Source organism: Mus caroli, unplaced genomic scaffold (assembly GCF_978045245.1).
Source record: "Mus caroli unplaced genomic scaffold, Mus_caroli_1 scaffold_5, whole genome shotgun sequence".
Classification (NCBI taxonomy): domain Eukaryota; kingdom Metazoa; phylum Chordata; class Mammalia; order Rodentia; family Muridae; genus Mus; species Mus caroli.
In genome coordinates this window covers 42,990,885-43,062,973 of record NW_028227260.1, presented here as the reverse complement: position 1 = coordinate 43,062,973, position 72,089 = coordinate 42,990,885, and positions in this window count along the sequence as shown.

Below are 72,089 nucleotides of genomic sequence, written 5' to 3'. Positions count from 1 at the left end.
ATTTGGATAATTAACAATTAACTTGGTAGAACATGATGTGTATGCTGGAGAGGCAGCTTGCACAGAGAGATAAAAGTATATGCACATATATAAAGTCATGGAACACAAGAACAATTTGAGAAATTGAAAAAAATCATAGAAAGATAAACATATAGGAAAAACAAATGAGTGTTGTAGGTTAAAAGGGAGCGGTACATGGTAAGCTCTGTTTAAAAAGTTGTTTTATCTCAATACCAAAAGGTAGCATTTAGTTAGGAGAATGCAAAGTAGTATATGATAGGCTTCTCATTGTTTTTATTGAAGTGTAATGTAATACCAAAAAATGTTCATGTTAGGATTCCTACTCTCAAGAATCTAACGAATGTGTATCACATCATAGAACATTTTCATAGTGTTAACAAATTCCTTTATGCTGTCAATCTCTAACTCCCAAAAGTAAGAAATAATCTGATTTATACCACCCTTGGTTAATTTGTTTGCTCTATTACTTATATAAATGGCATATTACAATATGTATTTTTCAAATTAGTTCTTTCATTGAGCATCACTTATTGGTATGATTCACTTAGCTCTTGTGCTATAATATTTTGCCTATTTTCTTGCTAATTAGGCAGTTATGAATGGCTGAGGATTCTTTTAGATGATTACTAGTTTATTTATTCCCAAGAAAAGTTGATGGCAGTTTGAATGGGTTAATTAGAGAAACCTAGTTTCAAAGGATACTAAAGATTTAAATAAGTACAAGTTGGAGATGCATTGGATTTAGAAGTAACACCAGAGTAATTAAGGCTAACTAGAATCAAGAGTAACTCCATGTTTTTTGTTTGCACAACTATAGCGTGATAGTATTTGTCCTGTCTAAGTTTATATCAACTTGGCTTAAGCTAAATGTATCTGGGAGGCTTCAACTTCAACTGAGAAACTACTTCCAGTAGACCAGGATGTAGGCAAGCTTGTAGGATTTTGTTGCTTTTGTTGTTGTTGTTGTGGGGTTTTTTGTTTTTTTTTTCTTTCTTTGTTTGTAGGGTGTTTTTGACTTATTGACTGATGGGGGTTTGTGTTCCTGGATTCTATAAGAGAACAGTAAAGTGTACAATATCATGGGTTCTGAATTATCTCCTATCCCTGAGGTTGCTGCCCTGCTTGAGTTCCTATCCTGACTGCTTTTGATGAGAAACTGTTAAAAGAACATGTACATGAAACCTTTTCCTCCACAAATTTCTTTTTAGATCCTGATACTTTATCAATAGCAAAACAAATGCTAGTCAATTGAGTACTATATAGAAAATTAAGGAAGGAATCAGATTCCACATGGGACCTTTAATTTGAGGTCACAGCTTTGAACTATTCAAGTGTCAGTGTAATATGTAAACACCTTGATGTTAGGTGTAACTCAGAAGAAAGGCCAAATTTACCACCTAGATGAGTTTCTTTACCTCTTAGCAGAGGAACTCTAAGTTTCATTTATACTATGTAGGAATCACAGCTTCAATGGGTTACGATATATATACTGTAGAGTTCTTAAGATTACTTCAGCTTTTCCCACCATCATTAGAGTCCATATGGCTGAAATTAAATGAACATATTTTGTAGATGCACTAGAAGTCTTATATATGTAGATTAGCCTGTGAATTTAGAGTCCTTAGGAACACCTGGGAACATGAATTTGAGGCAAATTATTTGGGCTTTTATTTCTACTAGTGTGTCCTGCTTCTATTTACTAGTAAATCACCATTTTTAACAGATAAAGAGGATGCTAACCTCAAAAATCAACAAACATTTAGCAGAATATATATGCAAATCTCTTTACATATTCTGTCATCTCTTTCTTTAACTGTATACTTCTAAAACTTTAGAAGTAGGGTGATAAGAGATATATGAGATTGAGGGAGAAAACTATTTTAATGTGTAACTTTGATCAATCCTTTTATTTTTAATGCTGTATAAAAATCAGGAAGTAGAAAAAGAGAAGATGAATAAAAAATATCATTATAGAGTGCACCAACAGAACTTGTAATTTTTAATATAAAAATAACAGATTACATGGTTTTTAAATCTAAACCTGCTATGGAAAGATGAAGAAAAAAATGTGTTCCAATAAAAATAGCAAGATTTTGAATATTTAAATAAACTGTCTTCTAATGTCTCTCATCCTCTAAAGACTCACTAAGGTTAATTGGCATATTTATTTTAAAGGAAATTTACAGTGAATTTAAACAAGATTCTTGCAATGCTGCAGGGGAAAACATAACTATAAATGTAAATTGAGCTCTTTGTAATTTATACTTCACTCAGTTATTCTAATTTGTTGAGTCTTTCTAAAATCAGGAATTCTGAAGCACCTACTCCAGCTTTTATTTTTCAAAATAAGTGTTAATGCTCATAGTTCACATTGACTACTGAGAGGTATTGGAAGAAAGTAGGAGTCATGGTTATAAAACTGTGGGAAGATGTAAAAAATAACCAAGTCTTACTATTTTGTCATCTACTAAAAATATATGTAAACTCCTAAATCTGATGAAGTTTTCCAGTAAAACCTCTCCTCTATCTTGGGTCTCATTCACCATCACCTCCACCACCCAGCCACCCTGTCTTATATATTCTCTCATTTATGATCATCATCCAGTAAATTAATCTCATTCTCACTGGAAAGCCTATGAATGTACTCTTCCAGTACTTTCCTCTTCAAGCCATACCTGGCATCATTCTTTTCTTCAGGCCTCTCTAATCAAGTGATACTTTCTCTGGAAGACTTCCTTCACCTGCCACCTGGAAGGAACACCCACATCCTTACCACGTATCCTGGTTTAACATGCTTCACAGAGGTGTTCTCTATCTGCTATTGCCTGTTCACCTGTGTTCTTTTCTTCATTTCAAGTGACCCAACGGCAAGGCCTTGTTCTGTCTTGCTGAATGTAGATAAAGCATCACTGAGTGCATAAATGTTCACTAGGTAAATGGCTGAACAAAGGACTAAAGCATCCTATTTGTATTCAACTTGCCAAATACTTTACAAAATGATTTTCTCTTTATTTCCTCATCCAGGTAAGGCACAACACTTTATAAATTGATGTACAGTGAATCTTGTGAAAATTCTGATCGAGGCACACAAAACTTGGAAAAAGGAACATGGCTGTAGGCAGTAACAAGGTAGGTTTGTTAGTAAAATTTCTAAGACATTTAAAGAGTTGTACACTTCATCTTAATGTGACTAATAATAAGAATGGAATGGGTTGCTAAATATCTAAGTTAAAATGTTTCATTTATATAAATAAAAATCTATTTTCATCATTTTCAAGAAGTCTTTAAATATAGACTAACCAAAATAAGTTAGATCTGCATGCTGCAAATCAGCAACACAGTCCCATAAGGGTAAAAGGTATACTAAACTAACATTACTGATCACATACACACACACACACACACACACACACACAGGGACAAAAAAGGGGGGCCCTAAGGAAGGAAGAAGGAAAGACCCAAGCCCTGCCAGAGTTTTACCTATTCTCTAGTCAGTCAGGCATGGGAGGGTTGGTAACTATCTTCCTTTCATCCCTGGGTGGACATTCCTCTATCCCACTCTTCAGGGGGATGCCAGGGGCAGCCCTACCTGGGAACCATGGAGCTACTTTGCAAAAGCCACCAGGGTTATAGGAGAGAGGGATGAGGGAAGAGGTTCCCAAAACTGACCGACCAGAGTGCACAGCGGATCTTGATGGAGCAGAGACTCTCTGGTTTTAGAGCTTTATTATAGAAATGCAGGGGGGAAGAGAGAAGGGAGAGAGAGAGAGAGAGAGAGAGAGAGAGAGAGAGAGAGAGAGAGAGAGAGAGAGAGAGAGAGAGAGAGAGAGAAGGCTAGAGAAAAAGAGAGTAAGAAGGAGAGAGGAGAGGACAAAGAGAAAGGAGAGAGGAGAGAAGAAAATGAGAGAGGAGAGGGGGTGAGAATGAGGAGTAAGAAGGAGACAAGTAAGAGCGTAAGAGATAAGAGAGCAAGCAGGGGCTGTACAGCCCTTTTTATGGTCTTTACTGCTGTTCGGTAACTGGGGAGGAGTTTAGCCTGAAGGTCAGAAGCTTGGGCCATTGCCTATGTGACTACTGACCATGCTTCTCTTGTGGGGGTTATGGGTGCAGCAACTTAGGCAGGAGCCAGAGTTCCAGGAGCATAAGGGAACGCCTACCATGTCATGAAGGTGAATTATGACCATCAGGGTTCAGACCTCAGCTGGACTAGAGACCAGTCTGCAATCCAACACACACACACACACACACACACACACACACACACACACACACGCACACACACAAACAACAACCAAAAAAAACAAAAAACAAACAACAAACAAAAACAAAATTGTTATGGTAACAGAAAAAGAACTAAGCTAGTGGCTTAAAGGTGTTTAAGTGAGAGGGATGAATAACACAATTCAGTGCTGAAAGGGACTTGAATAATTATGAATTTGTAAAACCTACAAACAATTTCTCTCCCAGCTCTCCTTTCCTACTAAAGAGATATTAAGTTTAATTTCACATTTTGAAAAGGTTGAACTCCTCAAAAAACTTGAATAGAAAAAATAATCACAGGGATATTATAGTCTGTCTGGATCCAACTATGTTTTCATTCATTTCAGAATATGTTAATTAAAACTTACACAATTAAAGTTAATGAGGTTTTTACCCACCATGAAGTAAAATAGTACTTTTTATTAGATTACAAAGACAAAAGCAGTGTCACCAAAAATTCTCAACAAGGTCTTGGACAGAGCAATTGTTTTGCAAGCCTGGAGTAAAATTTAATGGGAATAAAGATAGTTAAGACCAGAAGGCTTTAGGTATTGAGAATAAGAAGATAATCATTTTTATTGTTTCCAGGAAACTAGAAAAGTAAGAATAAAAGTTAACAACCTGCCTGCTTTGACTCAACAAGTTAAAAGATAAGTAGTTCCTGAACTTGGGAGTTTGAACAGAGAAACAGTGGTGAAAGATTCTAAATATCTGACAGTGCAGAGAAAGGAAAGACAGTAAAAGAAGAGAAAGTTATATTGTCCTTTAATACCATTATTGGTGCAACTTTAGAAAAATCTTCAATATTCTGTTTATATATAAGATGAAGAGGCAATGTTACAATCAAGAGGGTGCTTCTTGCCCAGCTAATATCATGGAATATGGACAGTACAGGTGTGATATAATCAGTACTCTGAGGTTTGTAGATAGCCAAGACTAAAAGAGAAAAGAAAACTGAACATATTCATTGAATAAGAAGATAGTTTTCACACAATAGTTGCATAAACTGAAGGTAGAAAAGAAAAATCCCAGTAATGAAAATAGTTGATGGGCATAAAATGCTACCGCTATGGGATAGATCCCCAGGTGGGGCACAGTCTCTGGATGGTCCTTCCTTCCATCTCAGCTCTGAACTTTGTATCTGTAACTCCTTCCATGGGTATTTTGTTCCACTTTCTAAGAAGGAATGAAGTATTCACACTTTGATCTTCCTTCTTCTTGAATTTCATGTATTTTGCAAAATGTGTCTTGGGTATTCTAAGTTTCTGGGCTAATATCCACTTATCAGTGAGTACATATCATGTGTGTTCTTTTGTGATTGGGTTACCTGACTCAGGATGATATCCTCCAGATCCATCCATTTGCCTAAGAATTTCATAAATTCATTGTTTTTAATAGCTGAGTGGTACTCCATTGTGTAAAAGTACCACATTTTCTGTATCCATTCCTCTGTTGAGTGACATCTGGGTTCTTTTCAGCTTCTGGCTATTATAAATAAGGCTGCTATGAACATAGTGGAGCATGTGTCCTTATTACAAGTTGGAGCATCTTCTGGGTATATGCCCAGGAGAGAAATTGCTGGATCTTCCAGTATTACTATGTCCAAAACCATACACTATTGCATATGCTGGCAATATTTTGGTGACAGGACCCTGATATAGCTGTCTCTTGTGAGGCTATGCCAGTGGCTGGCAAATACAGAAGTGGATGCTTACAATCATTTATTGGATGGAACACAAGGCCCCCAATGAAGGAGCTAGAGAAAGTACCCAAGTAGCTAAAGGGGTCTACAACCTTATAGGAGGAACAACAATATGAACTAACCAGTACCCCCCCCCCCAGAGCTGTGTCTCTAGTTGGATATGTAGCAGAAGATGGTCTAATCGGCCATCAATGGAAGGAAAAGCCCTTGGTCTTTCGAAGATTATATGCCCCAGTACAGGGTTCTGCTAAGACCAGGAAGTAGGAGTGGGTGTGTTGGGGAGCAGGGAGGGAAAGAGTATAGGGACTTTTGGGATCACAATTTAAATGTAAATGAAGAAAATATCTAATAAAAAATAAAAAAGAATAATCCATCAAAAATGTTACTTTTAGCTAAGGAGGTACTGCCATTTCAATATTGCTGAACAGGAAGAGTCAATATTCTTCAAAGGTTGGTTCTCAGATATATGGATTACATATTAGCAAGACCCTACACCCAGAAGTGGTCAGATAACACAAGGAGGAATAGATGGGTTTAAAATGGAAAAGAAATATTGGAAGATAGAGAAGGAGAAGGAGGGGAAGGGAAAATAGAAGTGGTAGAGAATAGGAGGAGAAAGAAAATATGAAGTGGATTATTTATAAAACAGAAAAAGGAGCTGGGACTGTCTGGGGAAGGGATATGAATATGATCAAAATGTACTGCATGAAATTATCAAAAGTTAACAAAAACAAGTTTTCAAAAATTAAGTTGTACAAAAATGATTGATTTTCATATAGAAAAAATATTGCTGATTTCCATGCATGAAGTGTAAGTTTTCAAGTGATTTTTTTCTTAATTTTTAAGTAGAAGCAAATAGATCATCTTTGATTAGACACATAAAATCACTTTAAACCTTGGAACTAACTAGATTCATAAGAAGATAGAATCAGGGATACCATTCACATCATTTGAACAGAGGTAGGTAACTGGTTGGTGTAAAATTAAACCTCTAGAAGGTAGAAGTTCCACATTTTGCTGGACCATAGGAAAATTACAATATCTCAATTTCATATGGTGCTTTTATTCACTACTCCATCCTCAGGAAGATTTTTATCTTTTCTACTTTTTCATTGTTAACATACCTTTTCTTACATAGAATAATGATAGTAGGTCCTGACCTATGATAACTAAGTACTCTACCAATGAGCTGTATCCAAGTCTTTTTTCATTTTACTTTGTGACAAAGTTTTTCTTCAACTTCATATCCTCTTTCTTCAGCACCCTAAAGTGTCTGAGGCTACAAGAATGGGCAGGAACATATATCCACTAATAAACTACTAGTAAAAAACTATGAAAATTGAATGTGCTGGTACTCCTCTATAATCCCAACATTTGGGAGGCAGACATATCATGAGTTTGAAGTTAAGTGAAAGAAATTTAAGCCAGGCCTGGTGATGCATGCCTTTAATCCCAGCACTCAGGAGGCAGAGACAGGCAGATTTCTGAGTTCCAGGCCAGCCTGGTCTACAAAGTGAGTTTCCGGACATCCAGGGCTATACAGAGAAACTCTGTCTTGAACCCCTCTCCCCCCCAAAAAAAATACATTTGAGGACAGCCTAGGCAACATGTTGAGATCCTGTCTCAATCAAACACACACACCAAGAAAATAAATAAATAAATAAATAAATAAATAAATAAATAATTTGCAGAAGTAATTTAGCCACCAAAATGAGGAAAGAGAATTTTATTTTAAGCATAATGTTTTCAACTTAGTCGATGTTCTAATCTTATAATAAACTAAAAGAATTTTAAAACAGATCAAATATGATTTTGATTGCCTTAACAATTCTAACATAACCCCAATTAATAAAAGCAAGAAGAATATATTTCATATTTTAAAAGTAAAAGTAATTATTTTTAAACAGAATAAGTAGCAAACATTTTAAAAGCATAAAACAAATTTATAACAGAAGTTTCTAATTCATAAACTTTCAATTATATACCCATAATTATTTTAAATACATTTATCAACAGAGGAAGCTAGAAAATAGATCTATAGAAATCACTGACATGCATGCCACATAATGAAGCAAAGAAATGAAAATTATGTAAAGCTATTTAAGCGACATAGAATAGGAATGAAAGTTTCTTTGTCCCTCATAATTAAAATTACAAAGTGAGAGCATACAGTAGAAACTATTAAAGTTTTAATGGCATAGAATTTTCTAAAAGTTAAGAAATATAATGACCTATGACCTATAAGTCCAACAAAAATAATCAGTCACAGAATTTAATAATGAAATCCATCTATATGTATATCATTATAAAATTAAAGAAAACTACAAATATAAACTTTTTAGAGAAGATATTGAAATGTATAGATATACTTCTGGCTGAGTATTCAACAGCAATAATAGAAACCAGATGTAAATGGACTTGTATTTTCTTTGCACTGAGAAAAAAAATATATATTTATTTCCAGGAGTAACATATTTTAAGAATAAGTGTATAACAGGTGAGAATGTGCACTACAGAGGCAGACAGCTTCTGGGACAGGCGGGAGCCACAGAGCCGCTGAGGCAGCACCCTTTTGGGGCCTTAGACATCTGGCACCCTCCCAGCCGGAGGACAGTGGTCCGCCCTGCACAGGAGCCCTCTGCCTCAGGAGCAGGGAGCGCCATCTTGGTTCGGGGACTCCGCCGAACTTAGGAACTTAGTCTGCACAGGTGAGAGTGTGCACCACAGAAGCTGACAGCGTCTGTGACCTGCCAAAGCAACACAGCATCTGGGAAAGGTCCTGTATTGGGCCTTCTTCTTCAGCCAGGAGGAGGTCCAAACACGAGATATCTGTGCACCTTCCCTGTAAGAGGAGAGCTTGCCAGCAGAGAGTGCTCTAACCACTGAAACTCAGAGGAGAGAGCCTGTCTCCCAGGTCTGCTGATAGACTGTAATCAGAATCACCAGAAGAACAATCTCTAAACAGAAACAATTATAACAACTAACTCCAGAGATTACCAGATGACGAAAGGTAAATGTAAGAATCTTACTAACAGAAAACAAGACCACACACCATCATCAGAACCCAGCACTCCCACTTTGCCCAGTCCAGCGCACCCCAACACACCCGAAAAGCTAGACCTGGATTTAAAAGCATATCTCATGATGATGGTAGAGGACATCAAGAAGGACTTTAATAACTCACTTAAAGAAATACAGGAGAACACTGCTAAACAAGTAGAAGACATTAAAGAGGAAGCACAAAAATCCCTTCAAGAATTGCAGGAAAACATAACCAAACAGGTAGAAGACATTAAACCGGAAACACAAAAATCCTTTAAAGAACTGCAGGAAAACACAACCAAACAGGTGATGGAATTGAATAAAACCATCCAAGACCTAAAAAGGGAAGTAAACACAATAAAGAAAACCCAAAGTGAGGCAACGCTGGAGATAGAAACCCTAGGAAAGAAATCTGGAACCATAGATGCGAGCATCAGCAACAGAATACAAGAGATGGAAGAGAGAATCTCAGGTGCAGAAGATTGCATAGAGAACATCAGCACAACAATCAAAGAAAATGGAAAATGCAAAAAGATCCTAACTCAAAACATCCAGGAAATCCAGGACACAATGAGAAGACCAAACCTACAGATAATAGGAGTGGAGGAGAATAAAGATTTTCAACTCAAAGGACCAGCAAACATCTTTAACAAAATTATAGAAGAAAACTTCGCAAATCTAAAGAAAGAGATGCCCATGAACATACAAGAAGCCTACAGAACTCCAAATAGACTGGACCAGAAAAGAAATACCTCCCAACACATAATAATCAGAACAACAAATGTTCTAAATAAAGATAGAATACTAAAAGCAGTAAGAGAAAAAGGCCAAGTAACATATAAAGGCAAGCCTATCAGAATTACACCAGATTTCTCACCAGAGACTATGAAAGCCAGAAGATCCTGGACGGATGTTATACAGACACTAAAAGAACACAAACTCCAGCCCAGGCTACTATACCCAGCCAAACTCTCAATTAACATAGATGGAGAAACCAAAGTATTCCACGGCAAAACCAAATTCACACATTATCTCTCCACGAATCCAGCCCTTCAAAGGATAATAACAGAAAAAAACCAATACAAGGACAGGAACCACGCCCTAGAAACAACAAGAAGGTAATACCTCAACAAACCTAAAAGAAGACAGCCACAAGAACAGAATGCCAACTTTAACAACAAAAATAACAGGAAACAACAATTACTTTTCCTTAATATCTCTTAATATCAATGGACTCAACTCCCCGATAAAAAGACATAGACTAACAAACGGGCTACACAAACAAGACCCAACATTTTGCTGCTTACAGGAAACACATCTCAGAGAAAAAGATAGACACTACCTCAGAATGAAAGGCTGGAAAACAATTTTCCAAGCAAATGGTATGAAGAAACAAGCTGGAGTAGCCATTCTAATATCTGATAAGATTGACTTCCAACCCAAAGTCATTAAAAAAGACAGGGAGGGACACTTCATACTCATCAAAGGTAAAATCCTCCAAGAGGAACTATCAATCCTGAATATCTATGCTCCAAATACAAAGGCAGCCACATTCATTAAAGAAACTTTAGTAAAGCTCAAAGCACACATTGCACCTCATACAATAATAGTGGGAGACTTCAACACACCACTTTCACCAATGGACAGATCATGGAAACAGAAACTAAACAGGGACACAGTGAAACTAACAGAAATTATGAATCAAATGGATCTGGCAGATATCTACAGAACATTCTATCCTAAAACAAAAGGATATACCTTCTTTTCAGCACCTCATGGTACCTTCTTCAAAATTGACCACATAATTGGTCAAAAAACAGGCCTCAACAGATACAAAAATATTGAAATTGTCCCATGCATCCTATCAGATCACCATGGACTAAGGCTGATCTTCAATAACAAAATAAATAATAGAAAGCCAACCTTCACATGGAAACTGAACAACACTCTTCTCAATGATACCTTGGTCAAGGAAGGAATGAAGAAAGAAATTAAGGACTTTTTAGAGTTCAATGAAAATGAAGCCACAACATACCCAAACTTATGGGACACATTGAAAGCATTTCTAAGAGGAAAACTCATAGCTCTGAGTGCCTCCTAAAGGAAACTAGAGACAGCACACATTAGCAGCTTGACAACATACATAAAAGCACTAGAACAAAAGGAAGCAAATTCACCCAAGAGGAGTAGATGGCAGGAAATAATCAAACTCAGGGGCGAAATCAACCAAGTGGAAACAAGAAGAACTATTCAAAGAATCAACCAATCAAGGAGCTGGTTCTTTGAGAAAATCAACAAGATAGATAAACCCTTAGCCAGACTCACTAGAGGGCACAGGGAAAGCATCCTAATTAACAAAATCAGAAATGAAAAAGGAGACATAGCAACAGATCCTGAAGACATCCAAAACACCATCAGATCCTTCTACCAAAGGCTATACTCAAAAAACTGGAGAACCTGGATGAAATGGAGAAGGTCCTAGACAGATACCAGGTACCAAAGTTGAATCAAGATCAGGTTAATGATCTAAACAGCCCTATATCCCCCAAAGAAATAGAAGCAGTCATTAATAGTCTCCCAACTAAAAAAAGCCCAGGACCAGATGGGTTTATTGCAGAGTTCTATCAGACCTTCAAAGAAGATCTAATCCCAGTTCTTCATAAACTATTCCACAAAATAGAAACAGAAGGTACTCTACCCAACTCATTCTATGAAGCCACAATTACTCTGATACCTAAACCACAAAAAGACCCAACAAAGATAGAAAACTTCAGACCAATATCCCTTATGAATATTGATGCAAAAATCCTCAATAAAGTTCTTGCTAACCAAATCCAAGAACACATCAAAACAATCATCCATCCTGACCAGTAGGTTTCATCCCAGGGATGCAGGGATGGTTCAATATATGGAAATCCATCAACATAATCCAGTATATAAACAAACTCAAAGACAAAAACCACATGGTCATCTCATTAGATGCGGAAAAAGCATTTGACAAGATCCAACACCCATTCATGATAAAAGTCTTGGAAAGATCAGGAATTCAAGGCCCATACCTAAACATGATAAAAGCAATCTACAGCAAACCAGTAGCCAACATCAAAGTAAATGGTGAGAAGCTTGAAGCAATCCCTCTAAAATCAGGGACTAGACAAAGCTGTCCACTTTCTCCATACCTATTCAACATTGTACTTGAAGTCCTAGACAGAGCAATTCGACAACAAAAGGAGATCAAAGGGATACAAATTGGAAAGGATGAACTCAAAATATCACTTTTTGCAGATGATATGATAGTATATATAAGTGACCCTAAAAATTCCACCAGAGAACTCCTAAGCCTGATAAACAGCTTCGGTGAAGTAGCTGGATATAAAATTAACTCAAACAAATCAATTGCCTTTCTCTACACAAAGAATAAACAGGCTGAGAAAGAAATTAGGGAAACAACACCCTTCTCAATAGTCTCAAATAATATAAAATATCTTGGCGTGACTCTAACTAAGGAAGTGAAAGATCTGTATAATAAAAACTTCAAGTCTCTGAAGAAAGAAATTATAGAAGATCTCAGAAGATGGAAAGATCTCCCATGCTCATGGATTGGCAGGATCAATATTGTAAAAATGGCTATCTTGCCAAAAGCAATCTACAGATTCAATGCAATCCCCATCAAAATTCCAACTCAATTCTTCAACGAATTAGAAAGTGCAATCTGCAAATTCATCTGGAATAACAAAAAACCTAGGATAGCAAAAACTCTTCTCAAGGATAAAAGAACCTCTGGTGGAGTCACCATGCCGGACCTAAAGCTTTACTACAGAGCAAGTGTGATAAAAACTTCATGGTACTGGTGTAGTGACAAACAAATAGACCAAAGGAATAGAATTGAAGACCCAGAAATGAACCCACACAACTACAGTCACTTGATCTTCGACAAGGGAGCTAAAAACATCCAGTGGAAGAAAGACAGCATTTTCAACAAATGGTGCTGGCACAATTGGTTGTTAACATGTAGAAGAATGCGAAACGATCCATTCCTATCTCCTTGTACTAAGGTCAAGTCTAAGTGGATCAAGGAACTTCACATAAAACCAGAGACACTGAAACTTATAGAGGAGAAAGTGGGGAAAAGCCTTGAAGATATGGGCACAGGGGAAAAATTCTTGAATAGAACAGTAATGGCTTGTGCTGTAAGATCAAGAATTGACAAGTGGGACCTCATGAAACTGCAAAGCTTCTGCAAGGCTAAAGACACCATCAATAAGACAAAAAAACCACCAACAGATTGGGAAAGGATCTTCACCTATCCTAAATCAGATAAGGGACTAATATCCAATATATATAAAGAACTCAAGAAGGTGGACTCCAGAAAGTCAAAGAACCCCATTAAAAAATGTGGCTCAGAACTGAACAAAGAATTCTCACCTGAGGAATACCGAATGGCAGAGAAGCACCTGAAAAAATGTTCAACATCCTTAATCATCAGGGAAATGCAAATCAAAACAACCAGGAGATTCCACCTCACACCAGTCAGAATGGCTAAGATCAAAAATTCAGGTGACAGCAGATGCTGGCGTGGATGTGGAGAAAGAGGAACACTCCTCCATTGTTGGTGGGATTGCAAGCTGGAACAACCACTCTGGAATTCATTCTGGTGGTTCCTCAGAAAATTGGACATAGTACTACCGGAGGATCCAGCAATACCTCTCCTGGGCATATATCCAGAAGATGTCCCAACCGGTAAAAAGGACACATGCTCCACTATGTTCATAGCAGCCCTATTTATAATAGCCAGAAGCTGGAAAGAACCCAGATGTCCCTCAACAGAGGAATGGATATAGTAATTATGGTACATTTACACAATGGAGTACTACTCAGCTATTAAAAAGAATGAATTTATGAAATTCCTAGCCAAATGGATGGACCTGGAGGGCATCATCTTGAGTGAAGTAACACAATCACAAAAGAACTCACACAATATGTATTCACTGATAAGTGGATATTAGCCCAAAACTTAGGATACCCAAGATATAAGATACAATTTGCTAAACGCATGAAACTCAAGAAGAATGAAGACCAAAGTGTGGACACTGTGCCCCTTCTTAGAATTGGGAACAAAACACCCAGGGAAGGAGTTACAAAGTTCGTAACTGTGATGAAAGGATGGACCATTTAGAGACTGCCGTTTTCAGGGATCCATCCCATAAGCAGCTTCTAAACGCTAACACCATTGCATACACTAGCAAGATTTTGCTGAAAAGACCCAAATATAGCTGTCTCTTGTGAGACAATGCCGGGACCTAGCAAACACAGGAGTGGATGTTCACAGTCAGCTATTGGATGTATCACAGGGCTCCCAATGGAGAAGCTAGAGAAAGTACCCAAGGAGCTAAAGGGATCTGTAACCCTATTGTTGGAACAACATGATGTACTAACCAGAACCCCGGAGCTCTTGTCTCTAGCTGCATATGTATCGAAAGATGGCCTTGTCGGCCATCACTGGAAAGAGAGGCCCATTGGACTTGCAAACTTTATATGCCCCAATATAGGGGAATGCCAGGGCCAAAAGAATGGGAATGGGTGGGTAGGGAAGTGGGGGGCGCTATGGGGAACTTTTGGGATAGCATTGGAAATGTAACTGAGGAAAATATGTAATAAAAATATTAAAAATTAAAAAAAGAAAGCTTCTTCAACTAATGTTGTTGGTCTAAATGGATGTCTACATGTTGAAGAATGAAAATAGATTCATATTTATCGCCCTACACAAATCTCAAGTCCAAGTGGATCAAGGAACTCAGCCTAAAACTGGACACACTAAATCTCAGAAGAAAAAGTGGAAAATAGATTTTAACACATTAGTATAGAAGACAAATTCCTAAACAGAACACTGGTGGATCAGGCACTAAAGTCAAAAATTGATAAATGGGACCTTAAATAAATGAAATTGTTGTATAAGGCAAAGGACACCATCAATAGGACAAAAAGGGCAGCCTGCAGATTAGGAAAATATCTTCTACAACTCTACATTGGACAGAGGATTAATATCCAAAATATATGAAAAACTCAAGAAGTTTGACATCAACAAACAAAAGAAAAACAATTTTAAAATGGGGTACAAATAATTCTCAATAGAATAATCTCATATGGCAAAGAAGCACTTAAAGAAATGTCCATCATCTTCAGACATCAGGCAAATGGAAATCAAAACGGCCTTGAGTTTCCACCTTACACCAATCAGAATTCCTAAGATCAAAAGCTAAAGAGGCAGCACATGCTGAAGAGGATGTGTAGAAAGAGGAATACTCTACCATGATTGGTGGGATTGCAAATTGGTACAATCACTCTCAGGAAATCAATCTGGCAATTCCTCAGAAAATTGGAAATACTTGAAGACCCAGCTATACTACTCCTGGGCATATACCCAAAAGATGTTCTTCCATACAACAAGGGCAATTGTTCCATTATGTCCATAGCAGCTTTATTTGAAATAGCAAGATACTGGAAACAACCCAGATATATATCAATTAAAAAATGGGTAAAGACAATGGGATATTACTCAGCTATTAAAAATAAGGACATCCTGAAATTTAAAGGCAAATGAATGGAACTAGAAAATATCATCCTGAGTGAGGCAACACATACATAACAGAACATGCATGGTTTGTATCACTTATACATGAATATTAGCCATAAAGTACAGGAAACACAGGCTATAATCAGCAGACCCAAAGTAGCTAACAATGAGGGCCCAAGGGAGGATGCTTGAATCTTACTCTGAAGGGGAAGTAAAACTGTCAAGAGAGGTGGATAGAGGGAAAGAAGTGGGTGGAAGAGGGGATTGGGACGGGAATGTGGAGGAGGACTGGGAATCAGATACAAGGAAATCTACAGAGAGCAGGTGTGGAAAGTGAACAGAAATTAGGAGTCAATGAGTGTGACTCTAGGTGAGACTCATTGCAGTAGGAGATATGGAGCCTGAGGTGACCACCTCCTATAGCCAGACAGGGCTTCCAGTGGAGGGTAATATACCAACCCACCCACAAAATTGTAAGCCCAAAATTTGTTTGTCCCTGCCTACAAGAAGTGCAGGGACACCATCCCATAATCAGCTTCTAAACGCGGACACCATTGCATACACTAGCAAGATTTTGCTGAAAGGACCCAAATATAGCTGTCTCTTGTGAGAGTATGCAGGGGTCTAGCAAACACAGGAGTGGATGCTCACAGTCAGCTATTGGATGTATCACAGGGCTCCCAATGGAGAAGCTAGAGAAAGTACCCAAGGAGCTAAAGGGATCTGCAACCCTATAGTTGGAACAACATGATGAACTAACCAGTACCCCGGAGCTCTTGTCTCTAGCTGCATAAGTATCGAAAGATGGCCTAGTCGGCCATCAATGGAAAGAGAGGCCCATTGGACTTGCAAACTTTATATGCCCCAATATAGGGGAATGCCAGGGCCAAAAGAATGGGAATGGGTGGGTAGGGAAGTGGGGGGCGCTATGGGGGACTTTTGGGATAGCATTGGAAATGTAACTGAGGAAAATATGTAATAAAAATATTAAAAATTAAAAAAAAAGAAGTGCAGGGACAGATATTGAGGGAATGGCCTACCAATAACCAGCCCAATGTGAGACATGTTGGAAAGCACCAATCCCTGACATTGTTAGGCTTGCAGATAGGAGACTAGCATACATGTCCTATGAGAGGTTGGCTGAAACAGATGCAGAGACCCACAGCCAAATAGTGGATGGAGCTCAGGGACTCTTAAGTAAGAGTTGGGGGAAAGACTGGAGATCCTGAAAAGGATAAGAACTCCATCATTAGACCAATTGAGTCAACTAACATAGACCCTTGGGGGCTCTTAGAGACTGAGCCACCAATCAAAGAACACATATGTAGTAGATGTACAGCTTGATCTTCATGCTGATTCCTCAAAAACTGGAGCAGGGGATTACCCTGACTCTGTTGCCTTCCTGTGGATCCTGCTATCCTACCTGGGCTATTTTGAGTGGCCTCAGTGTGAGAGGATGTACTTATTCCTGCAGTGACTTGAGGTTCCAGAGTGGGTTAGTTCCCCTGGAGGAGACCTACTACTTTTCAGAGGTTAAGGGGAGAGGGTTTGGAGGAAAGGGGTCATGTCAGGGTTTCTGAGAGAGGAGGGGTGTTGCAATAGGGATGTAAAGTGAATTAACTAGTTAATGGAAAAAAAAAACTATGATTAAACTATAATAAATATGGAAAGTAAAACTAGATTGTTACAATGATAGTAAATAAATTATAGATTATGTTAACAGGCCAGAGTAATTGCACAATAGCAAAAGTTCAATTTTCATCAAGAAGATATATGAATGTAAATATATATGTTCCCATAACAACCTAAATTTCTATGCAAAATTGTAAGATACACTCATAAGAAATCGTAATTTGTGCAGTTGATTTTTAGCTAAACTTCTCATCACTACTTAGAAAGTGAACAACATATACATTAGGGATACAGAATATTTGAAAAATGTAATTAGCAAATCTGTTAAAATAGTTCACTTATAGGAAAATATTCTTATTACTGGAGGTGATGGCACTTACCATTAATCTCACCACTCAAGAGACAGAAGCAAGCAGATCTCTGAGTCTGAAGCCAGTTTGAACTACAGAGTGAGTTCTAGGATAGCCAAGGTTGCACAGAAAAAAACATCTCTCAAATGAACAAAACAAAACAACAACAACAAAAACAACAAAAAACCAACAAACAAAAAACTATACTTTTAGTAAAAAGTTAAGTTACAATAAGCAATGGGTTCTTCCCATCTTGCAATAAATCTCTCATTAATAACATACTTAAAGAATGGAGATATTAGATGATATTCATTCATTTACAAGTTAAGGAAGATAGTATTAAGAAACATAACTAAGGAAATAAATATTTTAATTATTTCATTAAGAAACACTTAAATAAAGAAATTCATTAAAGAAATAAAGAATAATTTTTTCATGGATGATATTAGAAACCTGTTACAACAAATAATAATAACCACTCTGAAATAAACATTCAGGGATGGAGTTAATGTGATAATACAATTCAAATACTGTGACACCTCTCCTACTGAGGGATCTATTTTAATTCCCCTGTATATGATGGATTAGAATTGCTTTGGCCAATAGAATAGGATTGAAGTGGTGCTGCATGAATTTCAGACCTGATGTTTACAAAAACTGACAATTTCTGCTTCTATCTGTTAACTATTTGAGCTGATCATTAAGGATCTCAAGTTCTTACTGGTCTACTAGACCAGTGAGGGAATGGTTCTCCCACTGATAAGGAAGCCTGAGCCATGTAACAGACAGAGGAAGAGACTTAGAGTTGATGTCTGAGACATAAATGTAACATATCCAAAGTGGTACTTAAAGAAATGTGTTCTCTTTAAATATCATATTAAAAAGAATAAAACTTGGATGTTAATGGGCTAAGCAACCAGTCTATGAGAAGAGCAAAGTTAATGGGATGCAAGGGAGATCAAAGAGTATAATAATACAGTAATCAAAATGAATTTTGTATGTGTATGAAATTGCCAAAGATCAAAATCACAGACAATTCTTTAAAAGGAGAAAAGAATTTAGAGAAAAAATTAGATAAGCACAACTCAAGATATATGAGGGTGAATAGCCCTTAAAGAAAACTTAGAGCAAATATTATAAAGCAAAATTGCACATTACAAAGACTACTAAAATTGATCAGAAATAAAAATCTAAAGTAGTAAAAGTAGAAACGGCACTAAGAAAGTAGCAAATAATGTTAGAATGAAAAAGACAGAAAAGGGAAATGAAAATGTATCCTCATAAATTCAAAATGCAGATAAAAGGACTTAATAAAAAGTTTCTCAAGAACAAAAATAATACTGAAACATTGAAGAAAAGTAATCAATACTTTGAAATACCTTGAAAATGAAAATTTCCAGGCTAAATGCTACTAACAGGGTAATGTTTTAAGCAAAAAAATTATATGTATAAAATATATATTAATATATATTTTATAAAGAAGAGCAGGGTATAGAAACATGAACACTAGCATAACCAAGGTATAATAGTCTATCAAAGGATAGAAAAGGAAATACATAGGACAGAATGTCTTGTAAAACAGATAGGCAGTAATGAGTCTCCTTCCTACCTCTGCCCATACATCAAAATTTGCTTATACACAAATAAATAGTAATACCTGGATGATATATCAAATCCTCCTATGGGGAGACAAAAATTGACGTGATATAAATTGGAAAACATTTAAAAAGTCATGAAACTTTAGAAAAATAGTGTAATCATGTAAATAGATTAAGAGATCCACTGTGTCTACTTATTGGAATATTCAATATTAGGGTAATGTTAATAATATTAAAATTGAAGTAAAGTTAAAATGTAATACCAAACAAAATTTAACAGGGGTACATGTGTTAGTTTGGATATGTATCTAAAAGTTAAAAACATTATTTTAAATTAAGAAGGGGAAGAAACTAACACTAAGGATGGTCAAAAATGCCATAATTATATAATTTTTTGTTTACACAAAATTTTGCATAAGGCATATAAATGTGTATATGTGTAGATATTGTTTAAATGATATTAGGCCACTTGGGTTTACAATGCTCTCCAAAAGAGCCATATGCTATTTAATAAAAATCCTACTACCAGACATGCTTGCCAGAGGACTCCAACAGACTCTCAAAGCAATACAATATATTGCTGTAACCCTTGAATAATTCCGTGAGATTAAAGAGATATCTCTTGATGAATATACCATGAACTTCAGACAGGGGACTCAATTGGATCTGACCTGAAAGCCTCCTCCCATAGGATTACCTTTTAACTTAGAAGATATGAATGCTACTGAGGGAGAGGAAGAGTCAAGAGTCCTATCCAGTTGTAATATCTTTGAATGGCAATGACCACCATGGTAAGATATGTAATACTGTCACTCATATCTTGGTGATAATCAACAGCTATCTATTTGGACTTGCTTATTCAATAGGATGGAAATCATGCATGGTACTAGAAACCTAGCCAACTCCCCAGAGCTGGTGAGTTACATATCATAAAGGAAAACCTACTACCACCACTTAACCAAAATGTCATCATTTCTTAACTGTACTCTAAATAACTAGTACCCACAGATAAATGTAGCTCCCAACCCTCACGAAAGAAACTTCTCTTTGGAATAAAAACCATTACAAAAAATATAACTGCTCAAATGGAGAGAATAGCTAATCACAGGAAGTCCAACCACAATGGATATGACAACAACACAACTCCTGCATCTAAGGCTCTTAAAATAACACATGAAAGGGAGCAGAAAGAGCTAGAGGACCAGGAAATCTGCTGTGAGATTCTACTGCCTAGAAATGCTAAGAAAACTTCACGAATGATTGCCAACAATATGGTTACCTAAATCAAACATGAATAAATACAACACCAATGCACTTGCTAATGTGAAAAGGGAAATATCAGGAGGCCTCATGCTTAGACAAAGAACTAATGATGGCTTAGGAATGCTGTGATTAAAAGACATAATCTTTCCCAGGGATGAACCCTGATTGTTTAACTAGTACCAAATGGTTATCAATGAAACGACTATAAACTGAATGCATAGAGCATGTATGTGTGTGTGCAACAATAACAATTAAGGAAAAAGATGTCGAAATTTTGAGATGCTGAAATAGAAGTTGTAGAGCTCAGGAAGAATTGAAGGAAGCAATGGGAAAAGAAGGAAATTGTTTAATTATATTTAATAAAAATAAAACATACTAAGAAAGCATTAGAAAAAAATCTAATACCCATTCATGATAAAAGTCTTGGCAAGATCAGGCATTCAAGGCACATACCTAAACATAATAAAAGCAATATACAGCACACCAGTAGCCAACATCAAAGTAAATGGTGAGAAGCTGGAAGCAATCCCACTAAAATCAAGTAATAGACAAGTCTGCCCACTTTCTCCCTACCTATTCAATATAGTACTCGAAGTCCTAGCCAGAGCAATTAGACAACAAAAGGAGGTCAAAGGGATACAAATTGGAAAGGAAGAAGTCAAAATATCACTATTTGCTGATGATATGATAGTATATGTAAGTGATCCTGAAAATTCCATCAGAGAATTCCTAAACCTGATAAACAGCTTCAGCACAGTAGCTGGATATAAAATTAATTCAAACAAATCAGTGGCCTTTCTCTACACAAAGGATAAACAGGCTGAGAAAGAAATTAGGGAAACAACACCCTTCTAAAATAGTCACAAATAATATAAAATACCTTGGTGTGACTCTAACTAAAGAAGTGAAGGATCTGTATGATAAGAACTTTCAAGTATCTGAAGAAAGAAATCAAAGAAGATCTCAGAAGATGGAAAGATCTCCCATGCTCATGGATTGGCAGGATTAATATAGTAAATGGCTATCATGCCAAAAGCAATCTACAGATTCAATGCAATCCCCATCAAAATTCCAACTCAATTCTTCACAGAGTTAGAAAGGGAAAATTGCAAATTCATCTAGAATAACAACAACAACAAAATAACTAGTATAGCAAAAACTATTCTAAATGATAAAAGAACCTCTGGTGGAATCATCATGCCTGACGTCAAGCTGTACTACAGAGCAATTGTGATAAAAAACTGCATGGTACTGGTACAGAGACAAACAGGTAGGTAAATGGAATAGAATTAAAGACCCAGAAATGAACCCACACACATATGGTCACTTGATCTTTGACAAAGGATCTAAAACAATCTAGTGGAAAAAAGACAGCATTCTCAACAAATCATCATTTGGCACAACTGACAGTTATAACGTAGAAGACTATGAATTGATCCATTCTTATGTCCTTGTACAAAGCTCAAGTCTAAGTGAATCCAGGAACTCCATATAAAACCAGAGACATGCTGGGCATGGTGGCACATACCATTATCCCAGCTCTCAGGAAGCAGAGGCAGACAGATTTCTGAGTTCAAGGCCAGCCTGGACTACAAAGTGAGTTCCAGGACAGCCAGAGCTACACAGAGAAGAAACCCTGTCTTGAAACAAAACAAAACAAAACAAAACAAAAACAAAAACAACAATCACACCAAAAAAAAAAAAAAAAAAAAAAAGAAAAAGAAACCAGAGACACTGGAACTTATAGAGGAGAAGGTAGGGGAAAGCCTCAAAGATATGGACACAGGGGAAAAAATCCTGAATAGAACATCAATGTCTTGGGCTGTAAGCTTGAGAATCGACCAATGGGACCTCATAAAATTACAAAGCTTCTGCATGGCAAAAAACAATGTCAATAAGACAAAATAGCCACCAACAGATTAGGAAAGGATCTTTACCAATCCTAAATCTGATAGGGGACTAATATCATATATATATATATATATATATATATATATATATATATATATATATATATATAACACAAGAAGTTGGACTCCAGAAAAATCAAATAACCCTATTAAAAACGGGGTACAGAGCTAAACAAAGAATTCTCCACTGAGAAATACAAAATGGCTGAGAAGCACCTGAAAAAATGTTCAACATCCTTAATCAACAGGGAAATGCAAATCAAAACAACTCTGAGATTCTACCTCACAACAATCAGAATGGCTAAGATCAAAAACTCAGGTGACAGCAGATGCTGGCAAGAATGTAGAGAAAGAGGAACACTCCTCCATTGTTGGTGGGATTGCAAGCTGGTACAACCACTCTGGAAATCAGTCTGACGGTTCCCCAGAAAATTGGACATAGTTCTACCAGAAGATCCAGCAATACCTCTCCTGGGCATATACCCAGAAGAAGTTCCAACTGGTAATAAGGACACATTGTCCACTACATTCATAGCAGCCTTATTTATAATAGCTAGAAGATGGAAAGAACCCAGATGTCCCTCAACAGAGGAAGGTATACAAAAAATGTGGTACACTTACACAATTGAGTACTACTCAGCAATTAAAAACAATGAATTTATGAAATTCTTAGGCAAATGGATTATCTGGAGGATATCATCGTGAGTGAGGTAACCCAATCACAAAAGAACACACATGATATGCACTCATTGGTAAGTGTATATAAGCACAGAAACTTAGACTACCCAAGATACAATTTGTAAAACACATGAAACTCAAGAAGAAGGAAGACCAAAATGTGGATATTTCACTCCTTCTTAGAATGTGGAACAAAATATCCATGGAAGGAGTTACAGAGACAAAGTTTGGATCTGAGACAGATGGAAGGACCATCCAGAGACTGCCCCACCAAGGGATCCATCCCATATACAACCACCAAACCCAGACACTATTTCATATGCCAGAAAGATTTTACTGACAGGACCCTGATATAGCTATCTCTTGTGAGGCTATGCCAGTGCCTGACAAATACAGAAGTGGATGCTCACAGTCATCTATTGGATGGAACAAAGGGCCCCTAATGATAGTGCTAGAGAAAATATCCAAGGAGCTAAAGGGATCTGCAACCCTATAGGAGGGTCAACAGTATAAACTAACCAGTACTCCCCAGAGCTGTGTCTCTTGTTGCATATGTAGCTGAGGATGGCCTAGTTGGCCATTAATGGGAGGAGAGGCTCTTGGTTTGTGAAGATCATATGCCCCAGTATTTGGGAATGCCAGGGCCAGAAAGTGGGAGTGGGTGGTTTTGAGGAGCAGGGTGCGGGAGGATATAGTGGACTTTCAGGATAGCATTTGAAATTTAAATAAAGAAAATATCTAATAAAAAAGAGAAGATATGACAGTAAATTTAAAACATTTTTTAAAAAATAAAAACATATACTTTTCAAAAAAATAATCAAGCCAATGGAAATCTAGTTTATAAGTATCATAAGTATTTTAATCATTCTGTCTATACATATAATTGTTTTTGTATATTTAAACAATTAATTGGAGTTACCCTATACAAGGGATTATGTTCATCAAAGAAGTGATATTTTGCCAAAAAATAAAATAAAATAAAATAAAATAAAATAAAATAAAATAAAATAAAAGCCAAGCACAAGATAGCCAATATTTTCCCCCTGAGTTTTTTGTCAGAGGTAACCTGAAGACTCCTCAAGTTTATATAAGCCTTTTACATTGCTCTTCATTGCCCATCAGCACCTAATGTAATATTCTATTGCTAAAGATTCCATACACAGTCTACATAGAATATCAAGAAGCCAAATTGTTGGAAAGAACTATGCAAGCCACTGAGGAGAAAATATAATCAAAGGTCTCACCCATCTGTGAATACTGTGAAATGCAATAATAGCCATCATGACAAGATATACCCATGAGTAGCAATGGTGGCACAAATGTTAGGAGAGTAACCAATCAGTTTCTGATTACAGGAGGAAATGAATGACTGTTACAACAAATCTGTATAAGAAAGCATGGATGGGGATCTCATACATGAGCTCACTAGCATCATTTTACTAAATGGATATAGTAAACATCACTTTGAATTATTATTTTCATATCTATTGATTAACATAGCTCACAGACTCGATCAGATTTTCTTTGTGCAGTGGACACTGCTTAAACCAGAAAGCCATAACCAGTCCAAACACACAGAATATGTGTCTGTAGAGTGCTTAGCCATATGTGGGACAGCTACATCACTTCCTATTCACAATGCTCAGGGATCATCCTGAAAGAAGTAGTAGAGACATTGTTACAGTCTATGGTCAGGGTGGACCACAAGAATAAGACAAATAGTGTCTTCTGGACTTGGCAATGTCACTGCACTCATGAACTCTCAGCAGCTGTCGTGACCTGCTAATGATCTATATAATATCAAGCTAATCAACATTCCAATGTAGATGAGAGAAGAATTCCCAAGTCCCCATCATTAACTGAGGAGTTATTGATAATTCATGCTTGGAAAAGGAGTGAGGGTCAGTTTTTCTTAAGGGAATGGGTTCTGTTAGGTCAACCATGCTCCAGTGGATGCCTTCACATGTTGAGCATGATAGGTTATTTTTAAAAGAAGAAAACAAGGACAGAAAGTTAGGGGAGTAAGAAAGTGGGGATGGGTGTGGCAAGAGTCAAAGGGAGGAATGAGGAGTGAATATGATCCAATTACATTGATAAAATTCTCCACGAATTAATAAAAGTATTATAATAAAAAATCAAAATTCACTACTAGACACAAATGTGAATAAATTTGCATTAACATCCTAGGTTGAAGAACACCTAGCCTGCTTATAAAACTGGGCTATTATGAACAGTGCCACAATAAAGAGAAATAAACTTGTGTATGTGTTTTTCTGTTGATTCAGTATTTCAGTTTATTCTCAGGAGTCATGTAACTGGATGCTAAGGGACTTCTATTCTTTGTTTTTGACAAAACTCATTATTGATGCTTTAATGACTATACTGGTTCATATTATCATTATCTGTGTATGAGTGTGTATGAGTGATCATTGATCAGTGTATCATTTACATTATTATGTTAGTAGCTTTTTATTGTTTCTTATAATTATTTTAAAGTTATTAATGTGTGGGGGAATGTGTGGGGGACTTTTGGGATAGCATTGGAAATGTAAATGAAATAAATACCCAATTAAAAATAATAAAGTTATTAATGATTTTATTGTTTCATTCATTTTATTAATGTATCTAGCTAATAATTATGATCCCTATTTTGACATGGGTGGAAAATAATCAACATAATTTTAATTTGCATTGTTTTGAAGGACAAAGATATTGAATATTTTTCATGTGCCTACTGATCATCCAAATAAATGTTTTGTTTTACTTTTTCTTTTTTTGTTTTTGTTTTTTTTTTTTTTTTTGGTTTGGTTTGGTTTGGTTTGGTTTTGGTTTTGGGTTTTTTGGGGTTTTTTTTTGGGTTTTTTGTTTTTTGTTGTTTTGGTTTTTTTTTTTTTTTTTTTTTTTTAATTTTTGGGAGAAAATCTTGCTATGTAGCAGAAACTAGGTTCAAACTTGCTTTGTAGCTCACACTGTCCTGGAACTTCCAAGCTTGCCACAGCCTCCTCAGTGCTAAGATTACAGGTATGTGTTATCATAGCTAGCAAATAATTGCCTTATTTTGTGGTCTAATAATAGAATTTTCTGTATAGCAACAAATAACAATGAATTATAACTTCATGAAATAACACAAATAAATCTAAGAATATTTATCTATTTTTTTTAAGGCCAAAGAGGGATAGAGAAGTAGGTCAGTTAATAATGTACTGGTCTAGACAAAGCAAAGCCCTATTTTTGACCCTAAGCAACAATTAAAACTGGGCACAGTGGCACACATACTCGTCATCCTCACATACTTAGGGACATGTCTGTCTTCCTAGGGTGCATGAGACTGTGTCTTAAAAAAATACAAAGGAAAAATCATAAATGAAGGCACATGACACAACTTCTTTCCTATAAAGATTAAAATGTACTAAATTAAAGAGATGACTGTATAGAGATACAAATACATGTTGTAAATGTATAAAGATAAACAAGGAATTTATGAACACTAAATTTGTGCGGAAATTACCTCAGAGAGAGAAGACAATGGGTGCACAGAGATTTTAGAAAATACTGGCACTTTTTTAAACTTGATATATGAGAGCATTTGCTACAATTCATTATATCTTACACTTACTTTATAAACACTCTTGTACACATTTTATGTTCAATAATGTTTAAGGAATAAACTTTCTCAAATTTTAGTAAATGCAGAAAGTAGTACAAAATCAAATCCCAAGAAATAAAATTTCTGGCAGCAGTTTTTTTTTTATCATTTATTGGTGTAGTATAATGATATCCTTTCTTTTTAATGTGAACCAGGGTCTATCAAAAAGATACCTGGAGATCAGCCAAGTCCCAGAGCTAACTGTCATCCCAAGAAAAACAGTACCATTTTGGCACAAAACTAAAGACCTTCTGAATTTGGTTCTCCAAGTAGTTAAGAAGCCAGGTGGTGTTTCATTAATAAGAAAATAATAGATGGTAAACAGTATGACCATGGAAGCATTGGATTTTACTGAGTCAAATCTTATAAATGGGAGTCAGTTAACCAGAATGTGAAAGTAATACCTCCATAGGGTTGCACAACATAGGAGATCTGAGGCCATAAATGAAACTTATAGGAATTCAGATAATTTATAATCAATACTGAATTATCTGGATTTGTCCTACAATTAAATTTCTCCGTAGTTTATCAGTATGTTTGAATATCTCTCATTCCCTGAGTCTATGATAACTATCAGGGTATAAGAGCATCTATTATTAAGTATTAGATGTGTACAAAAAGGCAACTTATTTATACAAACTTGGTAACCACATAGACATTCACAACTCAAGAAGGTTAACAAGCCCCCCCCCGTCTCTCCCCCCACCACACACACACAAACTACTATCAATCACCACCATCACAATTTTTCCAGAAAAGTAGAAAAAGACCCCAAGTAAAGTTTCATCCGTTTCACTGAGAATTAGGAAATACAGAATTTAAGTAACAAGAAAAGAAGAGCTAAATTGAAAACTGCCTTCAATGTGTGCACTATGCTAGGAACATGACAAATCAAGTACATATCGGACACAATACTGGATAAGTAGAGGAGAAGGTATGGTTCAGTTAGGCTCTGTGATTGAAAGCACTTACTCTTACTGCAGAGGACCCTGGTTCCGTTCCCCGAACCCACAAGACAGATCTCAGGCATCTGATACTCTAGTTTCAGAATCTCCCAAACCTTCTTTTGAACTCTGAAGTTTCATGAACATCCAATCACTCAGGCACATTAAATAAATAAATAAACAAACAAACAAATAAATACATACTTCAATTAAAGATAGTAGATAAGTATGGCCATTAGATTTGGCTAGGTGGACTACAACTGTAATACATACAGAGAAACAATGTAACAATTTTACTCCTGTAAAATAATTTTTATCTTCTATGATCTATGATTATATTATGAATATAATAAAGTTTATGTCATTTTATTTGTGTTAATGCTGCCACATGAAACAAAATAAACAAATAACCAAATATTTTAGATGAAATTTCACTTTTTAAATTATTACCATGTATAATCTTTTGCAAATACCTGATATTCTTTTTTTTCTCTTTTTTATTAGTTATTTTCTTTATTTACATTTCAAATGTTATCCCCTTTCGTATTTCCTCTCTGAAAATCCCCTGTTCCTTCCCCCCATTCCCCTGCTCCCCAACCCACCCACTCCCATTCCCAGTCCTGACCTTCCCCTATACTGGGGCATAGAACCTTCACAGGACCTAGGGCCTCTCCTCTCATTGATGCTGACTAGGCCATCCTCAGCTACATATACAGTTACAGCCACATGTCCCATCATGTGTTTTCTTTGATTGGTGATTTAGTTCCAAGGAGCTCTGGGGGTACTGGTTAATTTAATATTGATGTTCCTCCTATGGTGCTTCAGACCCCTTCAGCTCCTTGGGTACTTTCTCTAGCTCGTCCATTGGGGGCCCTGTGTTCCATCCAATAGCTGACTGTGAGCATCCACTTCTGTGTTTGCCAGGCCCTGGCAAAGGCCCTCAAGAGACAGTTATATTAGGCTCCTGATAGCAGGCTCTTGTTGGCATCTGTCATAGTGTCTGGGTTTGGTGATTTTTTTATGGGATGGATACCCCCTGGGTGGGGCAGTCTCTCGAAGGTCCTTCCTTCAGTCTCTGCTCTGAACTTTGTCTCTGTAACACCTTCCATGAGTATTTTGTTCCTCCTTCAAAGAAGGATTCTGAGCTTCTGGGCTAATATAAACTTATCAGTGACTGAATAGCATGTGTGTTCTTTTGTGACTGGGTTACCTCACTCAAGATGATATCCTCCATTTGCCTAAGAAAAGATCCATTCATTTGCCTAAGAATTTCATAAATTCATTGTTTTTAATAGCTGAGTAGTATTCCATTGTGTAAATGTACCACATTTTCTGTATCCATTCCTCTGTTGAGAGACATCTGGGTTCTTTCCAGCTTCTGGTAATTATAGATAAGGCTGCTATGAACATAGTGAAGCATGTGTCATTCTTACCGGTTGGAACATCTTCTGGGTATATGCCCAGGAGGGGTTTTGCTGGATCTTCCTGTAGAACTATGTCCAATTTTCTGAGGAACCGCCAGACTGATTGTACCAGCTTGCAATCCCACCAGCAATGGAGGAGTGTTCCTCTTTCTCCACATCTTTGCCAGCATCTGCTGTCTCCTGAGTGTTTGATCTTAGCCATTCTGACTTGTGCGAGGTAGAATCTCAGAGTTGTTTTGATTTGCATTTCCCTGTTGATTAAGAATGTTGAACATTTTTTCAGGTGCTTCTCAGTGTTTTGGTATTCCTCAGTGGAGAATTCTTTGTTTAGCTCTATACCCCATTTTTAATAGGGTTATTTGATTTTTCTGGAGTCCAACTTCTTGTATATATATATATATATGATATTAGTCCCCTATCAGATTTAGGATTGGTAATGAACCTTTCCTAATCTGTTGGTGGCCATTTTGTCTTATTGACATTGTTTTTTGCCATGCAGAAGCTTTGTAATTTTATGAGGTCCCATTGGTCGATTCTCAAGCTTACAGCCCAAGACATTGCTGTTCTGTTCAGGATTTTTTCCCCTGTGCCCATATCTTTGAGGCTCTTCCCCTCTTTTTCCTCTATAAGTTTCAGTAACTCTGGTTTTATGTGGAGTTCTTTGATCCACTTAGACTTGAGCTTTGTACAAGAAGATAAGCGTGGATCAAATTGCATTCTTCTACATGATAACCACCAGTTGATGCAGCACCATTTGTTGAAGATGATGTCTTCTTTCCACTGAATGATTTCAGCTCAGATATTTTTAGGACATTTTTGAGCTTTTTCAGAAAATTCCAAAGGACATTAATTGTATACTACTTATTAGACATTTAGCTGCTGTTCCACAAAGATTTCCTTATTCCTCTCAGCCACAAAGAAGCCAATTCAAAGTATCTAGCAGAGATAGCCTGGTAACATGTCAATTCTTTGTTATTTTTCCACAATTTTTTCATTGTGTTTATGAATATATAGTTTAAAGCATCCTAATTAGATGGTATGATCAGAAATACCTTTCTTTCCAGCACTCAAAAACCAGAGGCAAGTTGAGCTCTGTGAGATCAAGGCTTGACTGTTCTGTATAGTAAAGAAATAAAAATATATAAAAATATATACAAGGCAATGAGATTTTCACTGCATTTCATTAAAAATAAAATTAATATATTCTATTATTTGTATACAGAATAAACTTTAATTGCATATGTTTTATTAGAAACCTAATTTGCTAGTGGTCACATTTATATTTTCAAAAAGCTAATGTGTAATGTGCACAGTAAGTTCAAGGCCTGACTGGTAGTTAGACTATTCTGTCATTTTTTTTAAATCTTTTTTTTAAATTTTTAGTCTTAAAATACATTCCTTATGTTTTAGTTTCTTGTCGAGTTCTAACTGGTATCAACTGAGTGCAATCTTCCTAAAGCCGAGATGAGTACATGCCAGCTCACTACATAACCTTACTAATGCTCAGTCACTCAGAACTGCTCCATCTGGGTTTCTGTCCATCCAAAGAACCAGCTGCTCAGAACAAATGCCTTACTCATCTTCTGTGTTGTATCACTAGCTGAAATATGCTACTGCCATAATTACCGTTCTTGACTTCTGAATAGAGCCAGCAACCAACCAACAATTTATTGAACACACAGGCTGGTGCTAATTGCTTGATCATATAATTGGGTATAGGGATTACTTTATTACTGCTGACTGGAAACAGCTGTGATTCTTGAAAACAAAACATGGACCATACGGGAGCCTATACATGGAACCATGAATTTGTGGGAAATACCATGAGATGGTGAGTTTGGAAGATATTAAATACCCTGAGAGACCAACTATTAGAAGTATTCAGATTCAAAATGATTACTTATATTTGGAAGGCTGTTGTTTACAGCTGTATTTTGTTGCCAGCGCTCTGTTGGGTACAGGTTGTGCGGAGAGGAAGATGCTTTCTATACCACCCCTGGGAATTTTCTGGATAGTCTTCTCTGGCCTCAAGGTTAAATCCTATAACAATAGTAGCAGTAGCAGAGAAAAAAATGCCAAACAGGAACAGTACAGGAAGCCAAAGCTGTTCTTTAGAAAGCCCTTAGGCCAGATTAAATGAGTACAACATGCTAACAGTTCTCCCTCCATCCTCGCATCTAAGTTACCAAATAGAATGCAACCAAAATAAGTAATTTTACTATCTTTTTAGAGATTAGATCAACATTTGGAATACATCAGATCCTCAATAAGTAATTTCTTGGTAAATGAGGAGCAACCCTGGTAAAGCAACACATATGTAGTAATTCTTCATGATCAGATATCCATATTATCTAATGAAATAAGTTAGAGGTGATGTTTCCTTCCAAAAAGTGGGAATGGGTGGGTAGGGGAGTGGGGGGGTATGGGGGACTTTTGGGATAGCATTGGAAATGTGAGGAAAATACGTAATAAAAAATACTAAAAAAAGAAACATAAAATGTACATATCCTTTAAACTAGCAATTTTACTTCTAATAATTTAACCAGATATATGTGTATACATATGCATAAACCTAATTGTTCAGGAATATCCTTAATAAATCTGTCCTTTTATCTATCTATCTATCTATCTATCTATCTATCTATCTATCTATCTATCTACTGTATCTGTTTTCAGACACACCAGAAGAGGCCATCAAATACCATTACAGATGGTTGTAAACCATTTGCTGGGAATTGAACCCAGGACCTCTGAAACAGTCGGTGCTCTTAACCACTGAGCCATCTATCCAGTCTCTATAAGTTTGTTCTAATTCTGAAAATCAGAATCAATTGAAAAGTTCTCAAATTGGCATCCATAATTTATATAAATTCCAATACATCCATAAAGGGAATAACACACAGCCATTGCTGAGAAGAGTAATTTCTGTTCAGATTCACTAAGAATTGTACTAAGATTCATGTGTAATTTTAAAAGGGGTATATTGAAAAGAATGCTAAGTTTGCTCTCAGTATGGTTGAAACACGAAGATAAGCACACACAAGTAATGGTACGAACACACAGAATATATCTGGAATAATGCCCAAGGAACTGTCATGAAGAAAAATTAAATCTGAAGCAAAAGCACAGTGATTATTTTCCCAGATGTTGTCTATACATTTCACAGATAAGTCCAAGAATATCAGATCATTTCAGAGTGCAGGACAGGGTTCCCATAATATGCCTCTTTGCTTTCTTTTATTCTTTTTACTTTATAAAAAACAAGAGTAACTCTTCCACTCATCTAAGCATGATGATCTGTAAGCAACTGTGCAGCTCTTACCTTGAGTAAAACAGTGATAAAGGTTTAATCACAATATCGCCAGTCTCTTCCCTTCTGTCCCACCTAGGACCAGCACCTACCTATGTACTCAGAATTTTACAAGAACTCCCACAAAGGGCTATCTCAGAAGCCATTTAGGAAAGAACCACTGCTTTGTCATATCTAAATAATGTTGAAACCAATTTTATTGATTTTACATCTCCATCACCCACAGACATAAAGGACTAAAAGAGAAAGAAGAAAAGTAACAAGAAAAAAAACTCTTAGCAAAATTTTCTATGGTGGTCTTCTTAAAATAAATAAGTAGATTTAAGTACTGTTTTTCTCTTTTTGTGTATGTGTGCATGCAATTGTGTGTACCTGTATACATGTTTAGAAAGCAGAGATTGATTTTGGTATGTTGGATGCCTGCCACAGTTCATTTCAACCTTAGCTTTTGAGATAGGATCTGTCACTGAATTTGAAGCCCACTGGCTCCACTAGTGGCTGGCCATTGAACTGACCTCCAGAATTCATCCAGTCTCTACTTTTTCAACACTGACATTACAGATGGGGGCTGCTTTGCCTACCTTATTGTCCCGAGCTACGGTTCTCGCCAGCAAGAACACACTCGGACAACCGGAATCTTCTGCAGCAAAAGCTTTATTGCTTCTTCAGGAGGGAAGACCCCGACCCCGGAAAATGGCATTGCTTATATAGCCCTCAGCCATGGCTTTTCAGCACCTGATGTGCCGTGTCAGCTCCTGATTCGTTGCTCGCCCATCACCCCATTACTACCTCCCCCCACCGAGATGGGCAGTGATTAGATGTGAGTGCACTCTCGCATCTGCTTACAAGGCTTGTTTACTAGTTAGGCACAGTGGAGACCAGCACCATCTTATAATGGTGATTGCTCGCAGCACGGCTCTGCACATCTCCCCCTTTTTATTTTATTAAAATGAGGCTGGACTAGGTCTGTGTAATTATGCTCATCCACTGTGGCTCCTGTCTTAGGTCGTTCCTCTAATGTCACAGTCTTTCCTGTCATAGGGTAACCCTATCGCCACCGGGCCCCTTGTCTTAGGTTGATCTGTGCATGAGGAAAGTTGCCCATCCCTGGATACCACAGTGCTATGTGACAGTAACTACTAAATGGCCCAGGGCGAACTCTACTAAAGAGGCCAGCCACCAATGTCAACTAATTCTTGAGCATAGATAGCCAGATTTCGGGGGAGGCCCCTTGCTCAATGGCAGCAAGTGCTTGAGCTATCACTACCTTGTCAGTTGTTTGTTGGGTCCTGAGCTTGCAAACCAACCAGAGTATGAACACAAGTCCACAGCAGGTGGCAACACCAAATAAACCTACCCCCACCCATTCCTTAAAATAAGAAAATGCAGATGAAATCCAGGAGGAGAGGCCCTCTGTCAATGATAGGTCCACTCGCGTTGAGTTGATCTTTAAAACTGCCACCCTCAGGGCCTCAAGATTCTCATCGAATCCCTTGGACCAATTTCCTGCAAGATACAAGGAAAGCTGTCTAGACAGATTAGCTGCATGAGTAAAATTTTCATATTGGACACTGGTAATACACAGAGCACCCAATTTTCTTTCACAACCCAACTGGGCCATCTGGTATAGAACGCCTATCTGTTCCTCTGCCAGGTCAAGGCGCTGATTCAAAATCATCAGCCCTCCCTTTAACTTGGTACTAGCAGAAGTTTGGACAGTGATGGCATTAGTCAGATCTACTGAAAGCTGATTTAATTTTGTGCCTGATAGAACCGTACTAGCCATAGCGTACCCTGCAGCTGTAGCAGCAGCTGCACTGGGTGAAATTGCCATGATTACGGCAGCAGTAATGCCAAAATCTCTTTTTTGTCGAAACGAGGATAAGGTGGAGGTTGTTTCCACCGAAACAAGGATCCAACGTGGGATCCATGCCACCATGGCATGGGTGTCCTTTGTTACATCCCAACATTGAGAAATCCAACAAGAATCATTGGAACAGACTTCAAATGAATCACTGAGGGCAGAGTCTCATCAACTCCCCCCTTTTGTTTTATAAAATAAGACTTGAGTGTACGGTGGGCACGTTCCACAATGCCTTGTCCTTGAGGATTATAAGGTAGGCCAGTCAGGTGAGTGACATTCATTTGATGACAAAATTGCTGAAATTTAGTAGAGGTATATGCTGCCCTATTATCATTTTTAAGAATTGTGGGCTTGCCCCAAGTACTCCACGCTTCTAAACAGTGCTGTATAACATGAGAGGCTTTCTCACCTGTTAAAGGTATAGCAAACATAACACCAGAGCAGGTGTCAATGGAAACATGTAAATATTGATTTCTTCCAAAGAAAGAAATATGAGTGACATCCATTTGCCAGACATGTAATGGCCTGATGCCTCGGGGGTTTAACCCTAGATGAGGAGTAGGCAGAAATTGACAACAGTTTTGACATTGGGTGACAATGTCACGAGCTTCTTTCCTGGTTAAAATGAAATGGCGGCGTAATGTTTCAGCCGTCACGTGGAAGCGTTTATGAAACTCCCTTGCAGCCTCTGCCTGCGAGGACAGAGCAGCAGCCATGATTCTAGGGGCTTTGTCTGCCAAGTCATTTCCATGAGACATGGGGCCAGGAAGGCCAGAATGAGCCCTAACATGAGTAATATACTCAAGATGCCTTCTATGTAACAGGGCTGACTGAATTTGCTGAAAAATGTGAGCAAACTTGCTAGAGGATCTAATTAAGCCAGCAACTTCAAGCGTATTAACTGCATTAACCACATATAAGGAATCAGATATAATATTGAGCGGTCCCGGAGAAGTTTCAAGGACTTCTAGAACTACCAAACACAACTTGGGTGATGTCTCATTATATTGTTTAGACATTATTTGGCCATTTACTACATATGCACCTATACCAGATTTGGATCCATCTGTATACACTACTACCCCATCCGGAAGTGGGTGTTTGGCTGTTACTACTGGAAACACTATGGCTTGTCTTAAGGCAAACTGTAAAATTGGATGTTTTGGATAATGATTATCAATTTGTCCTGAATAGGAGGCAACCAAGACTGCCCAATCTTTAGTTGTTGCTGCCAGGGTTTGAACTTGAGCAGAGGTATAAGGCACAATTAGCATATGAGGTTCTTTCCCAAAATGAGTAATGGCTGCTTTTATCCCCCGAAGTGCAAGTTGAGCAACTGCATTAGGATACCACTCAATGATTTTTGCAGGGGAAGCATTAGGGTGAACCCACAATAAGGGTCCATTTTGCCACAAGACCATGCAGTTTTTAATATGCACAATTCAAATGACTTTGACTCGTCAATGCGTTGTAATTGAGCATCTTGTAAGAAAGACTGGGAACACTTGCTGCACTTTTCTCTGTTCCTCTTTTGAAATGAATGAGTCTAAATGATACCTCTGCACATAGGGCGGAGGTGCACTAGGACCCAGAGGTCAAGGGCCCGGAGACTGCACAGCGATTTGACATTTGTCTCTAGCTGCCTTCATGTTATTCTGTAACTGATTAACTCGTCTTTCATCTGGCTGGTATCTTTCTCCCTCATAGCCTGCCGCTTCTTCCTCTAAGTCTGTTTCCTCAGAGGAGCTAAGTTCTTTATCCGATTCTGAGCTACTGACAGCTAGTGCCTTGAACTCATCTAATGGCGGGTAGAGGCTCCTTTCCTTATGTGCCTCCTCAGCTCGATCTCTCTTCTTCTCTCCCTTTCCATCCCTTTTTCTAAGCTCTCCCAGGGCATTTTGTCCCTTAATTCTCTTTTCCTCGGGCTCAAGGCCCGTGGAAAAGCCTTTATTCTTCAGTGCACCTTGTTTCCTCTCAGCTCTTATTCTCTCTCCCCGCTCTGTCTCTGGTAGACTGTCTTGAATTTCGTCCAAACTTTCTGCCCCGCTTCAACCATTTGCTGACAATCCTCGTCTGTTAAGCATGATCTCACCAATTTCCACAAGGCATGGTCCCTGCTTTAAGTTTGCCATTCTGCTGTTCCCTAACTAGATCTCCTTTCAATTTGTCCCATGAGGCAACAGTTAATGACCCTGAGCAAGCATACCATGGTGCCACACGGTCTATCTCCCTGACAAATCCCTCTATAGTCTTAGTGGCGATTTACAGGCCACACTGCTTCAGGACCGACCGTAAGGCCATTACAACAGAGTGGGAGATTCCCATACTGGTCACTGTCCAGGCCTGACCGCGACTGAGAATCAGTCAGCAGTTTCAGCAGTGGAAGCAAAAGGAAACCGAAAGGGAAAGTACTATCACTGTGAAAACAATCAAACGGGCATCTAACTTCTGCAGCAAAAGCTTTATTGCTTCTTCAGGAGGGAAGACCCCGACCCCGGAAAATGGCGTTGCTTATATAGCCCTCAGCCATGGCATTTCAGCACCTGATGTGCCGTGTCAGCTCCTGATTCGTTGCTCACCCATCACCCCATTACTACCCCCCAGAGATGGGCAGTGACTAGATGTGAGTTCACTCTCGCACCTGCTTACAAGGCTTGTTTACTAGTTAGGCACAGTGGAGGCCAGCGCCATCTTATAATGGCGATTGCTCGCAGCACGGCTCTCCACCCCTTATTATTATGGGCATTGGGCATTCAAACAGGGATTATTTATATATATATATATATATATATATATATATATATATATATATGTGTGTGTATATATATATATATATATATATATATATATATATACTTTATGAACTGAGCCAACTTTTCTTTATATATACAATTTTTGTTGTTTTCTGTTAGGCCTTTCAAATTTTAGATGTAACAGACCTTTAAAGATGCTCAGTTTTAATGATGTTAAAGAATATTATATATCAATTTTCTTCTGTCAAGCTAATATCTTTCCAAAGGTGTGTTCTACATTCTGTTGGATTGTTGGGTATATCTTGGCTTGGGTTAGTTTGATGGAGTTCTATATCAAGTTAGTTCGGGTGATTTGAAGTAAGGCAAAATGTATTGATGTCTGTCCATGTTCTGGGTCAATATAGTAAAATATGGGAGTGGGCAGATAATTTATAGCTTAACAAATACATACTTGAAGCCAGTAGAAGCCATGGACACATCAAGAAGATAAGAAAAGCTAAGAGAAATCTGGTTTCTACTAGCCTATAATTTTGGCCCTTGAAATCTGAGTTGTCAAAAGAAGTTCAAATTTGGTCTGTCATTTGGTGTTGTTATATATCTTTACTACTGGATACAGCTTGCTAATATTAAGAAAAGAATAAGCTCTTAATGTTTATTTGATCTTAATTAACATTTCCTAGGAGCCCTCCATATTTATGAAATGGTATTTTCTTTGTTTATAGTACATTGGAAAACAGTAATGGTGACTTTCAAGGAGACTCTGAAGTGAGTTCTTAAAAAAATCGAAGAAAAGAACAGAAAAGAAAAGAGAAATACACACACAATTCTCAGGAATTTTGGATACTTAAGGAAATATAAATTTTAAATGTCTCAAACATAACAAGTTCCTTAAGTAGATTATTATATTTAATTAACTATATCTTGACCCAAAGAGAACTGTATATATAATCATTCTAATTTCCACCATTTGGTACTTTTTCATGAAACTAAAAATTCATTGCCTTTGATATATCGTACAGAAATCATATCTATGCTGAATGTATATCAATACAATACATTATAACTGCATAAGATAATGTATGGGACCAGTTTGTAGCATTTTCAATCAAGATAGAAGCGAGAAATATATTTAGTTTCTTTCAACAATAAGAATATTTCTACACTTAAAACATATTACATTGGCAATTTTGGCATACAAAGAATGAAAATTCCATTTGGAATATAATTCATTGGTTTTACTATTATAGGTATTTTATTTCATTTATAAACATTAAATTTGGAAAGTAAGTATAATTCAAAACAACACAAACTGTCAACACAAACACAAAATACCACTCTCATTTCAAATAGAAAAAGAGATAATTTGCTGTTGGGCCAAATATGAGTGATAATGGCCTGGCAACTGAGATTTAGGTTTCATATATAACACTTTCTGGTGTGAGAATAGTTGCATGATGATTTTATAGTTACAGAGAAAAAAATCTCATGAATCATGACATTTCATATATATTAATAGGAATACTACATATGTGAAGAACACTATGCTATAAAATTCAGAGGCTATTTGATAACCTTTCTGTTGTTAAACTTTTGAGTTAGAGTTGTTGTGTAAATATATTCCAAAAGGTATAGTAGTTTCAAGAATGTTAGGCCACATACAGAGGTGGACAATTGCATGTCTACTAAAAGTACTTAAGGTTAGAGCTAGAGAGAAGTCTCAAAGAATGATAACTCTTCCTTCTCTTTTAGAGGGCCTGAGTTTAGTTACCAACACTTACTTGGTGAGTTGGGTTTTTTGTTTGTTTGCTTGCTTGCTTGTTTTTGTTTATTATTATTATTATTATTATTATTATTATTATTTATGTACAATCCAGCCATTTCCTCCCTTTTTGTACCCCCTCGCACAGTTTCTCATCCCATTGTTTCACCCCCATGTCTCCAAGGCCCTAAAGTTTTTTGAGAATTAGTAGCATCTTCTCCCATTAAGGCCAGACCAGCAGTCCTTTGCTGTATATGTGTTGAGGGTCTCATATCAGCTGGTGTTTGCTGCCTGGTTGGTGGCTCAGTGTCTGGGAGCTTCAGTTGGTCTTGGTTAGTAGAGACTGCTGATTTTTCTATGGGGTTGCCCTCTTCCTCAGCTTCTTCTAGCCTTTCCTTAATTCAACCAAAGTGGTCTCTGACTTCAGATCATTGGTTGGATATAACTGTCTGCATCTGTCTCAATCAGCTGCTGATTGGGCCTCTGTGATTGGTCCTGTATGTAAGCAGTAATAATGTCAGGCAATGGTGCCTCAAGGGACTGAGGTGTGTATTTTACATATCAAAGCAGACCGGGCCTCCAGGTTTTCCCAGCATTCCTCACTCCCTGCCTGGCATACTTTGCCCAACCCTGAACTTCTCAGCCCAGGGGCTAGGCTGCACTACTCCCAGAGGCACTTCCTTATATATTCCAAACATTTTGTGTTCTCTCTCTCTCTCTCTCTCTCTCTCTCTCTCTCTCTCTCTCTCTCTCTCTCTCTCTCCTTCACTTCCTCTTCTCTCTCAGCACCCACCCTTTCTCAGCACCCATCCTTTCTCTCTTTCTCTTCTCTCTCCCCTACCTCCCCATGGTGACTTTCATGGCATGAGTCCTTGGGGCCAGTGAACTTGCCTGAGAGTGTCTTTCTAATAAACCTGTGTTTAATATAATGTAATCTGGTTTAAATTGGCTCATTTCATCCGCAGAGAAATAAAAGTCTATGTACGTTCTGAAGATATGAAACCTTCCCTCAAAAAAGCAAGGGTCTAAAAATGTGTTTAAAGGTCTAGGAAGATGTTCTCAGGTTGGTAAATACAAGTTATGAAGGATTTATCTTTTTGTAAACCTAAAAAGATTCTTGTAAGCTTCAGGGAATCCACTCAAATCTACTTCCCAGAGTCACAATGGACTCAAGATAAGTATTTTCAATTAACAGCCTGTTTCCCTCCCCACCTGCCTATTCCTTAGAGTAGAAACTATTTCCCTTTCACTGGTTCTGGGATGCAACCCCCACCCTTCCTGCAACTACTAAGAACATGGGCCTAAGAGCGTCAAACGTATACCCACAAAATAGTCTTTGTCTCTAAAGTATCTTCTGCCCCTAACATCCAGGTATTCTCTCAGAACTTACATCCAGGAAAGCTCCAAAATAGTTATTCACGAGTCTTCTGGCCCAGCCTTACAGACAGCTGGGCCTATACACTCCTACCCCAAGATGGTCCCACAACCTAGACAGGAATAATACAACCAGTTCTTTCTGGACTTGGCTGACATTCCAGCTTTTTACCCACACTCCAAAACTGTACCCCTGTGTCAGCAGGGAGTAATGAATAACTACCTGTAAATCCATTCCAAGGGACCCAGCACTCTTCTAACCTCCGAAGACACCAGGCATACATGTGATATATATACATACATGGCATACAAAATGTTCTTATACATGACATGAAAGAAATAAATCTTTTTTTAAGGACTAAAGATACCCCAAGTTAATTTAGCTCTGAGATCAGCAACATTCTGACTCTCCATAGCTAAAAAGTTCTAATGATCTTCATAGAGAATCTTTAACATTGGTGAGTTTTCTTAAGAGAATTTCAGTTTACACACTTTCTTTGCATTTTTTTAATGACATAAACTCTCCTAAGGTAAAGTTATTTTTAAAAAATGTTTTTCTAGCCTCTCAACTGCCTAATATATTGTCCTTCACATGTGATTTTTTTCATTGTTAAGCACTGTTTATTTCCTAAGGGATTTGTAGAAATCAACTGTGTCCCTTAAAAAGTCCATATGATGATGGTATTGAACATGAGCATTTGGGAGCATGATTAAGATTAAATGAGGTCATATGATGTATGCCTATGATCTGAGTCTTGATAAAGGAACATATTCTCTCTCTTCTCTCTTTTCCCTTCCTTCTTCCTTTCTGCCTCAAGCTCTGAACAAAGAAGTCATAGGAGCACAAACTGAGATGAATACTGCCTCCAAATCCACAGGATGAAGATTGAAAATTTCTCGACAACTTGACCTTAGACTGGGAGAAATGAATATATATATCATGTTGTGGCAACTCAAGGGAGTTAAATGATCACAAAATTAAATGTAATGTCATTAAACATAAATAAAGTGGAAGATCTATTATGAATATCAAAGAGGTCAACCAAAACAACATGCTGTTCAGTGCCTAAAGTTCACAGCCATTGATACTTCAGACTGAAATTTCCTCTGTTCAGTGCAGTCAAAGAAAAGACAGAATATTCTAAATAATACAGGTAATACAGGATTGATGATTTTGAAAACACATGTTCTGCTCATTGGTCTGTATACATAATACAAAAATATAGTGACTATGTGGAAAAACTCCCAGAGCCTGCCCAAGAATAATGTGCATAGCCACAGAAGGCATATGGTAGGTTCACTATTTTAGCAACCATCATTAAGGCCCATCATTTTGACTAGCCCTAGAACATGTCCTCATCCTTTTTCAGATTTTTAAAAGAATCACTCTGCTTCCCAGAGTGTACATGCCCATCTTGGTGGCTACAAAGGCTTAAGAGTTAAAATTTTTGTTAATACATTTTGCTGAATTCACTGAGATGGAGATATTAGTTCAGACTGAGGGAAACTGTTTTCAGTCACTCACCATGAAGATACAGAGTAAAGTTGTCATTTTCAATAAACCTGAAAACATCTATGCAGTAACAACTGAAAAATATGAGGTTTCTGAAAAGAAAGATATCCCCGTTACTATTACAGTATTCTTTTAAGATTGTGAGTAGAACATGGATTATTGTCTTTGGGGGAGGAACTTTCCATTAAGTAGGTACCCAGTGAGAACATTTTCCTGTTCCTTTTCGAATCCTAGAATTCAGATCTTACAGATCTGGACATCTATCAGCAATAAACTGATGTACAGAGAGTCTAAAGATTTTCATTGTGATTACATCCCTGACATCACCTTGCTTTTTCATCATTTTTCCATTCTCAAAATTGAATACAGATAGTATGACCATAGATATATTTGTTCAAGCCCATGGTGTATACACCCCTAAGAATGAACCCTAATGAAAAGGACTGTGAGTAATTTTTGATATGTCACTTGAAGCTCATCAATTGTAACAAAGAATAATCCTCTGTTCAGGGATGTTGAGGGTGAAGAAAGGAGACTATGCAAATGTACAGGAAGGGGGATATACTGTGCAGCATCTGTACCTTGTTGTGTGCCTAAAACTGCTCAGCCTCAGTGTAATGATGCCAAATTACAAAGATGAATAGAGAAAAAAAAACCTTTAATATGTAAACTTTCTGATTAATTATGTTTAAACTAATTGGCATGTTGCTGTTTTGTAAGAAAGGAAAGGTAAGGGATGAACAAGGCAAACCCCAATTTTTTTTTTTTTAATTTAGAGTCCTTGTCCAACTCTCAATGCCCCCAAGTACTGAAAAGCTTAAGTTTTTTTTTTCTATTCAAAATTCTTCCCAAATATTTTCTGGATTAATTGTCACTGTATAAAAGAAGTTGCCATGTATACGAGAGTAACCATGGTATCCTTCGTATTATCTGCATAATGCATGTGTAATTCATTCCTGTGCAAAACAATTAGAATGTAGCATAATTTCATCTCTCCTGAAGCATCGCTATTGTATGAAATGTATGCAGTCAAATTATAGATGCTGCCATAAATGGGAAAGAAGGAAAAAAAGGAATACAAAACAACAAAAAATGTTTCGTGTTATTTGATGATTGCATGAACACAGAATCAGTCACAAATCATCTGAAATACCCTCTGTGACTTGCAGAATCCTCTTCATTGTAATCTGTGTTTCCAGATTATGACCAAAAGGTGGCAGTGTTCTATTTAATATAAGTTTGGCATTTAGTCCGAGGTACTGTAGTCAATCTGTAATGTTCTTCACTGGAGCTAGCAAGGCGTGCATCATTAACCATTCTGCTTCACAGGCCCTGATATCTAGAGGATCAGACCAGCAGCTACACTGACATAACTCATTAGGAAACTGTTGTAAATAAGAATCTCGTAGAAAACCGTAAGGGCAGGTTAAATTAGCTCCCCCACCTTGGAAGAACAAGAAATCCTCATGGCTGATCTGCTGTTGGGAACAAAGAAATTCTATTTGCATCACAAAAGATGGAAGCATTCCACCAAACTCCCGGACAAGCTTCAGCTAAGAGGCTGGCATTCCATTCATTCTTCTCTCCAAATCTCATCTGAGCAAGGTGATTTATTCTCAGGAGCATGACTGAAATGTTTTCCTATTCACCTGGTCAGACAGCCACAAGCACATCTTAAACAGCTATGGGAAATGGTTTTAACTGACCTTACAGGGTCTGATTAAGAGCAAGACAGGTGTCTTCGTGAAACAAATTACCCCAAATGAAATTTAAAACACAACAACAGCAACAAAACCTGGCTGGAGGATTTACCCAATGCCTCATCAGCATTCAACACCAGTTCTTTGGGGCTTAAATCAAACGGGAAAAAAAAAGATTCCGAGACAAATGCAAGGGGAAAAATCAGGAAAAAATTCGCATCACCTATGGGGCAGCAGGGGATGCATGGGCTGTGTAATGCCCCTTGTCTTTTTGGTAGAAACAAGATGGCTATAAAGGAAGACACAGTTCCCCAAACATTATGCCCTATCAAACACAAACAGTATATGAAATATAACAGCATCCAATTTTAACAGCTTGGGTTTGGTACACCGTTCCCTATCTCAAAGATCCATTTTACATGGGAAACCTGACTGTAACAAAGGGCAGCAACAGACAAGCTTAAGCCATGAAGAAATATTTAGTTTTATTTTCCCTGTTATTAGTCAAAATAAAAATGGAATAATTACTGAAATGAATTTCTAAGAAAAAAAAACAGCAGATCTGGATTATTTGTATAATTCTTTAGTTCTTCAGTTTTCACTCTGGCAGTGGAAATGTGACCTTTTAATGCAATGGCTTAGCACAGCTGAAATGGCTCATGTTGTCAGGAATGAAAGAGGGGCCAGTCAAATTCAAATGATCGAGTTCTCTAATTACTGGACCCTATAGTGGAGCACCTGCTTGCACTCCATCCCTGCCCCTACACACTCCAGTGCCTAGCCTTTTTTTTTTTTTTTTTTTTTGGAAAACTTAATGTACTTGGTAGTCAGCCCATTGCTCTAGAGAACAAAAAAGAAAGATGCTCGCTGAAATCTTGGATCAGGGAGACTGCAATTCTACTCAAGGGGAAATCAAACTGTTATGAAAAGAAGATTTCAGAATTTGTTTTCCTTGTACTGATATTTTGTTAAAAGATCCACGAGAACCAGAAAGAAAGAAACTAATGCTGTCTTGACTCATTTCCTCTGAATTACTAAGTGAAAAGCAGCATTTTCTGCATCAAAGGTTAGAAAGAAAGAGGATAAAAATTGTGTGGCGAGTAATAGTGAGAGAAGCCAGGTATGTTTGTTTATACCATTAACCACAGTAGTTCTACAGTCCTCCTTTTTTGCTTTTGTGGTGGTGGTGTGTGTGTGTTTTACAGTCTGTTTTGTGCATATTTTGTTTGGGAAGGTAGTGTGACTTGTGAATTTTGGCATATTCATCTTGTCGAGAGATAGGTAATAGAAGTGTTTGTGAGGAGGGAGGTAGCAGCAGAAGCTATTGGTAGTCAACCAAAAGAACTACACAATCACAGCGTTTCTCCTCTGATTTGCTCTTACTCCTGTCAGAAGAAAATTATGCAGAATACATAGTGTTACTTTTCCTATATCGATAGCAGTTATTGAAGCAGAAACTCACCTGAAGTAGTCATCCTCATCTAAAACAGAATGCTCTAAAATAATAAGAATCCCACTAGCCAGCATCTGTCAACTACCACTTTTACAAAATTGCATTTTCTCATGCAATTAACAGCAAGAGGAACATGGCAAAGGCTTTGTTTGTGTCTTATATAAGGCTCAGCTATCAAAAATTTCCTATTTTGCTGCTATCATTCCCCCAGACAGGGGTAATATATAGTATTCATGTTCCTTTTACCATTCTTTAGTGCTTGGCAGGTCTTTCTGCCACAAGAAACCTAATCTCTAACCTCTATGCAATATTTTTACATGAGTATACACATTTCTTCATATTGCCAGTAAATGATAGTGTGACCAGAGGCCTGAGCTTAGAAGGGATGTCTGTGGTTGTGTTCGAATTAACATATGAACAAAGCCAATTTGCAAAAAGACTGAAATCTCATTCTCCCTGGGATTACAAGGGGCAGATCAAGTAGGTGTCATACTAGTGACATCCTCAGCCACAAAAGATGGTGACTTCATACCTGACAGTAACATCAGCATTTCCACCTCCTTCTGAGTAGATTAATCTTTTATTGCCTAGGAAACACTAATGACCTTGCCTGGAGGCATTGGCAACAAAGTGTTGCTATTTGTCTTCTTTTGGACTAAATTCCATGGTCACTTTTGCTTCCAGACAGCTGGACTTCAGCTCTAGCAAGCCAGAAGTTCTGAGGAACCTCATAGTCACTGTTCTTATCAAACTTGTGACCCAAGCCAGGTGCAGCCGCTTATAGTCAATGAGCCAAGTAAAAGAATCAGACTCATAGTGGAAACCAGAGAATGATTTATTCAAAATGGCCCCACTGGGAAGACATACAAACCCAGCAAACTCTGCTCCCACTAAGTCCTTTCTTTGGGGTACTGAAGTGAGATTAAAGTTTAAATTGAGGGCCAAGGATATGCACATGTCAGGAGCCCCAGTCAAGGTGTAGACCACTCACTATACACCCACCATTGTCTGGCCTTCAGTCTCTTCCTGTGAGGTAGCTGAAGAAGTTGTTAGAACTGTATGAAATCTTCCAGGAGACAAATCTCGTTAGCACTACCTTCTTTTCCCAGAATGAGATTTCTGGCAAGATGTCTATACCTTTGGAGTACTTTGTATCAGCAGTCTGATCGTTAGGTGGGCAGACAAAACTATCTCAGAGTATTTTCATTTCTGTCATGCCTATTACAACAAAATTTGGGCCCAGGATATTTGAGCCATGGATTGTTTGATTTCTCTAGTCCATAATCATTCTTGAGAGTGCTTTTGTCTTTCTTAATAAATGGTCATTCTTGTTGTGAATGAGCATCTCCTAAACTTGGGATGCAAAAACAGTGATTCTGCATATGGCCTGGAAAGAGAGTAAAGTCAGTCTCCTGCAAAGGCGAATGGAGGAGAGTGATACTTGCCTAAGTCATAGGTCAAAGTCTGCTGTATAACAAAACACTGGAAGGCAGGAATGGCAAACAGTTTCCAAACAATGCTGTCATTATTAACATAACACACCGCAAGTATGGAAGACTTCCTGGCCCTAAATAAAACTGTGCAGATGTGGATGAATATTTGTTGAAAATTAAACATTAACACTTTAAAAGTGGAAAAAAAATGGCCCAGAACTTTTGAGCCTTGGACAGTTTCAGCCTCCTAGCCCATATTCATTCTTGAGAGTGTGTCCTTCTTAATAAATTGTCTGTATTTCTATCAAAATACACACGTCCCAAATTTAGTTCCACATACAGGGACACATAAAACTAGAGGTCTTAGTGAGTGTCCTTTAGACACAAAGGAACACCTTTATTGGGTATAGTAACTTACAGGCAGTGGCATTTTACTGAATCTTTAGCTACTACAGCTCTAAACTCACTTGACTTTTGCTCTCCTGGATTCCAGCTATCATGTGAAACAAAGTGGTGATATTCAACCATCTTTATTTTCTTTCTTTCTTTCTTTTTTTTTTTTTTTCAAACAGGGTTTCTCTGTATAGCCCAGGCTGTCCTGGAACTCACTCTGTAAAACAGGCTGACCTCGAAATCGGAAATCTGCCTGCCTCTGCCTCCCAAGTACTGGGATTAAAGGCGTGTGTCACCACCGCAGGATCAAAAACCTTTCTACAGAATAAATAGATAAATCTTCGCTGAGCATAAAATATCAACCACTAGGTATAAGTTCAAGCATAAGTGCACATAGGAGATGGCAACTACAGTGTCAGAATAACTGTGGGAGCATAACTGAAAGCACAAGAGTTTGAAGATGCCAAGCAACACTGTTCCTCTAAGATTGAGCTATTAAACCTATGCTTTCAAGCCTAAGTGGTCACTGTAAGCATGAAACTGTCTTTCAGCTGGGTCTAAGTATACACACTTTTTTTTTTTCATTACAAATTTAAATGGTGCAGGAACATGAAGGGTGATATAAAAATGTATTGAAACAACTTCCTAGTAGAAATAACCATTCAAATCCTTTTAAGACCAAGTTAAATAAAGGGGAAAATCCACACATCCTTTTACTGTGGAACACTGGCTATTACCACCTGTGGGTAGTCTTTCAGAAGGAATGACAGCCGTGATTGCAATACCATAGAATTTCTGCTGCAGTCCAAGAACTTGAAGGTACATTTAACTTACGGCTATTCCAGTCAAGACAACTATCCCAATACTTTACATTTATAGACAATACTTTACATTTATAGACAATTAAGTCAGGTCCATTTTCAGTCAATTTAATAATCTTCATTTCAAATAATTTATTGAGTATCGTAAAAATAAAAGCCGTTATCTTGGGCATTTTTACCCTTTTACTTTACTTGAAGCAAAAAACCTTTATGCTAAAACTGAGCTGGATTCTTTTTTATTTTTTTTTTCACTCACTAGAATTAGAAATTTAGAGCTGCAAGCACAGCATAATAAGCAAACATGGACAATCTATTCACTACACATTCCATTTCCACTTAGAGTCAGAACTTACTTGCAACATTGATGATAACATGGTATTAGGAAGATCCATGTTTTGTCACTCCAAACATACAAATGGTATTAAAACTCTTAAGACATAAGTTTAAGAAATATTTTCCCATAAAACCCCAGCCTGCTCTGAATAACTCAAAGCTGAGTGCCTATAGACAAACAGTAAATAAGCACCTTTTTTTCTGAAGACTATAGACTTCCCACTTCCTTTTAAAGTACCAGATCTCAGTGATTATGGTGGTCTGAATCATAATGGCTTCCATAGGCTTATGTATTTTAATGCTTAGTCACAAAGGAGTTGCAATTCTTAAAAGGATCAGTAGGAAGGCCCTGGATGGAGGAAGTATGTAAAAAGCCCATGACAAGCCTAGAGTCTTTTGCTCAGTATCTAGATCAGAATATAGCTCTCATCTATCTCTCCAGCATCATATCTGCTACATACTGCTATGGCCTTGCCTTTAGGATAATGAACTAAACCTCTGAAACTGTAAGCAAGCTCCCAATTAAATGCTTTCTTTCATAAGAGTTGCCTTGGTCATGATGCCTCTTCAAAGCAGTAGAACACTGACTAATACTGATATACATTTAACCATGTGAAAGGTAGCACTCTTTTCTTGTTTGTTTGAGACAGGGGCCTCACTATGTAGCTCTGACTGTTCTGAAACTTATGTAGATTATGATGGCTTCAAAGTCAATATCTACTTACCTCTGCCTCCTGAGTGCTAGAATTAAAGGGGTGTGCTACCTTACCCTGCCACTAAAAGGAGTTGTGATCTTTACTTCCTGATAACTTTGGTTGACTTATGTTATGAGGGTGTAGACTTAGTTATAGAATTAACCAGGGCAGAATATTATTACAAGCAGACTTTTCGTGATCTGAACTGTTAATGTTAACTATATACAATGATACATCCAAAAGAAAGCAACTTTAAAAGTAAAACTCTACTATTGTAAAAATGTGGGGAAGTGGACCATTAGAGGAAGCCTGGTCCTTCTTTGAGATAAAGGCTTTGAAGCCCTAGAGACACTGAAAGAACGGTAGGAGCTTCAGCTGCCCCCAGGCTCCATGCCCCTGCCACATAGCCTCAGTCCCCCATAGATTTGTGGCCATCAGTCATGTAAGGGCAATGCTCAAACCCTTCCACATGTAGATGAGGCATCCCTAACATTTCAGACCAAGACAATAGGAAAAGACATGTGACAAGATAGAGCTCTGCATGCTAATGAGTACCTAGAGGCTCAGAAGGCATGGCTAATAAGCTTTTTTTTCCCAAACATTCCTCCCTGCAGAAGGTATTTAACCTCATGCCCATTCTGAGAAGTGGGATATGGTTTTATACATCCACTTTCCTCCATGACAATAAATGCCTTAAAACCATGGACTGCCTCTTGTCATCAGGATCTGTTGTAAGAAGCCATGGAGAAGGCCTTTGACTACAGAGCCACTGTCTAATCTCCCTTAGAAGGCCTCTCTTCACCCCGAGCTATGATTGCCACCAAGACAATCATCAAGCCAAAGACAATCACTATGGGATCAGCCAGAGCTGCCCTGTCCCACCTCCCTGGACCTCAGCTAGACCCAGACTTCATTCTCAGCATTTTCTTTACTCCCAGGGGCAACTGGGTGTCCAAGGGTCTAAGAACCCCACAGCCCTAGCTACCTCAAAGGCCTGAGGACCCCCGAGGCAGCTCAAGCATTTCCCAAGTCTCATACTGTGCTTTCTCACCCCTGGAGCTGTGTCCGGTGCTTCTCTACAGCCCACGCCCACCCTGGTGTGGGGTATGTGCAGTCAAACTCCTCCCACCACTCCCCCCAAGCAGCTGTGGAAGAGCAGACACAGTACCTACAGCCCCATGTATAAAAGCATATATACTGTTAATACTAACATTGTTGAGGAGTAACTATGAGGAGTTTGACTATTCACCTAAGATACCCAGAATTACCAACCTGTGGGTCCTATGACCCTTTCCCAGGTGTTGAATACCAGATAGTTACATTATGATCCATAACAGTAGCAAAATTACAGTTATGAAATAGCAACAACATAATTTTATGGTTTTAGGTTACCACAACATAAGGAAGTAAGTGTATTAGAGGGTCTACAGCACTAGAAATACTAAAAGCCATTGACCTAAGCTATACTTCTTTAGCTCATAAAAAAGAGATAAGTTACTCATTTCCTACTATGATATAGAGGGACTTACTCTGTCATAGAGAAGATAGTGTTATTGCACAATAGTCAACAAGAATGAGAAAGTCTCATTTCAATTCTTCCCAGCATGTAGTCTCTACTAGCCTCTGTTATACTAATGAGAACTGTACATAATTCACTTTGACATATACAGATGAAAAGTGGGTGAGATAGATTAATTGTAGCAATCTTCATAGAAGCTTTATAATTCTTTAGTTTTCTTTCTTAAATAATTTTAAATTTTTTTATTATTTTTGTGTGACCTTGGGAGTGGACAGCCCATGTGGACATCAAAATACAACTTAGTAGACTTGATTCTCTCTTTATATCCCTATTGTTTTAAGGATTCAACCCAGCTATGAGACTTGCATGGCAAGTGGCATTATCCACTGATCCACCTTGATGATCCAAAATATCTGATTGGTGATTGGGAGGGGTCATTTTACAGTTCTAAAAAATTTTTACAAGTCTATATCCATATGAGAAAAAATACAGGAGACTTATTTATACAAACTCGCTAACCACATGGACAATTACAACTCAAGAAAGTTAGCAAGCAGCAAGGCCCAAGTGGGGATGCCTCATTCCTACTAGGAGGGAGAACAAAGCAATCACAGGAGGGGGCCAGGGAAGTAGGGACCTGAGTGGGAAAGGGGACAGGGGGCGGGAAGAGGGGAAAATGATCAGGTATTAGGTGAAGGGAACAGGAATGAAGCCCTGAGGGTGAACAGAAAGAATGGAAACAGGCAACTTAAGGAGGTAGGACATTCCAGAATATACCAGAGACCTGAGAGATGAGAGACTCTCAGGACTCAGAGGAAGGGACCTTAGATGAAAATCCCTACAGTGGATAAAGGGAACTTGTAGAGTCCACCTCCAGTAGAAAGACAGAGTATCAAGTGGAGGAATGAGGTTGCCGTCCCACAGTCAAAATCTCTGATTCAGAATTGTTCCTGCCTGAAAAAAACTGCAAGGACACAAATGGAGAAGACCCTAAAGAAAAGAAGGTCCAGTGGCAGGCCCAAATTGGGATCCAGCTAAAGAGGAGGCTCCAAGGCCTGACACTATTACTGATGCTATGGTGTGCTTACAAACAGGGAACTATCATGACTTCCCTCTAAAAGACACAAAAAGCAGCTGAAAGAATCAGATGCACATGTTTATACCCAACCAATGGACAGAAGCTTGTGGTTGAATTAGGGAAACGTTGGAAGCTGAGGAGGAGAAAGACCAGCAGTTTCAATTAACTTGAAGCCCCCTGAGATCTCTCAGACACTGACCCACCAACCAGGCATTATACTCCAGCTGATATGAGCCCCTCAGCATATATAGAGCAGAGGACTGCCGGGTTTGGCCTTAATTGGAGAAGATTATCCATCCTAACCTTCAAGAGACTTGAGGACTCAGGGAGAGGAGAGGTGTGGTGTGGTGTGGTGTGGTGTGGTGTGGTGGGGGATGGGGTGAGGACATCCCCTTGGAGGTGGTGGAGGAGGTATGGGATGTGGAACAGTCAGAGGGTGGACCAGGAGGGGGATGAAAACTCATCTATAAAAAATGAATGAAAAGGTAAATAACAGCACTGAAAAAGAAAAGACATATGGAAGAAAATTAAATCCTTTCCTCTTTAACTTTTGTTTTAAAATTGCAATCTTATAGTCCACAGAGCTCACCTGCATTACCAGTGGACAGCTTCAGAACAGTTGGTTGCGAAAAAAACATGAGTTAGCAGATATAGAACAGAATTTAGATATTTGTAACTCCAAAAGAATTAATTGCATTATAAATTTGGAAATTTCATTTTACAGATGTTGACAGTCTGCATATCTTTGTTTTTCCATTCTGTGTGATGATCATGGCGGTGGGGAGAATAATTCCCCTCTTCAAGTGACTGCGTTTGGAGCTCATTCTCATTAACAATGCCACTGATTTTGATGACATACATTATATGCATATAATTTTAAAAATCTTTCCCCAGTTCTTAGTACTATAAAAAGCTTGATTAGGCAATTCGCTCTTTTCATTATGTCAACTAATAAGACATCAGTTGAAAGAACAGGAAAGCCAGTAGACGGCATGAATATTCATATGGAAAAACCTCTCTGAATGGGAGATGCCTGTAAGGACCAAAAATGAGCAGGAGATGTGCCAACATGTTAGAAATGCTCATAGTAGTAGCTATATCTTTGCCAAATGTGGTTTGCATTACTCTGGCTTTAACGAGCATTTAAGCATTATATAAAAGAGTTTCTCAAAGGCTTTAAGAAATGCAGTAACTGTGATATAGACGCATTAAATTAGCCTACTCTAGGGATTCTTAAAGCTATGTTTTTCTTTCTAAGGCTACACTCATCTGGTAGCCCACACTGCTATTTTGAAAGTCTCTATAAGCCTTATTTTCAAGGGCAATAGTTGAGGTCATAAAATACAGAGGTTTGCATATTTGCAATGCACATCTTTAATAATTCATATGTGTGCTTACCCTGTCTACACTAGTAACATAGCATTTGTGTGTATGTTTGCTTGTTTTGTCTTACCTACTGTATAAAATACATGTTAAACAGTGTGACTCATTTGCTGTATAAATTTTACAGTGTCACATTGAAATATATAAGCAATATTAGTATCTATTACCTTAGCATAAACATTTACTAATTTTTCTCAGGGAATATTTATTGTAGAACCAATGAGATCTTCTTGGTGAATTAAAAGTTGTATTCGACATTCTCTAAGATACAAAAATAACTGCTCCTGCATTAGATCTATTTTGACTCTTAGACTATAACCAGAATAGGAGAAGGTAATGAATGAGGATGTAGTAGGTACCTGAAGATTAACGTCACTCACTTCATACGTTTGCTGAATTTCAATTTTGCTACAAACAGCACTGGGATAAGAATGGTGTTATTTCAGTCCATAAAGTTTGAGTGAATTTAAGCTCAATGACCTTGAAAGTCAAATTGCTTGACCAGGTGAGATCAAATAGTGGGCACTGCCTCCTTTGTAGGAGCAGTCAAGAAAATCCCAGTTTACTAGATGGGAGAGTGAGCTGTTAAGCACTATGAGAATTTTATGAATTGTTGCTTTCTCTGAATCAATTCAGAGCAGTTTTATTATTTACTACATAAAATATATTTTATACTGCAAACATCAAAAATGCAATCCTACAACAGTCAACACAGTCCATATGAAAGAATGAAGAAATCTCATTTGGATTCCTCCCAACACCTACAGTGGCATACTTGAAAATGAGCAAACCCACCTTCCTGTCTCCTTGAAAATCTCTGGAGCATTTAAGAGATTTGGAGTTATTTTATTTTATGTTCATTTATATTAAATACATGAGGTAGCTTACCATAATGTTTATTATCATAACAGAAAAAAAAACTGCATCCTGGTTTTGTGGTTCTGAATACATTTCTAGTTTAAGAAGTAATTTAGGGTCTGTTCCTAATCATAGCCATCAGGTTCATAAATTGACAATATTTCCCCTTTATTATCCATACTCAGGAATTTCAAATGAATTAAAAATTAAATATCCCCCTTGTTTTGTAGGATATGTTGTGTGTCTTGTGTATTACAAGCAAGAGTACATTTCTCCTACTGCATTAAAAAGCAAAGATATAGATATATTCAATGTATTAATCTTTGTCTAGATAGCATGAGGCAAGGTTGTAGAGTGGTACACAAATTAAATAGCACTTTGACTGAAATTCTGTTTTGATGATTTTGTTTTCTGAGTACAATTGTGCAATTTTCCAAAAGTAGTTTAATAATCCTACTGCTGCTTGCAGATCTGTATTTCTTGAGCAGTCATTAGTATACTCAATTCTTAATCCTTACGTTAATACTTTTTTTTTTGGTAAATGGCATGTATGAAATCAAGCTCTGTGTAAATTGACATGTTAGCAATGAAATATGATTTCTGTTGACTAGCCAGGTTTTAAAAATCAGAACCTAAGATAAAAAAATCATGAAAATTTTACTCTTTTATATTATGCGTCAGGGTTATGTCTGTGTCACTAATGGATATACTATCTAAGAGGCAAAGTATTCAAGCAAATAACATGTGTCAGGTAAAATATGGTTCCATTCTTAGGCTGTATAAAATTATACTAAAGGTCAATATTGATTTGGGCTGTCCTACAGAGTCTGTCAATCATATTAGATCGGCAATTTCAGAATGTTTATAACGTACGCTTCTAAAATTCTAACTTTTTAAAAATGAAGCATAGTCTAGTAGCTTCAAGAAAGAATTATAAGATGTGCTGCCTATTCAGGAAAACAAGCACTTTCTTCTTAAAAAAAACAAAAAACAAAAAACACCATCAGAGTTAATTGATCAAAACAGGTACCTAAGATGTACTTGCACCTTTAGGGCTTTTAAACATTAAAAGGGGTTGGTAGTAAAGGTGGTTTTTTTTTTCCCTCTAAAAGTCTTACAATTTAAAGTCCATATGTTTGTACATGTTTGGGACAATTAGATGTCCACTATTCCCAAACAGAATTGTCTGCCCTCAAAAACATTTAACATTATTGTTTTTTTTTTCTCCCCTTTAACTCTAATTCATCAAATTTTTGAGGGTGTCATCTTGACCTATTTTGAAGTCTACTTTCTTTCTATAAATAAATAAGGGGAGGGGCTGGAGATGTGCCTCGGCTCTTCTTCTTCTTCTTCTTCTTCTTCTTCTTCTTCTTCTTCTTCTTCTTCTTCTTCTTCTTCTTCTTCTTCTTCTTCTTCTTCTTCTTCTTTTTTAATTTCCCATTTGCTTTATTTTTAAATTTCTTGGGGTTTTAAAATTAAAAAGAAAAGGTGAAGGTATAAATTAAGGTGTCAAACCATGCCAAAATGGTTAAAATAAATATTGTTTCCCTGACTTTAGTCTATCCTCCTGAGAGGAAACCACAGCTTCCATTTTTGCTAGTATGTTTTCGGAAGTATAATGTACAAAAATAGACATATTTATACATTTATACAACTACTATTTTTCATGGCTTTGTACCTATATCTTTGTTTTTCTTTTTTTCATGTATTTTATTATTTGGGGATTTCATATTATGAACCCCCATCAAAATCACTACCCAGTACTCCCAGGTATGCCCCCAACACCTTTGTAACCTCCCACTCCCAGAGAAAAATTAAAAAAAAAAAGTTCAATTTGTATAGTGCATATATTCACTGGAGTATGTTGAAACTCCTGGTGGTGAGCTCCTAAAAGAAAACTGGATCCTTTCTACCCAAACTTCCACCAGAAACCATTAGTGATGGAAAGCTACACTTCAGCATCCTTATCATTTTTTTTTATAGTTTTCTTGGATGGCTTTCTTTTGGTGGGCAGGGGGATTAAGTATTTTTATATAGGCCTTCTATGCCCCTCTTTCTCATCTGTGAGTCTGAAGTAACCACTATGATAGTAAAAGTAGCTTTCTTGTCCTTTACAGTCAGCAAGAGCAGGGATGATGGACTTCCACATGGTCTCTAGCATCAGCATATGGAACTGACCGCAATATGATCTCTGATGTCAGTACAAATCACTGACATCAATGAAGCACTCTGCCACAAGCCTGGCCTTTGACCCAGACATGGCAGCACAGGCCAAGTACATCAACATGGCCACAGGGGGCTGTACAGACCACTCATCAACATGGCTTTATGTGGTAACAAGGCCCACAAACATTAACATGGATTCAGGCTACAGCACAGACTATAGACGTCCAAATGTACTTCAGTGACAACAGAGGCAACAGATATCAACAGAGCTCTTGACTTCACCTACTTGTTATTTTTGCTGAGGACCAGCATTACATTTCAAACCCACATGGCAACTCACAACTGTCTGTAATTTCAGTTCCAGGAGATGCCAACACCCTCTTCTATCCTTTGTTAGCACTGCACACACATGGCACACTTATGTGCAGGCAGGAAGGCACTCATACACATAAAAATACATACAAACATTCATACATACATGCATATATACATCTTTTTAAAGAAAAATTGTTTTAAAAAGAGAAAAATCATATTCTGGAATATCATCTCTACATTTTACCTATTAGAATTTTTTTTTTTTTTGTTTTTTCGAGACAGGGTTTCTCTGTATGGCTCTGGCTGTCCTGGAACTCACTTTGTAGACCAGGCTGGCCTCGAACTCAGAAATCCGCCTGCCTCTGCCTCCCGAGTGCTGGGATTAAAGGCGTGCGCCACCACGCCCGGCTCTATTAGAATTTTTAATTATTTATTCTATGCAATCAGAAAAGAACATCATTTCCCCATCTAGGTGCAAACTATAAACATCATATTAAGTGCCTCAATATGTTAGACAACTTACAATCCAATATGAAAACCTCAAAAACAAAATTTAAATATGAAAATGTCATGAATCAGAACAAAAAAAATCACAGTTAGTTTATCATCATTAACAAAGCCAGAGGAGGACTTGAGGTGTACCTCAGTGCTGAAACACTTGTATACAAACAAAGAGAAGTATGTCATTTATGTGAATAATGAATCTGTTGAAATGAGTGCTTACCAGCTTGTTAACAATCACTTTTATTTTATTTTATTTTATTTTATTTTATTTTATTTTATTTTATGTATGAGTGTTTGCCTGTGTATATGTCTGTGCAACAATGTGGATGTCTAGGACCACAGAGATTCAAAGAGCATATTGAATTCACTAGAATGGGAGTTACAGATGGTTATATGGCATGTATACTGGCAACCAAAAGGGGGCACAAGAGAGGCAAGTGCTCTTAACCACTGAACCATCTTTCTAATACCCAACAGCAATATCTTTTGTACTACAGTCTGTAAGAAAAGGAAAGGAACTGTTTGAACATGTGATATTACTGTTTTCTGCAGTAAATAATTTACAGAAGCAAGACGGATAGTTTGAAATTGGAGCTGGAGAGATGGCTCAGTTGTTAAGAGCACCGACTGCTCCTCCAGAGGTCCCTAATTCAATTCCCAGCAACTACATGGTGGGTCATAACCATCTGTGATGGGATATGATGCCCTCTTCTGGTGTCTGAAGAACACAATGGTGTACTCATATACATAAAATAAATAAATAAGGCCAGAGCAAGTCTGGCCAGAGCTAGCAGGGCAGGAGCAAGCAGGGGCTGGAAGAAAATGTCAGCCAACAATGGAAGTGCTCTTCCCAGGAATAAAAATGAGAAGACAACAGATTTAATCTCTATGAATAATATTTGTTTAATGAATTTTTAAAAAATGGTGTATAGTTGTTTCTCTGAAAAAATTGTCTTAAGAAACTGATGAATTTAGGAAATTTGAAGAATTATACCTTTTTGTTAGATACTATGATGCTTACTTTCCTATGTGTACTTGGCTAGATTATAATAACTAGTTATCAAGTGAAACGTGAGACATAGTTAATGGTATTTTATAGATGTGGTTAACATCTACAATCAGTTGATTTTTTTTAAAGATTTTTTTTTTATTATATGTAAGTACACTGTAGCTGTCTTCAGATGCCACCAGAAGAGGGCATCAGATCTCATTATGGGTGGTTATGAGGCACCATGTGGTTGCTGGGATTTGAACTTAGGACCTTCAGAAGAGCAGTCGGGTGCTCTTACCTACTGAGCCATCTCACCAGCCCCCAATCAGTTGATTTTTAAGTGGAGAAGATAGGCCTCCCTAATATGTCTAGTTCTTAACCAATCAGTAGTAATGCCTGAAGAGCAAATTATGAGTGAGGTTTCAATGAAAGAAGACTGAAGTCTCAGTTCCTGCCTGAGTTACCAGCCTGCGAGCATGCCCTATACATTTCAGACTTGTCAGTCCTCACAGTTCCCAGAGCCATCCCTTAAAATAATCTGCCTTCCTCTTTCCTACTCTTTCTTTCTAAATCCATGGATATACAGAGCTAGTTCACCCACTAGCTTGAAATAGATACTTATCATGATAGCTATGGTTTTGTTTTGTTTTGTTTTGTTTTGTTTTGTTTTGTTTTGTTTTGTTTTGTTTTCTGGAGTATCTTGAGTGATACTGATGTTGACACACCTACAGCTTTTAAAAAGTTTTTGAACATGGAAGTAGTAGAAATTCTGATTTCTGAACTGCCTGATAATTGACATAGCACACCTATAACTAACAATGGTGTCTTATATTTCACAGTATGACTTAATTCATTCAGGTCAAAATCCATAGAAGACCACATCCTAAATATGATTTTGATTTAAAACAAATTAGAATATCTGTTCTAAAATAAATATTTTACAATGAATGTAAATGAATATTTATACAAAAGAGAGAGAGAAAGAGAGAGAGACAGACAGAGAGAGAGACAGAGAGACAGAGAGAGACAGAGAGAGAGGGAGAAAGAGACAGAGAGAGTGCCACATGTGTTATGGTCGTACATATCAGCAGGATATGCTGAAGAGGTGGAGGCAAGAGGCCAGTTTGGGCTACACATTAAAGGCATGACATGGTGAATTTTTTCAATCCTTTCTTTTGGACAATGAAAGTAGGTGTAGAGTTTGTAGCCAACCTTTTCTACCTAGGGAGTTCCAGGCTATATGAGGTTAGATAATGATACCCTACCTCAGGAAGGAAGGAAGGAAGGAAGGAAGGAAGGAAGGAAGGAAGGAAGGAAGGAAGGAAGGAAGGAAGGAAGGAAGGAAAGAAGGAAGGAAGCTAGCTATGGAATAAAGAAATTCTGTATGCTTCTTCTTGCTATTATAGTACCAGATCAATCATCACCACAAGCAAAACAAAGCTACCCATAGCCCCCATAGTCAACTTCAAGGAGAATTGATTGTGCTCACAGCTGTGACTGTATTAATGGATATAGAGAGTAAAGGAGGAAAATCCAAGATTCTGTGTGTGAACAACTGTTAACATTTAAAAAAGAAGATTAATAAGTAGATTAGCATCTTTTAGACAGATAATAGATGCAAATAGCATGATCAGTTGTATCCTTAACAAAGTCAATGTAAATCCAATTTTACTAATTCCCCCTTCTTAAAATTTTGAAGGGAATTTTAAGATATTTTACCATTGAAATACATATTTCTGCTTAATCTTTCTAAACTATGTATCTCCCTTTTATAACATAGACTTGAAACCATCCTTTGCCATTTTCAGCAATTTCCTATGTTAGTTATACACATACCATAACTTTCTAAATGGCACTCAAAACTCACTGACACACAGCATACTTTTACTTAGGTCATTCTCAAGATATGAGTAGAGATGTTTTGTTCCATCTCATAATCAGCCACCAAACCCAGACACTAATGTATATGCCAGCAAGATTTTGCTGAAAGAAACCTGATACAGATGTCTTGAGTGAGGCTATGCCAGTGCCTGGCAAATACACAAGTGGATGCTCATAATCAGCTATGGGATGGAACACAAGGCCCCCAATGGAGGAGCTAGAGAAAGCACCCAAGGAGATGAAGGTGTCTGCAACCCAATAGGTGGAACAACAATATGAACTAACCAGTACCCTCATAGCTTGTGACTCTAGCTGCATATGTATCAGAAGATGGCCTAGTCGGCCATCATTGGGAAGAGAGGCCCCTTGGTCTTTCAAATTTTATATGCCCTAATACAGGGCAACAACAGGGCCAAGAAGTGGGTGTGAGTGGGTAGGGGAGCAGGGTGAAGGGGAGGGTATAGGGAACTTTCAGGATAGCATTTGAAATGTAAATAAAGAAAATATCTAATAAAAATTTTGAAAAAAAAGATGAGAAACAAATATCATGCACTGAACAGGTTTAAAGAAAGGAGATGATGTTGTTTTATACTAGATAATATTCTCTTAGGGTTCAGTGAAAGTCAGAGTACTTGTGAAATAATGAATATTCAGCAGTATACTCTGCTACTTCCATATTCTAAGTGGGACTAGCCCCAAAACCAAATAAAATGTAATATTTTTATAAAAAATAAAAATTGTAACCTGTTACCACAGGATAAGTTTAAAATGTGTCTTGAAAATTCAACTATGAAACACTTAAGTGTCTTTGAAGATATAACATACTCCTCCTACTCTGATGAATGATTTAACCATAACTGTTTTAAGGTTTTATTTCCTTTCTTTTCATTAGTTAAAGGAAGCTGAAAATATGCCTTGGAAATCTAAAGAAACAGTGTAGTAAGGGCAAATAGAATGAAAGTGCTTCCAAAAATCTAAGGGTCTTTACCTCATGACAGTCACATGATAGTCTTTGGTTCTAGTCTTATTTCCTAAGTCATCTGAAAAAAGAGCTTATATATTACAAAATTCATGATAAATGAAATATCTGTAAGACATATTTTCAATTTTTGTTACTAAATGTGCATTTGAAATAATATATTAGAGGCAGATACTATTTAGAGTATATTAAATATAAATTACTGCTCCTGATAGTCAGGGCTACTTCAATGAACTCAATATGTTCTACAGAAATACAAAATTTGCTCCTAGACTACTTCTCTATGAATGAGTTTCCTCTTCTATCTGTAAGAAAAGGCTTGGAGACTTTCCGCTGTCATAACTTGTATTTTTGCCCTATTTTCTCATTTACAACTTCTTTTTTTTATTAGATATTTTCTTCATTTACATTTCACATGCTATCCCGAAGTTCCCCTATACCCTCCCCCCACCCTGCTCCCCTACTCCCCCACTCCCACTTCTGGCCCATGGCATTCCCCTGTACTGGGACATATAAAGTTTGCAAGACCAAGGGGCCTCTCTTCCCAATGATGTACAACTTCTTTCCTCAGTTTAAAGACCTGATCATGAAGGTTATTTTTGTCATTGTTGTTTTGTTTGCTTCGGTTGTTTTTTTGTTTGTTTTGTTTTTGTTTTGTTTTGTTTGTTTTTGTCATTTTAAAATAAGACAGATTTTAAACAATCATCTGTAGAAATGGGATATTTATAAAACACATGAGAACTAGAGCATGTGTAATGCACTGAAAGCTCCAGGTAGCCATAATCTTCCTGTAACTGCGACTGCTCATGTGCTTTGCACAATCCAAACATGATAATCATGAGGAAATCACCAGTTAAGGTGTATATCCAGATATTTTATTGTAAGGAAAAGCCAATTTAAATACACTTCAAGAAAAAAGAGAAGAAGGGGAATGAAAGGTATCTTTTTTTCTCTAATTACAAAAAAGCTTGAACGTAGGCTGCATTTAGGTAAAACTTTATCAACAGTCTAATATCAGTTACATTTTTCTCCATCATTCTATTATGATTCTGATTCTGTGTTCCTTACTGTTTCTTTCTTTCTTTTTTTTTTTTTTTCCTTTTAGGAAAAGGAAAATTGACCAGTGGCTGGGGACTGGAGTTAAGGGAGGGAAATATGAGGAAAGTGTATATTTATCCACAAGTATCAAAATGTTTTTTTGTTTGTTTGTTTGTTTGTATCTATGTGTGTTTCTTTTTCTTTTTTTTAAATTTTTTATTAGTTATTTTCTTTATATACATTTCAAAAGCTATCCCAAAAGTTCCCTATAGCCTTCCTCCACCTTGCTCCCCTACACACCCACTCCTGATTCTTGGCCCTGACATTTCCCTGTATTGGGGAATGCAAAGTTTGCAATACCAAGGGGCCTCTCTTCAAAGTGATGGCCAAATAGGCCATCTTCTGCTACATATGCAGGTAGAGACATGAGCTCTGGGGTACTGGTTAGTTCATATTGTTGTTCCACTTATAGGGTTGCAGACCCCTTCAGCTCCTTGGGTGCTTTCTCTAGCTTCTCCACTGGGGGCCCTGTGTTCCATGTTATAGATGACTATGAGTATACACTTCTGTATTTGCCAGGCACTAGCATAGCCTCATACGAGACAGCTATAACAGGGTCCCTTCAGCAAAATCTTTCTGGCATTGTGCAATAGTGTCTGGGTTTGATAGCTGATTATGGGATGGATTCGCAGGTGGGGTAGTCTCTGGATAGTCCATCCTTTCTTCTTAGCTCCAAACTTTGTCTCTGTAACTCATTACATGGGTATTTTGTTCCCTATTCTAAGGAGGAATGATGTATACATTCATTGGTTTTCCCTCTTCTTGATTTCCATTTATTTTGCAAATTGTATCTTGGGTGTTCTATGTTTCTGGGCTAATATCCACTTATCAGTGAGTGCATATCTAATGACTTCTATAGTGATTGGGTTACCTCACTAAGGATGATATTCTTCAGGTACCGCCATTTGTCCAAGAATTTCATAAATCCGTTGTTTTTAATTGCTGACTAATACTCCATTGTGTAAATGTACCACATTTTCTGTATCCATTCTTCTGTTGAGGAACATCTGGTTTTACTCCAGGTTCTGGCTATTATAAATAAGGCTGCTATGAACATAATGGAGCATGTGTTCTTATTACCAGTTGGAATATCTTCTGGGTATATGCCCAGGAGAGGTATTGTTGGATCTTCCTGATACCATTATGACCAATTTTCTGAAGAGTACAACCAGAGTGGTTGTACAAGCTTGCAATCCCAACAGCAGTGGAGGAGTGTTCCTCTTTCTCCACATCCTCGCCAGCATCTGCTGTAACCTGAATTTTTGATCTTAGTCATTCTGACTGGTGTGAGGTGGAATCTCGGGGTTGTTTTGATTTGCATTTCCCTGATGATTAAGGATGTTGAACATTTTCCAGGTGCTTCTCACCCATTTGATATTCCTCTGTTGAGAATTCTTTGTTTAGCCATGTGCCCCATTTTTTTTAATGGGGTTATTTGAATTTCTGGAGTCCAGCTTCTTGAGCTCTTTGTATATATTGAATATTAGTCCCCTATCAGATTTAGGATTGGTAAAATCCTTTCCCAATCTGTTGGTGGCCTTTTTGTCTTATTGAAAGTGTCTTTTGCCTTACAGAAGCTTTGCAATTTTATGAGATCCCTTTTGCCAATTCTTGATTTTACCGCACAAACCATTGTTGTTGTGTTTAGGAATTTTCCCCCTGTGCCTGTATCTTCGAGGCTTTTCCCTACTTTCTCCTCTATTAATTTCAGTGTCTCTGGACTTATGTGGAGTTCTTTGATCCACTTAGACTTGAGCTTTGTACGAGGAGATAAGAATGAATCAATTCACATACTTTTACATGATAACTGCCAGTTGTGCCAACACCATTTGTTGAAAATGCTGTCTTTTTTCAGCTGGATGGTTTTAGCTCCCTTGTCAAAGATAAAGTGACCATAGCTGTGTGGATTCATTTCTCGATCTTCAATTCTATTCTATTGATCTACCTGTCTGTTACTGTACCAGTACCATATAGTTTTATCACAATTGCTCTGTAGTACAGCTTAATATCAGGCATGGTGATTTGACCAGAGGTGCCTTTTTCTTTTTTTTTTTTTTTTTAAAGATTTATTTATTTATTATATGTAAGTACATTGTAGCTGTCTTCAGACACTCCAGAAGAGGGAGTCAGATCTCGTTACGGATGGTTGTGAGCCACCATGTGGTTGCTGGGATTTGAACTCAGGACCTTCTGAAGAGCAGTCGGATGCTCTTAGCTGCTGAGCCATCTCTCCAGCCCCCCAGAGGTTCCTTTTATTATTGAGAATAGTTTTTGCTATCCTAGGTTATTTATTTTTCCAGATGAATTTGCAAATTGCCCTTTCTATCTCAGTGAAGAATTGAGTTGAAATTTTGATGGGGATTTCATTGAATCTTTAGATTGCTTTCAGCAGGATAACCATTTTTACTACATTAACCCTGCCAATCCATGAGCATGGGAGATCTTTCCATCTTCTGAGATCTTCAATTTCTTTCTTCAGAGACTTGAAGTTCTTATCATACAGATCTTTCACTTCCTTAGTTAGAGTCACGCCAAGGTATTATATATTATTTGTAATTATTGTGAAGGGTGTTGTTTCCCTAATTTCTTTCTCAGCCTGTTTATCTTTTGTGTAGAGAAAGGCCATTGATTTACTTGAGTTAATTTTATATCCCGCTACTGCACTGAACCTGTTTTTCAGGTTTAGGAGTTCTCTGGTGGAATTTTGGGGGTTACTTATATATACTATCACATCATCATCTGCAAATAGTGATATTTTGACTTCTTCCTTTCCAATTTGTATCCCCTTGATCTCCTTTTGTTCTCAAATTGCTCTGGCTAGAACTTCAAGTAATATATTGAATAGGTAGGGAGAAAGTGGGCATCCTTGTCTACTCCCTAATTTTAGTGGGATTGCTTCAAGTTTCTCTCCATTTAGTTTGATGTTGGCTACTGGTTTGCTGTAGATTGCTTTTATCATGTTTAGGTATGGGCCTTGAATTCCTGATCTTTCCATGACTTTTATCATGAAGGGGTGCTGGATTTTGTCAGATGCTTTCTCAGCATCTAATGAGATGATTATGTGGTTTTTGTCTTTAAGTTTGTTTATATAGTGGATTACGTTGGTGGATTTCCATATATTAAACCATCCCTGCATCCATGGGATGAAGCCTACTTGATCATGATGGATGATCATTTTGATGTGTTCTTGGATTCGGTTTGTGAGGATTTTATTGAGTATTTTTGAATCGATATTCATAAAGGAAATTGGTCTCAAGTTCTCGTTTTCTGTTGGATCTGTATGTGGTTTAGGTATCAGAGTAATTGTGGCTTCATAGAATGAATTGGGTAGAGTACCTTCTGTTTCTATTTTGTGGAATAGTTTGAGAAGAATTGGAATTAGGTCTTCTTTGAAGGTCTGATGAACTCTGCAGTAAACCCATCTGGTCTTGGGCTTCTTTTGGGTTGGGACACTATTAATGACTGCTGCTCTTTCTTTAGGGGAAATGGGACTGTTTAGATCGTTAATCTGATCCTGATTTAACTTTGGTACCTAGTATCTTTCTAGGAAGTTGTCCATTTCATCCAGGATTTCTAGTTTTGCTGAATATAGCCTTTTGTAATAGGATCTGATGAGGTTTTGGATTTCCTCAGTTTCTGTTGTTATGTCTCATTTTTCATTTTTTGATTTTGTTAATTAAGATACTGTAACTGTGCCCTCTAGTTAGTCTGGCTAAGAGTTTATCTAACTTGTTGATTTTCTCAAAGAACCAGTTCCTGGTTTGGTTGATTCTTTGAATAGTTCTTTTTGTTTCCAGTTGGTTGATTTCAACCCTGAGTTTGATTATTTCCTGCCGTCTACTCCTCTTAGGTAAATTTGCTTCCTTTAGTTCTAGAGCTTCTAGGTATGCTGTCAGTCTGCTCGTCTATGCTCTCTCTAGTTTCTTTTTGGAGGTACTCAGGGCAATGAATTTTCCTCTTAGGATTGCCTTCATTGTGTCCCATAAAGTTTGGGTATATTGTGGCTTCATTATCATTAAACTCTAAAAAGTCTAATTTTTTTCTTTATTTCATCCTTGACCAAGGAATCATTGAGTAGAGTGTTGTTCAGTTTCCATGTGAATGTTGGCTTTCTATTATTTATGTTGTTATTAAAGATCAACCTTAGTCTGTGGTGATCAAATAGGGTGCATGGGATAATTTCAATATTTTTGTATCTATTGATACCTATTTTGTGACCGATTATATGGTCAATTTTGGAGGAGGTACCATGTGGTGCTGAGAAGAAGGTATATCCTTTTGTTTTAGGATAAAATGTTCTGTAGATATCAATTAAATCCATTTGTTTCATAACTTCTGTTAGAGTCCATGTGTCTATGTTTAGTTTCTGTTTCCAGGATCAGTCCATTGGTGAGAGTGGGGTGTTGAAATCTCCCACTAATATTGTGTGAGGTGCAATGTGTGCTTTGAGCTTTACTAAAGTTTCTTTAGTAAATGTGGCTGCCCTTCTATTTGGAGCATAAATATTCAGAATTGAGAGTTCATCTTGGTAGTCTGTACCTTTGATGAGTATGAAGTGCCCCTCCTTGTGTTTTTGATAACTTTGGGTTGGAAGTCAATTTTATTCGATATAAGAAAGGCTACTCCAGCTTGTTTCTTCAGACCGTTTACTTGGAAAATTGTTTTTCAGCCTTTCACTCTGAAGTAGTGTCTGTCCTTTTCCCTGAGGAGGGTTTCCTGTAAGCAACAAAATGTTGGGTACTGTTTGTGTAGCCAGTCTGTTAGTCTATGTCTTTTTATTGGTGAATTGAGTCCATTGATATTAAGAGAAATTAAAGAAAAGTAAATGTTGCTTCTTGTTATTTTTGTTGTTAAAGTTGGGATTCTGTTCTTTTGGCTGTCTTCTTTAGGTTTGTTGAAGAATTATTTTCTTTGTTTTTCTAGGGTGTAGTTCACGTCCTTGTGTTGGTGTTTTCCCTTTATTATCCTTTGAAGGGCTGGATTCGTGGAAAGATAATGTGTGAATTTGGTTTTGTCGTGGAACACATTTGTTTCTCCATCTATGGTAATTGAGGGTTTTGCTTGGTATAGTAGTCTGGGCTGGCATTTGGTTTCTCTTAGGGTCTGCATAGCATCTGTCCAGGATCTTCTGGCTTGTATAGTCTCTTGTGAGAAGTCTGGTGTAAGTCTAATCAGCCTGCCTTTATATGTTACTTTACCTTTGTCCCTTACTGCTCTTAATATTCTATCTTTATTTAGTGCATTTGTTGTTCTGATTATTATGTGTCAGGAGGAATTTTTTTCTGGTCCAGTCTATTGGGAGTTCTGTAAGCTTCTTGTATGTTCATGGGCATCTCTATTTTTAGGTTTGGGAAGTTTTCTTCTATAATTTTGTTGAAGACATTTGCTGGCCCTTTAAGTTGAGAATCTTCATTCTCATCTACTCCTATTATCCGCAGGTTTGGTTTTCTCATTGTGTCCTGGACTTCCAGAATACTTTGAGTTAGGATCTTTTTGCATTTTGTATTTTCTTTGATTGTTGTGTCCCTGTTCTCTATGGAATCTTCTGCACCTGAGATTCTCTCTTCCATCTCTTGTATTCTGTTGCTGATGCTTGCATCTATGGTTCCAGATTTCTTTATTAGGGTTTCTGTCTCTAGCGTTGTCTCACTTTGGGATTTCTTTATTGTGTCTACTTCCCTTTTTTAAGTCTTGCATGATTTTGTTCAATTCCATCACCTGTTTGGTTGTGTTTTCCTGTTTTTTGTTAAGGACTTCGACCTCTTTAGCAGTGTTCTCCTGTATTTCTTTAAGTGAGGTATTAAAATCTTTCTTGATGTCCTCTACCAGCATCAAGAGATATGATTTATATCCAAGTCTTGCATTTCCGGTGTGTTGGGGTATCCAGGACTGGCTAAGGTGGGAGTGCTGGGTTCTGATGATGGTGAGTGGTCTTGTTTTCTGTTAGTAAAATTCTTATGTTTGCCTTTCTCCATCTGGTGTTCTCTGGAGTTAGTTGTTATAGTTGTCTCTGGTTGGAACTTATTCCTCCTGTGAATCTGTTAGCCTCTATCAGCAGACCTGAGTGTGTAGCTCTCTCCTGAGTTTCAATGATCAGAGTACTCTCTGCAAGCAAGCTCTTATTTTGCAGGGAAGGTGCAGAGATATCTGGCTTTCAGACCTGCCTACTGACTGAAGATGAAGGCTGAAACAGGGCCTTTCCCAGAAGCTGTGTCACTTCTGCCTGTCCCAGAAGCTGTGTAGCTTCTGTAGTCCACACTGTCACTTGCACAGACTAGTCATTGAGGGATCTGGGACCCAAGATGGCTCCCCCAGGTGCTCCATGGCAGAGCCCTTCTGGGTGGGGTGGATACAGCTCCTCTGGTGGGGAAGGTGCCAGGATGTCTGGAGCCAGAAACTGGGTGTGTCCCAGAAGCTGTGTTGCTTCTGTAGTCAGCAGTCTCACCTGTGAACGCTGAAGAATCTGGGACCTAAGATGGCTCCCCTAGGTGTAAGGAGCCGCCTTCACATTCGCCATTACAAGATGGCGCTGATAGCACTGACACCCGTGTTCTAAGTAGTAAACAAGCAAGCTGCGCATGTGCCGGGGTAGCTTTCCACGCCATGTGCTCTGCCTTTCCCGTGACAACTCTGGCTGATGGGCTGCAGCCAATCAGGGAGTGACACATCCGAGGCGGAGGACAGTCCTCCATAAAAGGGAGGGGGCTCCGCCATCTCTCTCTCTCTCTGGCTCTCTTCTCCACTGGCTCCTGATGGGGTAAGCAATAAAGTTTGTGCTGCAGAAGATTCCGGTTGCCCTGAGCGTGTTCTTACCAGGGGGACACAAAAGCGCGGGCAATACCTAGGTACTCTGTGGCCTCCTTACTGTTTCTATACTTCAACTTCTATATTCAAACGTCTGTGTCTATCTCAGCCCAATGCTTGTTTTACAGCTATAGAATTGCTGGAGTAAATGCAACCTTAATTCTTGTTATTAAAGAGAAGAATAAGAATCACTTTTGGCAGAAATTATTGTTTGAAGGGATCTGAATCATTCTTCCTTGAACCAATCACTATTGCTGGAAGGAATGTGTATGTTGACTGGACTACTTAGTAAGAGCTTTGAGAGAGGTGATCAAACCCAAATCATGTTTTATAATGGATAGAGGTAATATTTATATGGAAATGTGGAGATATAACCAAGAAATATACAACATAAAGTTCAAAAGCACATTTATAACTGCATTTGTAAAGTTCTAGAGATGAACTATTAATGAAGATATGTACTCAGTACTTTAAAACATTAACATAGTACTGAATATACTAACATAATTTAAAGTATGCATGTGAAGGGGGATTCCTGAATAGAAGCCATGTCTGCAAAAACTTATTGACTAGAAAAGAAGTGATATAGAGAGGTTGGAATCTGGAGGTCTAGAAGCTAGTTATCTTATCTGAGTAACTTTGCCTCCTGAGCAGCCATCCCTTGCCCACTTCTGTAACTGAAGTAACATCTCATTATTAATTAAAAACAAACAAACAAAAACCCAAAAAACCTTTCAGAATCTATTTAAGCAGACCATTAGTTTTCACAAACCTAAACATGAAGAACATTGTCATATGGTATCTGAGGCCTCCAGAAGGCTTCAGAGGGATGTGAGGCCATCACCATGGATGGAAGGTGGCAGCAATGATGTGTGGAGCAGCAAACTGAGAATTTACACCTTGATTCACAAGCAGGAAGTAGAGAGAATGAACTGGAAATAGTATAATGCTCAAAGCCTGACACGAGAGACATACTTGCTCCTGTAAGACCATACCTCCTAAGTCTCCATAGCTTTGCCACCTGAGAACCATGTGCTGAAATGGATGAATCTATGAGGGCTATTTCTCATTCAAACCCCCAAATTCCACACCATAATGCAAAATACATCCAGTCCAACTTCAAAAAGAAAACTACATTCCTTCAACATATAATGACACAGAATATGCAGTACCATTTTAAAAGAAAGGAATGGAGAAATGAGAAATACTGGACCAAAGCAAAACCTCAGCCCAGCAGAGCAAACAATAAACCCTGTATACACTGACGTTTGTAATTGCCTTTTGATTTTACAAGGGAGCTAAAATGAAGAGATTGCCTTAAAGCTCAGAAAAGACTTTGTACTTTTAAACAATGTTGTGACTGTAAATGACTATGGGTAAAGACCTACAACATTTGTAGTTTACCCTCTACTGACTATACTTGAGTTTTAAGACGTGAGCCGAGAAACTGCTGCTCCTGCCCTCTTGCTTTCAGATTGTTGCTATGCCTCCCTGCCATGATAAACTCTTTTCTATTTGGAACTGTGAGCCAAATAAACTCTTTCTTCTCTAAGTTGCCTTAGTCATGTTTTATCACAGCAGTACATAAGTAACAAAAACAGTATTTCCTTGTAACCTATTCATCTGAAACAGTCTACATTTGAGACTTTTTTTTTCTCTTCACTTATTAAGTTTCTAGTTACAGCTACTGTCTACATAGCCTTTCTGAATTTTGAGTTTCCTTCCATGGATTCCAGACAAATTCTTGCTTTTGGTATTGATTATGCCAGAATTCACACTTTTAGTCAGGCATCAATGTATCCCTTCTGGTTATAATTTTCCTGGAGTCAAAATTTTTCTATGTGTTTCTGTTAAATTCTGCATATTTCTTCTGATCTCACTAAATCTGTACAAGAATTTTCATGAAAATCACTTTATTTTTTGTTCAAATGCAAGATAGGCTACTGCATTGAGTGATTAAACTCTGGATCTGACCTGTTCAGCAGGTCCAGTTATTTGAGGGTATCGAGGTGACCTTCTCCTAAGAACCAAATTGGGGGGTGGGGGGAGAAGGACGGACACCAAGTGCAAGAAACGACACATGAATAGCATCAAGATGTCAAATGTATTAGCCAGGCCCAAGGTTTAAATGCACAAGCAAAAGGGGAAGTGCCTTTTAGCAGGAAGGGTGAGGCAGTAGAATTGCACAAGCAAAAGGGGAAGTACAGGTACTTATCAGCGGGAGGGGTGGGGCAACAGAAATTTTTCTTTTGGCAGCTACATGGGGAAGCAGGGACTTGGTGGTATCAGGGTGTGGTCAGGACATCTGGCACTGACTTAGGGCTGGAACATCCTGTAGTTGTTCTCAGAACGGTGTGTTGGTGGCCCGCTTTTGACCCCCTTTTCTTCTCGGGGGGGGGGGGGGAAGAGGCCCAATTCAGAGATCAGGACAATTGTGTTGTCTTAATGGCTCCCAACATGGATCTACAGAAAAACACTGCACTGCTATTGAACCATTTCATGTGTACTTAACACATATAGTATTTCCTTGTGATATTAGAATTTTAGGATTATTATACCTTGCTTATTGTTTAATGACTTTTACCTAATCCTAATATATATTTCATTGACCACAAGTTACCTTTACAGATAGGTATGCAACTTAGGTTTAGACAGGTTAACTTATGTATCAGGCCCACATTTTTATTTCCAACACTGCAAATAAACAGTATAATCTTATTTTGTATTAGTTTAGCCATCCAACAAATCATTGTTAATCATATGGTGTTAAATCAGGCATAATTTTAAGCTTTAAGTACAAAAATGTGAGTAGTTCAGGTATACTAGCTTCATGGTTCATATATTTTAATAAAGAAGGAAGTTTCAAGAGGCAAAATTATATAAACATATACTTACATTCAGTTGGTGATATAAATTTTAAAGATAAAGTAATAAACCAGTGTAGGCAATTAGTATTTCAAGAAAGATTATCAAATTTTGCTGCTAAAGTCATATTTATATTTATTTGCTTTTGTGAAACAGGGTTTTTCTGTGTAGCCCTGGCTGTCCTGGAACTAGCTGTGTAGACAAGGTTTGAATTGAACTCAGAGATCTGTTTCTCCCTTCCCAGTGTTGGGATTGAAGACATATACCACTACATCTGGCTCCATAACTATTTATTTTTATCAAAATTATATAATTTTCTTCACTATTTCAGTGTATACAAAATGGTGGTGATTTAGGACTAGCTTTATTCCTATTTAACTTTTGTTTTTAACATTTTGAACTCACTCAGTTTCAGAGAAAATGTACACACAATTTCAGGACTTCTCTCTGTCACTATTGATGAACAAAAATTTGTGTACAATTTTTGAAAAAGCCATGATTATTGTCCTAACGGGGTTAGGTAAGTATGTACTAGGCTCAAAAGATAGTTCAACAGGTATGGGATCTTGCTACCAAGTCTAGCAACCTAAGTATAGATTGACTCCACAGAATTCAATTTAGTGGTGGTAGAAGGGAAGATCCCAACTCTTACAAGTCACACTCTTACTTACACACACACACACACACACACACACACTCACACTCACACACATTATTATTATTTTAACTTTAAAATGGCCTCTCTAGTATGTTTAATGTTTCTCTATAAAGTTATGTAAATATGTAGAGAAATTTTAATCTAGTACCATGGATACTCTGACTGAAATACAGATATGGTCTTAGTACACACCTTTAATCCCAAACAGGGAAGGTAAAGTTAATTTGCAGAGGGAAGCAGCCATGTTTGAAACCTCTAATTGAGAGGCAGGAAAGTGAAGAATCAGAGAAAGATTTGACAGAAAGAGACAGAGATAAGATACATCCAACTTACAAGAAGAGCACAGGAAGAAAAAGCTATCTAAGAGCAGGGTAGAAAGAGTCAGTCCATTCTGTTCAGTCAGATGAATTTTCAGTTCAGTCAGCCCAGGAGGCAGTATAGTGGATTCGAGTTTATTTCCATTCAATTCCTGCAGGAGATGCAGTTGAAGCCAGACAGTAATAAGAAGCTAGTAGATTAGAACAAATTACCATTATTAGTTTGAG